Source organism: Hoplias malabaricus, chromosome 11 (assembly GCF_029633855.1).
Source record: "Hoplias malabaricus isolate fHopMal1 chromosome 11, fHopMal1.hap1, whole genome shotgun sequence".
NCBI lineage: Eukaryota > Metazoa > Chordata > Actinopteri > Characiformes > Erythrinidae > Hoplias > Hoplias malabaricus.
In genome coordinates, this window is record NC_089810.1 from 36,676,568 (window position 1) to 36,748,656 (window position 72,089).

The window sequence follows — 72,089 nt, forward strand, 5'->3', positions numbered from 1 at the left end:
GATTCTCCCTCTCATCCAGAACATCCTGAGTTTACCTCTATATCAGTCACAGCGCCGTTCATCAGCTCAGTCCCATCAGGAAATGACCTCACATCACCATCTATCTCTGCCTATTCACTGGCGGGGAAGTGGGTGGGGGGCCTGGAAATGGCATGGGCCTAGGACAGCGTTATTTTATTATGGTTAATTATGTAAAATGGTTGATAAAAGATTAAATCATTGTATCCTTACATGACTGGGGAAGTCATAATAATGATTAGGGAATCTAATATGAATCAGCAGTGTGCAAAGAGTCTACAGTTCAACAGTAATCAATGTCAGACCGCAATATAAACCTGCTGGTAAATGCTGTGAAGTCATTTTAACCCAGAATGAATCTGCATTATGAAGTTTTTGTCTGAAAGCAATAACCGTGTAATTGTAATCATATTTATCTAGTATAGAGCTGAAGTGTATAGTGTTTCCAGTCGGCACTCTAAACCAGTATAAATCTGCAGTGGGTGTAGCTTTTACAGTCTGTTAATGCTAACTTTGGAGAGGTTTTAATTCAGTACGATGTAACTTTGGTGTTCTGATGTAACTTTAGACTTACTGGTGTGAGCTGGTTTTAATGTAACAGTCCGTGATCAACCAACAACAGAGTCATTGTATCTAAAGACAGACAAAGAACGCACAAATACTATGAGAACACTGAATACACAAGATGGCTGACATGAGCGGGATCCCAGGGAAGCTTGGCTAGGATAAAGATAATAAACAGGGTTAAACAAACAAGCAACACAATCTCTACAAACCTATTCACATGCAAATACAATGCCAGGCTAGAAAACAGGACTGAGACAAAGAGCTCATATACACAAGGCAGAGACAAGGACCACCTGAGAGATATCGGTCACCATAGCCACTGACCACTCTCAGGTGCAAAACATGACCGGGGTGGACCTTGTGCGGGGCAAGGACCAAAGACACAAACAAAAGCACATGCACAGAGGGAAACAGAGCTAATTTCAGTGGTAATAACTGGTGAATACATTTGTGTGTGGATTTTTTAGAGTCTGAAAGTGATAATTGTGGAAGGGCTCTAATCCAGGATGAATTTATGGTGTGACACTTTTTAAAGCTCTAATGTATTGCAGAGGGACTGATAGATTATTTGTGTTGATTTATGTCAAAAAGGAATAAAAAATCTTGCAACATTTTGTATCATTTTGATTGATTGGAACTTCAGATAATCACATCTAAAGATAGTTCAGTGAACAGTCTCCAGGCAGTGACAGAATATGGGTGAGGTATTTAAAACATGCTTTTTAGTGGAAAATGAAGGAAAAAGTACAAGAGAAAAGGAAAGGGAAAAAAAAACTCCCAAGCTCCTTAAATCAAACCAGCTCTCTCTCTCTCTCTCTCTCTCTCTCTCTCTCTCTCTCTCTCTCTCTCTCTCTCATGCTCACTCTCTTATGCTTTTGGAAATTGCTGATTAAATATTTTGATGCATCGACATGTTTAAGCTGATTACAGATTTAGTTTCTCTCAGAAAAGTGAGAGAAGAGAGAGAGAGAGAGAGAGAGAGAGAGAGAGAGAGAGAGAGAGAGAGAGAGATAGTTTTATTCACAGTTGGCTAAAGACACAATCAGTGAAAAAAGTGAGAAAGTTAGCTCCATGGCTAAACGAAGGAAAGCTCTTTTTTCTAAGCCATTATTTTTTTCTTTTTTAAAATATGTATTTTAAACCTTACCCCCACTCTCTCTCTCTCTCTCTCTCTCTCTCTCTCTCTCTCTCTCTCTCTCTCTCTCTCTCTCTCTCTCTTTCTCTCTCTCTTGCCCTCTCTTTTCTCTCTCTCTCTCTCTCTTGCTCTCTCTATCTCTCTCTCTCTTGCTTTCTCTTTTCTCTCTTTCTCTCTCTCTCTCTTGCTCTCTCGTTTCTCTCTCTCTCTCTCTTGCTCTCTCTCTCTCTCTCTCTCTCTCTCTCTCTCTCTCTCTCCCTCTTGCTCTCTCTCTCTCTCTCTCGCTCTCTCCATTGGGACTATTTTTGCCTGTTTCTCAGGGGGAAAATGTTTTCTGCATTTACTTGAAACAATTCCACATTAATTAAATACCCAGCAATTAAAATGTGCAGAACTGTGTCGTCTATAGAAAGTATGTCACAGATATTGTCACATTTGATCAGGGGCACCCACACTTGGCACAGGACTGTAAGAAGTAGAGGGCTCATGGAAAACTGAGATAAAGAAGAAGTTTAAAGTGGGTGCTAAGCGTAGGTCTGAATTTTATTACTATTATTTTAGTCTTGTTCCAAACTTTCAGTGCCACTTTTCATATCTGTTCTTTTCAGTCTCTAAACAGAAGAGACTGATCATTTAAAGCACAAAGGGACATTGAGGTCTTTCTCATTAAAACCTGCAAACCGGTGAAAGGTCGTGAATAAAGTTGAGGTTGTACGTGTCATGGCAACTCTAAACACTCCTCTTTCGCTTTCTATTCTGCTTTAAAATAGATTCACACGTTGCTTTTCTTTTAATTGTTCTTTTTTCTATCTCTCTTCAGAGCCTCGGTCCTCTATGCATGAACGTAATGTATTCATTCATTCAGGGACACGCCCACACACTGTCCCCTGCTCACCTCCTTTAAACTTCTCTCTATGGCACAGAGGGAGTGTGTGTGTAAGTTCTCTCTGTGGTTTAGGATACGGAATTTGTACGAACAGTCCAAAAGATTGTAACTTTCATATTCAGGTTGCTGAAATATATTCTGCATATTGATAGATATGGAAACAGAATGGTAATTCAACCTCAATTTACTATTACATTTATAACATTTGACAGATTTAGTTTTTTTGGGAATTGTAAGTATTTGGGAATCACCTCCTATATGTTTTTTTTTTTCTTGTTGCAGAAAAAAAAATATTTAGAGTTTCTAATTATACACACAATTTCAGGAAAATAATTGATTATGTGTGTTTTTTATTTGGTGACTCACATTTTCTAAATACCCAATAAGCAGACTGGGCGGGAAAGTTGAGAAATATGTTGGTGAAGGGGTTAACCAAGGTGCGAGAATGAGAAAGAGAGGAGTAATGATCTGAATACTGTACTTTTAGTACTCTATATGACGTTTTATGTTAGTTTGTCAGACTGGAAATCTTAACTAAACACTGGCAAGGCAGCTGTAGAAACGAGGGACATTTCTGCTCTGATCTTGCACTAATCTTTACTCATAGACTGTTAGCAGTGAGCCAGCTAATTAGTGAGCTGGACGTTTATACACTGACTCTACTGGTGAGCTAGCATAGCTCGCAGCAAGTCTCGTGAACTTGTTCCGGAGCCAAAGTTCACAGTGACAGTGTTCCAGAGAGGTCTGGGCTACCGAAGATGCTCAGAATTATTCTGGCTACGTTGGAAGTGACTCTTTCTGGATCCTATGGCCCAAACCTGAGAGGGTTTTGTTTTGTTTTGTTTTTTGTGCTGCTTAGTGACAAGTGAGGCAGCCATTTTAGTTCCCCAAGCCTCATGTTTGGGCTGCATCAAAACAAAATATATAAAATGGAACCCATTAGGTCTTACTTTTTTTATGATTTTAAAGGTTTTATATTCTTATTCTGTTACGTTTTAAGAGGTGGGTCCACTGAATGCTCAAGGCATTTGTTGGTTTTGATTTAATAGCATTCATACATTGAAATATTAGATAGAAAACTCTTCACACCAAGAGGCAATTTACATTTACTCAGTAAACAGTATAATTTAAAACGGTGGAGGCTCTGTGTACAGATTTAATGCTAATTCTAATGCTAATGTTAACGCTAATGTAGCAGTGCTTTGTAAGAAGTCCTGCCCATAGACTCTTATTATATAATGTGGTGTTTGTACCCAGGCTGAGCACTGAACTCTAATTTTCCAAGTGGAAGGCAGCTGTGTTCCACCCAACACTACACCAACCACTATTAATCATTTTAAAACATGTTCTGATTGTTATTCATGAGTTCACATCTTTTTATCCATATGTCTTTAGATTACATAATCATCTGTAAAGCATGTGTTTAATTCTACAAACAAAGAGCAGATGTTCATTTTGAAGTGCTTGTTGGATTGTGACATTTCTTTTGTTAATTTGTCTCGCATCATTTTAATCAAACGCTTCTTTAAACAGGAATAAAAAAAAATATTTTATAAAAAACGTATATTTAAAATTTGGTATTTTAATAACTTGTTGCTTACTACTGCAGAAGTTGTCGATTTAATATATGAGCTATAATTAAAATAAGGGCTATTTCAGTGTAATTATTTGTAATTAAAGTGTCAGTTTTTCCAATATTAGAGTCACATCATTATTTTAAATTCCATTGCTGATTAATTGACAATTCTCATTGGAATGCTATCTGAAAATAGCATTAGTCTAGTGGCTCTATCTACTGCCATTGTTTACAGACATGTTATTAATAGATGGTTTTAGAGTAAGTTTTGAAAGTTATATGATGTTGTGTTGAGATTTTATTTATTTATTTTTGCATCCTGTTTGAAAATTCATTATGTCATTGCCCTGTGGAAAATTGTATAGTCATAGATTACATGATCGTTTTTGTCTTGCATTACCTTTACTTTTTAATCTGTGTCTGTGTGTGTGTGTGTGTGTGTGTGTTGAGCTTTTGAGATTTTTTTTTTTTGTGAACTGCCATTTTGACCTGTCGTTCTTCGTCTTTCTGTCCTCCTCAATGACATCTGCCGTCATCCCCTCATCTCTCTGATGCTGCTCAAAGCAAAACAACCTTTAGATCTCAGGACAATTTCCATTAGAGCAAATCAAATCAACCACAGTATGTCAAACTTGTTTCTCCAAGCTCAAGCCAACTCTCTCTCTCTCTCTCTCTCTCTCTCTCTATGTCTCTTGCTCCTTTCATATGAACCGCTATATACTTACAGTATGTGGAAATATGTACGATCCATGTACTGACAAGGCCTTACATATATATGTTTGTGTAGAGAGAGAGAGAGAGAGAGAGAGAGAGAGAGAGAGAGAGAGAGAGAGAGAGACTGAAAGCTGAGCCGATGATGTCAGTGCAGGAGAAAGCACTGCCCTAAACCTCTTTAAAGTGAAAAGTGAATCATCAGATGAGAGAGAGAGAGAGAGAGAGAGAGAGAGAGAGAGAGATGACAAGCTCAGTAACAAAAGATAAAGACACTCTGAGTGCTGGCTCTTTTTATCCGTTAGAATTCACACTTGCTCCCAGTAATGTTCACTCACTTCTGTCCTAGAATCTCTCTCTCTCTCTCTCTGTCTCTCTCTCTGTCTCTCTCTCTCTCTCTGTCTCTCTCTCTCTCTCTCTCTCTCTCTCTCTCTCTCTCCTCTCTCTCTCTCTTTCTTTCAGAACAGTATCAACTGTTTCAGTCTACAGTCTCTGAAAACACACACACAGTTTCTGATGGGTTGAGTGTGAGCGGCGGGTGTGTGTTAGACTGTGATACTCTGTATAAACTGCATGTGTGTTTATTAATGGGATTTAATGAGGTACAGCTGAAAGTTAATCAATGACTACAGTACACAAGGCTTAGTATGACTTGCACACATAGCAACAGCAAACATTCTCTTCCTCTGTCTCTCATTTGTCCCTTCTGTTTTTTCTTTCTTTGTTTTTTCTTATTTTCTCTCACTTACATTCATTTTCTCTCTCTCCCTTCTGTTTAAATCTCGTATTCATCATTCTAGAACTTTCTTTGCCTCTCTTTTGGCTTTCTCCCTTTTCTCCTTCTCTCTTCTCTTCTCCGTTCTCCCCTTTCTCTTTAGATTTTCTCAATTCTTTCCCATTTCCGTCTCTTTTCCTAGCTCCTTCTCACTCGTCTTTCCTTCTCTCCCCGTCTCCTTTATTTCCATCTTTCACCCTTCCCTGTACAGAGTCTCTCTCTCTCTCTCTCTCTCTCTCTCTCTCTCTCTCTCTCTGAATGGAGAGATTTGTCTGATCCTGTGTGCTGGTCTACCTGCTCTAAATCCCACATCAAAGACTCTGATCCTGATCAAATTCTCACGCTTTCGGCTAAAACTGCAAAGTGTATACGTAAGAAATGTGCCATACACTGTAACTGAGCTGCTTGTGTGTGTGTGTGTGTGTGTGTGTGTGTGAGAGAGAGAGAGAGAGAGAGAGGGATAGATAGATATTCCAGGCAGGTTGATGAGGCTAATGCTTTTCTATTCTAGCACCATCATATCCACCTTGGCCTAGTTTACCTTCACCAGCACATCAGCCCTTTTCCAATAATACAGCCTTCCTTCATAATCCAGAGCAGAAAGGAAGAGAGAGAGAAATAAAAAAGCAGCTAAAGAGAAAAGTGCATATCACATGAGAAATGGCCAATATATGAAGGAATGTATATGACACACCAAAGAGATATAAATCTGCTCTTTACCTCAGTAAGGCCACACTCAGTTCAAATTTGTTGAGATAATAACACTCACTGTTTATCTCTGAGGTATTAATTACTGATCAATTGTAGAAAAAAGATTAGTGTCATTAAGTAAGAGCTCATATTTAATTGAGCTATTTAATATTGCTATTATTTAATTTAATAGCACATATACAAAGAATGCATGTGCTTTCCTTTGAGTTTGTGAGTGACCATATGCTCTTGGGCTTATAGTGAATGCCCATAAGTACAAAATGCTTCTCTCAGGAATGCAGTTTGCACAGCTGGAGATGGGAGTGAAATCCTGTTTACCCCTTCGGTAATGCATTTTGCAGAACCAGAAATGTTCGGAACTTTCACAAGCAACATTTGAGCGAAATAAATCACATGAAATGTTGGCCTCATTGAAGGTTGTCCCAAAGCAATGATTGGACCATAAACCCCTTCAACAGTAAGTGAACATTGCAAAACTCCATGGTAGCACCTCGTGTTTAGAAGGAGTAGAATGTTAATTTGATCTTTTATATTTGCTTAGATTATATATGTCTGATATACATGTACAGTTTAGGTTAGTCATGGAATATATGTACTGAAAATGTATCTTAATTAAGACATCTAATACAGGGTGGGCCATTTATATGGATACACTATAATAAAATGGGAATGGTTGGTGATAACAACTTCCTGTCTGTGGCACATTAGTATATGGGAGGGGGGGACTTTTCAAGATGAGTGGCGGCCATTTTGAAGTCGGACATTTTGGATCCAACTTTTGTTTTTTCAATGGAAGAGGGTCATGTGACACATCAACGTATTGGGAATGTCACAAGAAAAACAATGGTGTGCTTGTAACTTTATTATTTCAAGAATTATTTAAAAATGGCCGACTTCAAAATGGCCACCATGGTCACCACCCATCTTGAAAAGTTTTCCCCCTCCCATATACTAATGTACCACAAACAGGAAGTAATATCACCAACCATTCCCATTTTATTTAGGTGTATCCATATAAATACTTCTACTCTGGTGTCTCATGTCTGTTTGTTGCCATGGTGATGCCAATTTCTGCTGGCAAGTGATGTGTATTCCCAAGTTTATTGTTGTGTTAACCAAACTGATATCACACCTAAGCGGTGTACTGCACATGTTGGACCATTATGCCAGTGTCAGGTTTTTATGTCATTAATGCCTGGCCAACAGGAAAATCTGGCCCACTGTGGTTGTTTACATCTAGTTTGAGAGAAACTCCAGCCTGCTCTTGTGATATAGACATTGGCGAGAAACTCCCACAAGGTTTTGGTGACCTGAGCTGTCTGCCACACATGCAGTGTGAAAGTGTGTGCTTTTATTCAGGGTGGGTTGTGTACTGTGGGGTGTTTGAGGACTAACAACAATCAAGCTCAAACATCTTTGAAAAATGTCATATGGTGTGGGTTTCTTACGTTTTTTAAAAATCCCGTAGTGTGGGCCAGGCATAAAGTGTTAAATGCATTTAAAACTACTGCTACTAAAGCTACCAGCATGATACAGGCTTAGGGATAGTGTTAGATGTTAAGCTCTGGACTGTATGTAACAGCATTTAGTGGCACCAAAACCTGAAATTGACACATTAGTGCACTGGTGTGTGTACTGCACACTTTGCCGTAATACTGGCTTGTTTCAGTACTCTACCTTTATCACTGTTATCCTCTATATATTTATTTATTTATTTCTGTAAGATGCTTTAGTAGTACATAGTGCTCTCCTCCAAGTGTGTTGATTTCAAACAATGTTGTGGTATCAATAATTTGAAAGGACATAGTGGACATGTTTAAGAGCTTTAGTCTATTAATGTTTTTAAACAAATTAAGTCAAGATAACACCCCCGGCACCCGGAATTCATACAGACACAGCTTGACACAATGCCAAGTCAGGAGCAACACAAAGACAAGGGGTATATAAACACACAAGGAAGGAGAACAAGGAACACCTGGGAAAAATTGGAGACCACAGCATTTGACCACTCCCAGGTGCAGGATATAAAAAAAAAAGTGTGGGGCAAGTGAGAAACCAGAACAAAACATATGGTCAGAAACACATGGGGGTAAACAAGAAAACAAAACAGAGACAGGACGTTGCATTGTGTCTCAGTGGAAGCCTACTCTCTCAGATTGGTAGCATCATGTGATAGAAGGAAAACTAGCTGGTAGGTGGAATTTGCCAGGAGTAGATTAAGGAAGAAAATAGAGTTAAAGAAAACTGTCAAATCATTATTTAGACAAAAGATGTTCTTCGTGCCAAAGGAACCACTTGGAGCTTGAGTGTTGAAGCTAAATATACAGAAAGGATTAGCACACAGTCTATTTTGTGCTAACAAAAGCTTTGCAAAGATTCTTTCTTGCTTCATTTAAAAATAACAGTGAAATTCGAAGGTTATTTGGAAATATGTCAAAAAAAGACATGTCCCCACTAGTGGTAATACAATAGTGCAGTCGAGAGAGAGAGAGAGAGAGAGAGAGAGAGAGAGAGAGAGAGAGAGAGAGAGTGATTGCATGGAAGGAAAAAACACTGTAGAAGCAATGTGAACACAGTAAGACAAATGACTCCACTTATGTACGCATGTGAATGGAGTATGAATTAATCTTCCTACATACACTGAGCCATAATGCTTTCTACACCAGTGCAAACAGTTGTATTATGTTTTATACCGTGTGAATGAAAATGTAAAGTGAGTGAAATGACTTGAGCTTGAAATTTTTCTCAGAATCCACCTGCAGTGTGGTGTTCATTTCTTAAACACCTAGAAATGTGTAAACACCCTTTCTTTGAAATCTCTTCTGAAATGAATCATATCAGTCAGCAGTTGACAGTAACAGATTTGACTCCTTCTAGTTTTGACTCTTGAGTTTGTAACATTGCTGTGAGGACTTGATCATACTCAACTACTTAAGAGGAAAATGTAAGTACTGATGTGGGATGGGTGTCGCAGTCACACAGCTCCAGGAACCTGGAGGTTGTGGGTTCGTTTCCCGCTCCGGGTGACTGTCTGTGAGGAGTGTGGTGTGTTTTCCCTGTGTCCGTGTGGGTTTCCTCCGGGTGCTCCGGTTTCCTCCCACAGTCCAAAAACACACGTTGGTAGGTGGATTGGCGACTCAAAAGTGTCCGTAGGTGTGAGTGTGTGAGTGAATGCATGTGTGTGTTGCCCTGTGAAGGACTGGCGCCCCCTCCAGGGTGTATTCCTGCCTTGTGCCCAATGATTCCAGGTAGGCTCTGGACCCACCGCGATCCTGATCCTGGATAATGAATGAATGAATGAATGAATGATGTGGGATGACTAGTCAAAAATTCCAGCTCATCCCAAAAGTATTGGGTGGTGTTCCAACACCTAGAGAACCACTACACCACAGCCCTGTGCTTGGGGCTTTATGATCCTCTAGGTCTTGCAGTTATCTGGTTCAATATATGGTTTGAATTTGACGTTGCGGGTCCCTTTTCAATTAAGCCTGCGTTCCTGACTCGTGATTGAATTCAAACCCTGAACATGAAGCTGTACACACTTCCATTTGGCTACGTTCAGTTTTAGACCTGATTGATCTCTAAAACTGATTCTAAATTGATTCACAAGACTGCACTGCATTACCCACCCCTCTGATTTAATACATAACTTTAACCAAGCTGTTTCGATTCATCCTTGTTCGTTCAATGTCAAGAAATCCCAGCGCACTTTAGAAGTCTGCCCGTCACTCGTCCGCTCTGTTCTTTTCATTTCTCCCCCTTCCCCCTGCTAATCTGTAGCTGTCGCTCATTTGAATGGTGTGACACAGAATCCCCTGGTGACAAGGGAGGTCAGACTTTTCCTCACGTTGCCATGGTACCTGCTTCCTGGTCCTTCATTTCCTTCGTCCTTTTCCTTTTTTTTCCCAACCAATCACCAGTCTCCTGAATCAAAAGGCTGATGGATGCTCTGGTGGAGGAATGTCCACCTTCCCGCATCCTCAGGGTCCATTAGCTTAGAGACTTAAGTGATTTACCTCAAGCCTCATATTTTCCCACTTCAAAAAAGAACAAATGATTTGAATGAATACACACAAGCGGTGGATGAACAAACATTGGAGGAAAATTCAAGTGTCCAATCAGAGCTGGTTGTCTGCATAATGTGGAAGCCAAGAGTGTATTATTTTCTCAGTACACTTCCATTACTAGACATATTCAAAAGGGCTGTCCTGTTTACGAATAGTGCCTTTTAGATGATCTATGTCTAAATATCATTGATGTGTTGAGAGCACAAGACAAAGGAAGGATTCTATATTGATAATAAAACAAAGGCAAAACTTGCTGTTCATTCACAACTTTTGATTCGTACGGATTCGTAGCGCATAATTATTTTACCACAGCGTTTTATAGTTGGTAAACCTCTCAACTTAATAATAACAGTGATTTGTTTAAACCCAAGGCACAACCAGGTCTGATACACTTCTATAAAATGCCATGCTGTCTAGAGAGCACTATTCATATGGAGCTCCCTTTACATTGACTGACAAAGAAAAAATGGCTGATAAATTGTGCAGCAGTAGATGGATTACAGTCTGTAACTGTACTGTATGTACTGGACTGTGCATATACGGTTGCCAATAAAGTGGCCAATATACAGTTCGAGGTAGGTGTTCTTTATAACGAGGCTAGGGCATGTATGAATTAATTTCAGGGATTATTATTAGAGGAGTTTTATAGCCTTTCTGTGCAATCCATTACAGTCTCTAAACAGAGCAGACAGATTATATAAACCCACAGTCCATAATGGTTCTCTTGTTTAGTAGACCTAAAGGTGGGCGGAGGTCATAAAGTGGCCAGTGTGTGTGGAAGTGCAAGGTGGGAGTCGTAAAAGTGGACGAAGGGTGGATACACCTTAACACAGGCCCTGTCCTAATATTCTCTCTAACGTCTAGGGCCCATTTTGAAGTGCACGGTTTTGTAAAGTGTTATGGTCTGAAGAGTGGGTAGCACACATGGGCCATATTTAAAGTTGTAGCACATAATCCAGGCCACTAGTCGAGTTTTACAGTTGACCTGTAAACATTGACAAATTGAGTTGAGTTGACGAATATCATCAAAATCAGACCTAAAGCGGGTTTAAAACCAGAGCTAGAGCTAAACCTCTGTTCCTCCTGTGTGTCCTAGATCAGGCATGAAGGCCCTACTCTAGAAGTGTAGCAACTAGCGTGTCTAAAACTTCCCGTGATTACCGTGGGATCCCCCTAGAGCCCATGCAGAGAACAAAAGCAGCCGAGAGGAAAAGGGAACTCGGCCTAAATCCATCTCCACTTCGGATTGCAATTAAAGCCCTAATTAGAAACAGCACCACGGTTTTTGTCCGTTCCGTACGGCGCTGTGCCTCAGTGGAAATCAAAACATCAGATCTACTTCTGCTGGAAGAGAGGAAAGAGTGGAGAAGGAATAACATGGAGGTCATTTGTGTCAGTGGAGGCTATGGTAATACAACAAACATGTTTATTAAGTAGGTTTAAAACATCTCACCGTCGTACTACAACAACATGGTTCCCTTTTTGAATTATTAGTTATATGGAGTAAAATGCTGTAATATTATGACGCACAGGAGAAAAACGCAAACAAACCCAGAGAATCATTAAAACAAGGTCATAACAACACCAAAATTTCTCAGAAAAATGAGTTTGTAAGATTCTGCTTTATTATAAGTTCAGCATCTCATTTTTGAAAAGTCTTGGACATTTTCCCGCTTTTTTCTGTGCCTTATATATATTATGAATATGCAATATAAGGTAGGCTATTATTCACCCTCGTCAATTAGCGTCATCTGTGAAATCACAGATCATCCCAAATAAAGTGCCATTTTTGGATATTAAATTAAAAATACTACAACTTCAGATAGTTACTCACCGAAGTGCACAGTAAATGTTGGACTGAAGCAGACATAAGATAATCACATGTCTTGGGTGAATACTGGGCCAAACCCTAAATTTCCTGCATAATGTATTGCAAGCATCAACATTTGGTTTGGCCCCCTCCAGGGTGTATTCCCGTCTTGCGCCCAATCAATTCCAGGTAGGCTCTGGACCCACCGCGACCCTGAACTGAGATAAGGGTTACAGATAATGAATGAATGAATGAACATTTGGTTTGGGTTTATGCACCAGATACAGACATATTTTATCACAACTTTTAAATCTCTTTATACCTTTTCCATTAGAATTCTCTGGAATGATGGAGCCGCATTCATTTCCTCTGAGATGAGTTGGCATGGTGTTTGTGATCCAGAACTAACAATTGAACGTCAGTAGGTGACCTTCATAATGTTTATGTTGCTGAAAGCATCAGGGCCTCACAGCAATGTTCCAGCATCTAATTTAATGCCTTCCGGAATAGAAGCTGCTACTGCACTCCACTCCCCCAAAAAAGTGTACTGTACTGGTGGTCATTAACAGGTACAATGTAAACGTTTAAAGATACACCAGTGTATTTTTAAATTGTATTTGTGTTCCCTAAAATACATTCTCTTTTCCAGTAGGAGAGGTGAATATTTAAAAGATTTCCTTATAATATAATCATGTAAACTACAAACAAATTATAATCCCTGGAGAATATACCATTAATATGGTACAATCATGTCTCCAAAATAAAAGTACCATATACGTAGCCTTGAGGGTACCGCCACAGCGATAGTCTTCATTTCACATAAAATGTATAATGAGCAGTTGTCTATAAGCTGTAGATTTACACAGATGGTGAGAACATGGCTCTTCTATAACAATATCTAAACATATGTAGTGTTCTAGGTTTAAAAAGGAAATAAATCTTATGTAAATTTTAAACGAAGGGAAGATAATCTCCAAAGCTTTGACTTTTGTGTATGGTTGAAAAGTTAACTCTTTATTACAGTATTCTAATTTCTAAAGTCCAACATGATCTCAGAGGAGCTGTTTACCAGCTTGAAGCTATGATTTCCATCTCCAGTGGCTCATTATATTAGTGTGTGAATCACACAGTGTTCTTTCTGGCAAAAGTACCTGGACATGAAAATCAAAATATCAAATGAAAGTAAACACAGGCATCATTCCCTTTGTTGTGAAATTTTACACACAGCTGCTTCCACACACACACAAAAGAAAAAAAAATAAAATAAAACCTTTGATCTGATCTGGATTCTGGAATGAATGCCTCCTGAAATGTGGTTTCATTAATATTAATCACTGTAATACAAATATATAAAGAACATCTTATTCAGCAAAATATATATATACATTTTACACTGCAACTTAATGCGGAAAAAAATAGAGTCTGTGACAGAAAAACAAAAAGTGCAACAGTGGAGTCGGGTACGGATTTACCATTTAAAATATACACTGTACGTCTGAATGCTTTTGGTCATATGCTCATTTAAAATGTTTCTGAAATGAAAGGCAGTAATATGGAAATTGTCCTCAAGCCCACACTTTGTGGAAAGCTTTACACTAGATAATAAAACACATCTATGAGGGTTTGATTGCGTGATTTAACCTATGACTACATTAGGGAACTCTGGTACTGATATTGGATGACTGGCTCTAGCTCAACACCAGTCCAAATCTGCCCGAATGTTTAAGGAGGAGAACCATCTCCAGAGAGAATAAAGTAACACTGCTTCATACCTCAACGATGGGAGATGTACACCTTTCTTAGATTTTGGCACTTGGTTTGGTTAGAGCTGTGCTAAGGCAATTTACAAGCGGCGCATGTCCAAATGGTGCACATTAAAGTAGTTTAATTTAATGATGAAGGGCTGTATACAAAGTATTTGGACATCTACAGTGCACAGTTTTGTTCAGTCTGGTTTGAAGTTTTTCAAATGACCTGAGAAAGAAAGCTTTTGTAGGAAGACGGGAGAGAACATCATTTCCAATCTGCCTACAAAAAGATCCCACTGTAAAATCCTCACACGAATGAAATTCTTCTTCAGAACGCCCAAATTAAGAGGTCCACTGTGAGAAATGTCCGAAATAAAGTGATTTTCATGGAAAGAAATGACAAAAATTGCAGTGATTTCAAAGGAGCACTGGGTTTGTGAGAAAGAATATTCTGTCAAACGCTAGAAGCATTAATCGTGGATGAAAAAAAGGAGATTAGGAATCCTTACATTTCATAATAAGTGTGAAGCGCGGTTGACGTAGGCCATTTGGAACATGCCTCGTGTTGTGAATGAGAAAAGCACATATTTATGTTGTGTATGAAGTCTTTCCAGCTCCAAAAATAGTGTTAACATGAGAGTCAATGAGAGGTGTCATGTGCGATTTTCCACCATCTTGAATTTGCCCAAATAAATGGAAGAACTGGATGGAACCAAACCTAACCCTGGACTGCGATGCTCAGAGGCAGGACAGTTTGGCAGAGCTTGGTTAATATAGAGCTGTGGGTTAATACTGTGGTAGAATAAAAGAAAAAATATGCATTGAACATAAATTCTGATGTAACTGATCAGCATTTGCTTGCATTTATTTCACATAAGAAAGGACCCTTATAAAATACAGCAGCTTGGTCTAATCTCTGAAGTGTTGCATAAATCTTTCAGCTTACGCTATGTCCTTATTTGGAAATGTCAAACATTTTTATAAATGCTAAGGCAACGTCATCAGTATAATAAAGAGGTCAGGTGCTTTACAAAGTGGATTCTTTTTATTTTTATTCCTTCTATGCCTCCTTCTTCATGTCCCTTTATCTGGAATAAAGCCAAAAGGCATTTTCCACCGAACCATTTCTAAAAGGTCAGACAGGAAGCGTTCCTAAATGATTAGCGTACAAATGAACAGCTATGGCATTTAAGACCCAAACTCCATCTGCTCCAGCAATAAACCCATACCAAGCTCACACCAAACGGGCAGATATTAACTGGAGGGTGAGGTAGGTAACGCACACGCACACACCTACACACACACACAACTACCTGTCGAGAATGACCCTTCATTTTTTTTTTTTTGTATTCATATAAATAACATACATTCATTAATTTATTATCTGTAACCCTTATCTAGTTCAGGGTCGCGGTGGGTCCAGAGCCTACCTGGAATCATTGGGCGCAAGGTGGGAATACACCCTGGAGGGGGCGCCAGTCCTTCACAGGGCAACACAGACACACACACACATTCACTCACTACGGGCACTTTTGAGTCACCAATCTACCTACCAACATGTGTTTTTGGACTGTGGGAGGAAACCGGAGCACCCGGAGGAAACCCACGCAGACACAGGGAGAACACACCAACTCCTCACAGACAGTCACCCGGAGTAAACCCACGCAGACACAGGGAGAACACACCACACTCCTCACAGACAGTCACCCGGAGGAAACCCACGCAGACACAGGGAGAACACACCACACTCCTCACAGACAGTCACCCAGAGGAAACCCACGCAGAGACAGGGAGAACACACCAACTCCTCACAGACAGTCACCCGGAGGAAACCCACGCAGACACAGGGAGAACACACCACACTCCTCACAGACAGTCACCCGGAGAAAACCCACACATACACAGGGAGAACACACCACACTCCTCACAGACAGTCTCTCGGAGCGGGAATCGATCCCACAACCTCCAGGTCCTCCGGGTGACTCCCTGGAGCTGTGTGACTGCGACACTAACCTGCTGCACCACCGTGCCGCCCTAAATAACATACAGTTAAAGTTAATCATTTTTCAGAAAGATAAAAAACATTCTGTAAGAGATTAGATACCAATCCACTTGGTTAAGGAAAAAGGGAAGTCAAAGTATAAAAGGAGAGGCACAGAAAGTGAGGCCCATTAAAACCTCCCGTATTTGATCTGGCTCCAAATTTTCCCCATCACATAAACAGAACTTAAAAGTATTCATCTTCGAGAGAGGAGACATCTAATCTCACTCACTTCAGATCTGAACAAATCCACAGCTGCTTGTGGCCCATCCTTCCACCATGAGAAGAAAACACAACACTAGGGGTCGGAAATGATGTGGAGCTGTGAGGAAGCACCTACTGAGAAAAGGAAAAAGACACGAAAATAAGCAACTGTTACTTCTAAGTATTGGCTAGCCACCCAGTGTCCCGACTTCGGTATCTCTAAATGCGTTTGGGATTAACCTGGATCATGAGATGTAGTAGAAAGGACAACCAACTTTTAAGACTGACCTTTGAGAGTGTGCAGAGACTGCTTTGGCAAGTCTCCTGAAGTGAATGTCAACTTTGATAAAGTGTAGACACAGGAAATGTTTAGCTGTTGAGACTTCTGTGTAATTATGTGTAAAATATATGTTCTCTGCTTCTTCCTTGAGGCTGAACATGAATAACGTGTACTTAATGTCTGATTTGACTTGAAATAAAATAAATTAAAGATAATACACACACACACACACCACCCACTCTCCACCAACACATTTGAAGTTAAAAAAAAACACCACAAAAACTGCTGGGTTTTTGATACAGTTTTAATCTGGAGTGCCCTTTACATTACGATGCACTAAATATCCCTTTAATATTGTTTCAATATTGAATCTCACATAGATTTATTAGAGCATATAGACTGCATTTGAAGGCACAAACACACATTTCAGAGGGCGATTGAGATCATTCAGCTCAGGCTTTCAATGTCAAAGTGTCCTTTCTGTAAAAAATGAAAATGTTTTAATAGACAAAAATACACCTCAAATAAATAAATGTCTTCCTCAAAAACCTCCGATTGTTCTCCATCTTCAAATACACAAAACCAGTGATTGAAATATATAAAACCCACAGTGTTCAAAGAAAAAGTGGTTTAGAAAATCCCCCTGACACAAACATTAAAACATTTAAAACATGTTCAGACTTCATTTATAAATGAAGGGTTCTTATAAATCCCACTGGAATTGTTGTGCATTATATTAGTAATCTGAAGGATTATGTTTTATAATTTATGTTAAAATTCTGAGTGGTAAGTATTTTTAATAATTTTTTTCATTCAATGTATTTTTTTTCATTCAATGTATTTATTAACGTGATTTTGTAGCGAAAGCTTTGATGTTTGATGCTTATGTTGAGGTAAATGTTTATCCCAAGCTGTAATTGAAGCATGAAGACTGTAGTTTGGTGTGTCATCTTTATAAGTAACCTAGTACTTTTTGTATATTTACATTTTAAATAAGTGAACGGAACAACCCATATTATTGTTTTTTTTTTTTGTTTCATATCATACGTGTAAAATAACCCATAATTCAACAAGGTCAGTTACATATTAAGACATAATCCCAATTCAGAATTTAAACTTTTTTGCATAACTTAATTGTTAAGATGAACATACCGACTGAGAATGGTTTGGTGTAAAAGAATTCATTTTAGGGAAAATCCGTGTCTGAAATGTTCACAGTGGTGGTGAATGAAGCCAGACATCTGAAGATTTTAATCTCTCTAAAAGCTCCTCACTGAGAGTTACTGCATGAAGTGATTATTACTACACTGTCTGATGTCTGAGACAATGTTTGATAAAAGATTTAATACAACTTTGGCTTAATATTCATTTTTTAAATCTTATTTATAAGGCTGCTGAAAGGTAAAACGGTTCCCAAAAAGATGTATGTTTTCAGACTTATCATTAATTTCCATCTTTATTCCATTGTAAACTCCGTAGACTCGTGGGGGATACTGCTGAATATGGAGAAGGAATAAAATGTTGTATAGGTGTTGTAGACTTGGAGATATTTAATTCCATTCACTACAATTTTAAGGATCCTTATGTATCCATAAAGTTCTCTATAGTCAATAAATAAAAAAAAAAAAAAAAAAAAAAAATAAGGATAAAGTTTCGTTGGGTCTGTCCCAAAACCTAGTGAGCTGTCTAACTAGAGAGCATTTAACGTCACATTGTACGTGCTCCCGTCACATAGGCAGTCCCAATTCTTCGATACCTCATTAGGCTGTCTACTAACATATCTTAATTTGGCCAAAATAATTTAAATCGCGATAAAAACAGGAATATTAGATTCCACCACGCCGAAACGCTGAGGCGTGCGGTGGGCGGGAATGAGCCGTGACGTAATCGCTAACTAGTCAGACGACCGTTAGAACGCTGTCTACTTAAACAGCAGTCTACGTATTCGTTGCCTACCTACCCAGTAAACAAGGAATGTCCCTGGACGTTCAAAATAGGTCTAAAAGTAGTCTGTCCGTCAAGGACATATTTTAAACGTCAATGGACGTCCAAAATCCATCTTAATAAGTTAGTTAAATGGTGACCAATCGATAACGTCAATGGACGTCCAAAATGCGTTTTATACAAGTAATTTATATCGGGACCAATTAATAACGTCAATGGACGTCCAAAATACGTCTAATAGTCGTCTTTTCAATGTCTGTGTTTGGACGTCTTTTCAACTTTCATTTTCAACCTTAAGAGAACGTTGATTAGATGGCAGTCATTACGTTATTTCAACGTTGAATCAACGGCTAAATGTTTACTGGGTAGGCAGCTGCTCATTAGGTTTTGGGACAGACCGGTTCTGTACAAAAATGCTTAAGACACATTTCAAGGCCAGTAAGATAGTATTGTATTATATTAATGGCATTTGCCGTGATAATCTGAATAACATTTACATTTAAAAAAGTATGGTAAAATAAGTCTTAACCCCAGATGTCTAAAGGTTACCCAGTCTCAGCCACAGACTCTCCTCCTACCAGTAGAGTCCGATACCTTCAGTTCACTAATCTGGCCTCAGTGTTAGAATTCTGCCAGCATTCTGATTGGCTCTGTGTACATCTGTGTAGGCACACTTCTGTATATTGTTTTGTACTTGCTCTGGAACTGGTTCAGTGTGAATCAAAAAGACTACCTCCTTCTACATGCCATGCCAAAATAGCACACTTGTAACTGGTCAGTCAGATTTCATTTGCTGTAGTTGTAGGTGCTTCTTAGCCACGTTATGTGGTAAAAAGTACCAGACACTCCCCAGAGAGTCAGGAAATGCGAGACTGAGGGTTACATAATGTGGGAAATAATAATAATAATAATAGTAATAATAAAATTACATGAAAATTGCTTCTCTTTTGACATATTCCCATTTAAAGATATATTTATATATGATCATAACATCAGTTAAAGGCCAAGGTTACTTTTAGCTTTCCTTATTATTAATGTAACACTGAGTTTTAAGGCTTCCTGCCTGGAGCAATTAAAGCTCAATATTAGAAAAAAAAAAAAAAAGCGCATACAAAGTGAACAAGACCAGATTCCATCAAAAGTGAATGTGATAATAAAAACACAGCAGTTAAGCAATCGATAGTTATGGTACAGTCTAACATAGTGAGCTCAGTGGGTGAATAAATAAATGTTTGATGATAAACTGAGACTGAGACTGAAGTATTCTCCCTGTATGATGCAGCAGAGCCTCGCTCCGGGCCTTTATCGGCTGGGATGGAGGGAGCAAAGAAGGCACACACTTAAAGCAATATATGCAGAGTTACAGCAGGAGTGTCTAAGAGAATGTGTGAAGTCCCATGTTTTTTTTCTATTTTTTTTTTTTATTTTGTCATGGCCAAATCGACTCGTAAAGTGCAACCATCCAGCGCTGGAGAAGAAAAGCCTTGCCAACATTAAAGGTTCTCACACTGTTGCTTTTTCACAGAGCTGTAGTCATTAAATTGATTCTTCCAATCCAGCATGTAGGAGAGCCAACGATGAAACTGAGTCTTCCACTGCAGCTCCACCTCATCAATACTCACTACAGGAGATCAGGGGAGAAACAGAATAATTCTTACAATGAAATAAAAACATGTCCAAATATATCTGACACCACTTATAATGAGGCTCTTCTGGAAGTTTAAGGCACAACCATTAGTGACACACGCCTAAAAGCAGTGCCAGTTTGACGCTACTCTCTAGAGCAGACACATATCAGCTTAAGCTTACCATGCCCACTGCCAGCTAAGGAGAACAAAAGTGGACTGGTGTGAAGCGATGGAGCACTGTCCAATACCCTTGGGATGAGATGGGAGCAGTGTTTGTGATCCAGAACGTTCCATCTAACAATAATACCTGACTTCACCAATATTTATATGGTTGAATGCCTTCCATGATCTAGTAAAGCCATATGGGAATAAGCTATCAACACCTTTACAGCCATGTTTTATATAAATAACCAACTATTTTGGAGATTTAGTCTAGAAAGCGGGCGGCACGGTGGTGCAGCAGGTTAGTGTCGCAGTCACACAGCTCCAGGGGCCTGGAGGTTGTGGGTTTGATTCCCGCTCCGGGTGACTGTCTGTGAGAAGTGTGGTATGTTCTCCCTGTGTCTGCGTGGGTTTCCTCCGGGTGACTGTCTGTGAGAAGTGTGGTGTGTTCTCCCTGTGTCTGCGTGGGTTTCCTCCAGGTGACTGTCTGTGAGAAGTGTGGTATGTTCTCCCTGTGTTTGCGTGGGTTTCCTCCGGGTGACTGTCTGTGAGGAGTGAGGTGTGTGTTCTCCCTGTGTCCGTGTGGGTTTCCTCAGGGTGACTGTCTGTGAGGAGTGTGGTGTGTCCTCCCTGTGTCCGTGTGGGTTTCCTCAGGGTGACTGTCTGTGAGGAGTGTGGTGTGTTCTCCCTGTGTCTGTGTGGGTTTCCTCCGGGTGCTCCGGTTTCCTCCCACAGTCCAAAAACACACGTTGGTAGGTGAATTGGCGACTCAAAAGTGACTGTAGGTGTGAATGTGTGAGTGTGTGTGTTGCCCTGTGAAGGACTGGCGCCCCCTCCAGGGTGTATTCCCGCCTTGCGCCCAATGATTCCAGGTAGCCTCTGGACCCACCGCGACCCTGAACTGGATAAGGGTTACAGATGATGGATGGATAGTTTAGAAAGCACTATCAATAATCATCGGGTTCCCTAATTAAATTCTCTACAGCCCCATCATTATTGAACACACTATGGAGTGAGAGTATACAGATGTCGTTTTTTTCTGCACATCTGCCTGTCTAACCTTCACAGCATCCATCTCAATAATATCAACCAAATCTAGTCATCCACATCCAAACTCCTTGGCCATACACTTTCATAACACTTAGAAAAGCTCCCCATTGGCTGATCAACACCATCTTTAAAACAGCAGTGAATCAATGACATTGATATTGGATTCTCATTAAAGAATTGCCATTATACTAAGAATACGACATTAAAGTAGGTGAGCACAATATAAGTCATCGACAACATTTACGAAACCTCAGAAAAGCCCTCAAGTCCTTGCCCCCAAGCCCACCACCGCATGTGGAGCCACGTAATGCCTCTATGATATAGCTCCAGGGTCCTGGGGTCCTAGGGGTTGTGGGTTCAAGCTCCTCCTCGGGTCGCTGTCTGTGAGGAGTTTGGTGTGTTTTCCTGCATCTGTGTGGGTAATCCCAATGGCTGTGGATCGTATACCCTTCTAGCCTGTGCTTGCCACTAAGTGTGGCTACCTTAGGTTCATACGTGGCAGCTCTGGAACGTCACATCCCACAGATCAACATTTTGAACGTCTACGGTTCCCACAATGACAGCACCTTAAAGTAGCTGAAATCACTAGTAATTAAGGTGGTAATTGCTGTTTACTTTTACACCCTGTGCCATTTAATATCATTGACATTATCAAGCTGTTGCTCCATATTTGTCTCTCTTTTTTTGTTCTGGAGGTGAATTAGTGATGTTGGAAAGGCAATTACAGCGTCACATTTTTAGCCACTCTTCAGCAAGAAGTAAAACAACATTGCTGTGCATGAGGACTCATCAATCGCCTAGCAACTGAATGCCAGGAAAAGAGAGAGAGAGAGAGAGAGAGAGAGAATGAAAATATGGCAGAAGGAATTGAACGCATAAGTGCTCAGCATATATAAATAATAAACACAGCATAAACATAAAGCCATATGCAATCTGATCATGCGAGTGCAACCACTCAAGCAGGGCTCACTTGCAAGTCGTATTTTATGCTAAAAATGAATGTATTTGCATCTACAAGATGTGTGCTCCAGTATTCAGTGTGAAAAACACGAGTTACAGTAATATATCTTGACCTTAACGGTGAAGACCTCCAATTTTTCATAATTCCTGCATAATTCATTAGGTAAGATATAAACAGTCGTTCAGATTTTGGATTTTCTGCAGAAACCTGGAGAGTGTTGGTGAACGGATCCGTGAGGAATATTTAGAGGCAAACATAATAAGTCTGAAATACCATTTCTCATCTTCGCCCTTTTTAAAAACCAGGTGGAATTCCCCTTTAAAATGGTGAATGGGAAAATATGAAATAACATATGGCAGAAATATTAGAAGTCAGGTGGAGGTTTGGTCAGTTTACATGTAAATGGAAAGGTGTGTGTGTGTGTGTGTGTGTGCTCTAATAAATAAACAAGACAAAGCTCTTTCGAGCAAAGCTGTTTGCAGTTGTTCACCAAGGCGCAAAACAGAATTGATTCATTCCATCTCGGTGTCAAATTCAATTCCGCTCGCTAAGATTGCTCTGCCTGGAAGTGCAGCTGCACTCCTGCTTTCCGTCGCCGTTTCCAGAGCTCCAATCCTGTTCACTATTAAACACCACCTCCAAAGGACCTCCAAAGCCTGATAAAAAACAAGTTTCCAGTGCTTCAGTTGGCTATGACACCCAAAAAGCTGTTTTTAAAACAGACGAGTGCGATTGTGAAGAGTGTGGAGAGCCCTTTAAATTTGCAGGCAACACCTTCCAGCACAAAGCTCTCAGAATACTGTTCGGCTCTTCCTTTTAGTGCAGCACTTAGAGCACAGTTTCAGCCCCGGGCCGACAAACAGCACAAGAGCATCACACTTAGTTCAAATGCTTTAAATGAGGGAGCTAACTATAGCAAAAAGGCTTTTTCCAGTTCACACACAGAGCATATCTTTGTAGGAAAAAGACTGTACGGAGCTGAGAGAGTGACGCGATTCTGCGACTGAGCAACCTCACGCGTTCATTATGACACTAAATCAGCGGAATGGACTCGCTTCACAAGGCACTACTCTCCGTCTCATCTCGGGCTACTTCTCTCTGACTAAATAGTTGAATAACCAAACAGCCTGACCTAGAAAATCCCCTGGGGCAGCATCGTGGAATTCAAAATGTGCGTGAAGCCTGAGCCGAACTATTTAACAAACACAGAACTCGTCTTTTTTCCAGCTTCAAAACTGGGGAGGGCTGAGCATCACGTCTGAATAATCAGTGCTGAGGAGGGCTGAGTGTTTATTCATGTTCTAATAACTGCTGAGCTGTGAAGCAGGAGTTGACCTTGCTCCTACACAGAGGCCTGGTGCTCCACGAGCATGCGGAGGGGCTACAGAGGCACAGGAACCAGGCTGACGGAAAAGCTGTGGTTGGGACAGAAACCCAAAGGAAATGAAGGGTATCAATAGGGAGTGAATCCCTACTTTCCTACAGTATCTGCTTCTATCCTACTGAGAAGGTTTTTGACACTAGACATTGGAAAACTGTTCTGGGATTTAATTGCAGCCGCAAGAAAGTCAGTGAGGTCAGGTGCCGATGTTGGATGATGAATTCTGGCGCACCGACACATCCCGAAGGTATTGGATGGAGCGCAATCACCCCTGAGAACACTGCTCCACATTCCAATACTGGCAAGTTTCATACATTTCTCAGCCTACACTTAGCATTGAGCATTTTCACTGTTAGTAGTTTTACTAATTCTCTATATTTATATGTGGACATGGTTTGTGGTGTGGCTTGAAGCTGCTCTAGTACTACAGTCATGTCAGACAAGCCTTTATTGCCAGCAGAAGTGCAAAGATGTTGTCACCACCCATTAAAATATATCTCCCATTTACTAAATAAATAAAACAATAAAACGGACGTTTTTTTTTTTTTTTTTTGGTTTAGAAGGACATCAATTCTTACTATTGGCACATCATTGTGCATTTGAAATTATAATTTAAATCTTTTAAATAAATTTTCCATATCACAAAATTTGTTTGATCCTCATCACAGTGGACACCAATAACATTCATTCATTCATTCATTCGTTGTCCAGTTCAGAGTCACGGTGGGTCCAGAACCACTGGGCACAAGGCAGGAACACACCCTGTAGGGGGCGCCGTTCCTTCACAGGGCGACACACACTCACATATTCACTCACACCTACGGACACTTTGGAGATGACAATCCACCTACCAACGTGTGTTTTTGGACCGTGGGAGGGAACCTGACCACCCGGAGGAAACCCACACAGGGAGAACACACCACACTCTTCACAGACAGTCACCCGGAGGAAACCCATGCAGACACAGGGAGAACACACCACACTCCTCACAGACAGTCACCCGGAGGAAACCCATGCAGACACAGGGAGAACACATCACACTCTTCACAGACAGTCACCTGGAGGAAACCCACGCGGACACAGGGAGAACACACCACACTCCTCACAGACAGTAACCCAGAGGAAACCCACGCAGACACAGGGAGAAAACACCACACTCCTCACAGACAGTCACCCGGAGGAAACCCATGCAGACACAGGGAGAACACACCACTCTCCTCACAGATAGTCACCCGGAGGAAACCCATGCAGACACAGGGAGAACACACCAAACTCCTCACAGACAGTCACCCGGAGGAAACCCATGCAGACACAGGGTGAACACACCACACTCCTCACTGACTTGAACCCAAAATCTCCAGGTCCCTGTGTGACTGCAACACTACCTGCTGCGCCACCGTGAGCCACACCAATGACAATGATACTAATAATTGGTATTGTCAATATTGTGATATTTTGGTTAAGTTCTATGATTAAAAAGTAGCCTTGAAGTTGACAAAGATGATTATTGTTTTAGGTGCATCAAAGGTGTTCCAGGATAGTTGTATTTATGTTGTAAACTTGATGATGTTGATAATGATGTTAACTGTCATTTAAAAATAAAAATTAAAAATGTCTTCCTTTGGGTGTCAACCATGTTGAGCAGGTAACCATTAGCCTGTAACTATCTGATACCTAATAAATTCTGGAATCATGAATTGTGAGGGTTAGCTTGAACCGATACTTTGCCAACAGTCCTCCAAAATGTATTCGAACAATCCAATGTAGTTCCTTAAAGAACTCTATTTGATAAGGGATTTGAAAGTGTGAATTTGGTGGAACCCCAATTGAATGCTTTACATTATGTGGAAGTGCTTTATAGTTTACATTAAAAAAACCTTCTAATTTGAGTTTCTAGAGAACTGAAAGTTTTACTTGTGCACACAGAATTCTTTGTGGCACCCATATTTTTAAGAGTGTAGGCTTATCTGTTGATGGCTAGATCCTTTTCCAGCAGTGTTGACAAACACAAACTGGATGAACACTACAGTGATGTTGACGGCTGAGGAACCTGTGCAGGTGGCGGGAATGATTAGTGATGTAATCATTGTGTAGAGTCCCTCAGTATATTTTAAGGTTGCATTTTAGTTGAAATTCTGCAGCTCAGACAGCTGTCTGTGTAGGCAGTGAGGCGCCAGGCAGCTCTCTCGGGATGGAGGCAAACCCATGGAGTAGGTGTGAGTGTGTTTGTGAGTGTATGTGTGTTAGTTAGTGCTGTCACTCCACCACTCCCTCACCGGTGACATGCTGTAGTTTGGGTAAGAAGCTGTCCCAGAACTTGCACTGCTGAGCCCGGAGCATCCTGAGTGTTTTCGCTGGTTTTGTGTTGAGCGTAACATACTCCTGCTGCTCCAAAGTGAAAGGCGGCCATGCAGATCCCTCACTTGGATCCCTTGGACAAAAAACAACAAAACCAAACAAGCAAAAATCAACCCAAAGGTCAGTTTATGTACAGAGTCAAGTTACATCGATACATTACTGCACCTCAGCAACATAGCCTTCAGAAAGAATCAATGAAACAATTCAATAGCTGAGACGTTTACATGCTCTGGTAAAGGACAGCTTGTGGCCTTCTAAATCTGAGGGTTTCCAGTCATAAACATGCAAGCGCTAGCAACATGGTGCCAGCAATTTCACACACACTCACAATTTCATTAGGCATACAAAGCAAGTCAGTCTATTGCATTTCCATAGATGAACCTTAGCATGTGATATTCTGATCTTGTTTACTGTTGGTAAACTGTCACAATACACTGAGCTCGCATGGAGCTGCTGGTGTATGTGAATTGCTAATTGAAAGATACCAAGATTGCTCCCAGCATCAATAAAATCTCTTACTTGCGTTTGTCAGAAAAGCATTAAAACTTCACTATCCATTAACGAATAAATTAGAAATTAACATCGTAACAATGCAAAGCCACAGCTGTTATTCATGCAACATAATTTCCAACAAAAGCTGTATAACATATGTTTCATCACATGATATCACTGACGTCTCGAACAAAAATAATATTTTCAGGATTCTTTTGGTTGACGTTTTGGATGAAACTGACCATTTTATTCACAAACGGACCTCATGAACATTAAATATAGAAATAAACATCAATAATAATGCGCAATATTAATAAACAAAAGCTGAAATATTCAGGGTATTTGGGGTGGCTCTTTGGTATTTTTTCATATGTTTTACTAATTGTTAATAAAATATTTAAGTACTCTAAGAGTCTACCTAAAATAGGATTTTGAATTTGTTTTTTTGTTGTTAATACCGAAATAAATAAATGAGTGAGTGAATGAACATAAATATAGAGTATTGGACTCACCTAATTTTGGCAAAGTTGGCCCAGAGTCTCATCATCTTTTGGCTCAAAGCCACTTCCTCCTCAGTGTACCCTCGAGAGCTGTTCTGTGGGATTCCAAACACAAACTCGATTTCATCTCCGTGCATTACTCCCATCCATTTGGGCCAAGAGTTGGAGCTGGAGCGATGGTTGAAGAGGTAGACTCTGGCCTTGCCTCCATGCTCCACATACTTGCGGGTAAAATCGAGCAAAGGGCATGAGATGTAATAGTCCCCAACTAACAAGCCCAGGGAATCTCTGTTCTTTTGCCCACTCATTTCGTCTGTCCAGTCAGTGTACTGGAAGGCAGCAGCTTCCCGTGCCATCTCGCTAAAGCCTGAAAGACTCAAGTCTACTCCCTGGAGGAACTGTTCTCTGTTGATCAAGCTCTGGTTGTGGATACCAAACCCTTTTGCACCATATATCAGAAAGTAAGAACCTTCATCTTTGTTCAGGCCTAGCAGAAGCTCAGTCTTCAGGAATCGCCCAGACTGGATTAGGATCTCAGGCATATCCACGAGGAACTCTCCATCCACAGTTGGAAGAAAAGGTATGCTTAACATCATGGGATCACGGATTACGCTGTACTGATGTTGGACAATCTTCTCTGGAGCTGCATTCCGCAAGCAGGCCAATACGTGTTTGGACGAAGTGCCGAGTGGGCAATCCAGAAGATGGGCAAGGGTCAAGGATCTGTTCCATGCCTCCACTGCCTCCACTGCTGCCCAAACTGCATTGGGAGATCCACTCTGAAGAATGGCACGATTGAACAAGCTGTGGCTTCCTACAGAAAGCAGATGATGCCCAACAGATCCTGCACCAGCACTTTCTCCAAATAAAGTCACGGAGGACGGATCTCCTCCAAAAGCAGCAATGTTCTCCGCAACCCAGTTTAGTGCAAGCCTCTGGTCAAACAAAGCAGCATTCCCCTTTACTTCTTCACTCCCGGGAAGGGAGAGGAAACCCAGAGCTCCAAGCCTGTAGTTCATTGACACCACCACAACCTGTTGGGATTGGCTGAGATATCGTCCATCATACACATCCAAGGAAGCTGTGCCCGTGGAGAATCCCCCTCCATATATCCATACCATGACTGGGACTAGAGGTTTCTTAGGGTCTTGAAGCCTGCAGTAAGGAGTCCACACATTCAAGTAAAGGCAGTCCTCACTCATCGGAGTATTGGGATTCCACATTTCAGCTCCTGCAAACCCTGGGAAAGTAGTGTCCACATACTGGATACAGGAGTTTGAGAAATGAGTGGCATCCCATACTCCACTCCATGCATCTGCAGGCTCTGGGCGACTAAAGCGAAGCGAACGCAATGGTGGTTTGGCATAGGGGATGCCCAGAAAGCCCACCACAAACTCATAGCTGCCTGGTACAGACAGTTTCACTCCCTGGACTTTACCCTTGTTGGTAGTGACCGTCAGCTCATCTGATCCGAGCACTGGCTGGAGGAACGGAAAAGCCAAGAGCCACAGGGAGTAGCTGATGCAAGATCTCACCATGGTGTCTCCAAACCTGACAAATAAACAAACAGACAAACAAACACATGCACAGAGCCATGTGAGGTTCAGCAACCAACAGAGCCCATTACCGGCGCAGGGCAATGCCACCCAATTACACTATTTTCTCACTTGTTTTGTCTCCCCTCTGGCATGCAGTTTTTAATATATATTACGCAACAGCTACATTTCAAAACAACTGGGGCAGGCTGAGAGACATGCCGTCCGACAGGCAGCTATTAATGACACCTTCGCTGCAGCCGAGTCCAGATGGAGAGGAAGGCACAGACAATCAAAATGCTCTCAGTGACTCATTCAGCATGAGAAGGCCTAGCCTCCCCTTCCCTCTCTCTCTAGCTTTCTCTCACACTCTCTCCGATTACTCAGCTAGCATTGAAAAAAAAAATCAATTTCTAAAATTAGAAGCCTTGATTGCTTGTTGAGATAGTGGGTAAATCCTGCTTGATTAATACAGCCTGCCTCAACCAGACGGATTGTCCCAGAAGTCCCAGATACTTCCCATGCCACCGAAAACGGATCCACGTTTACCAAATGGGAACAAACCCACAGTAAATACTTTTTAAGGCAATGTGATTGCATTTTGGACAAGCTAAAATTGAGAGGGTTCATGCTGAATTAATCACAAGACTCCATTTTCTATCTGTGAATCTTATTAAAACCTCATTAGGTCTCTGCAGTAAGAGAAATCTTATATCCAGCTGATGTGCTGATAACATGCGATAAAGCTCGTTCATAAGTTACGCCTAAAGCAAATGAACAGAACCTCTAACTCAGTGGTTTTCAGTCTCGATCTTGGGGAATTTTTCCCTCCATGCCCTCATTAGGTAATTATCATACGCTGAGTCGGATGTGTTAGAGCACTGGGAGAAGCTTAAATCTGCATAGGATTGGTCCTCTAACCTGAGAAGGGATTTCTGGAGATTTAAAGTATAAATTTTAAAGAATACTTTGGTAAAAAAATGTATGCAAATTTATATTCTCACTAGATGTAGTTAAAGGATCACTACGTTATATATTTACCTTAAAGTACAGCTTCAAAATAAAGACAACTGAGGTTCTGTAATTGCTAATCTGTGCCCAGCACTGTAGAGACTGAATTATGTAACTTTTGGAGAAGGGTAAAAATATTGCTAAATTTAACTTTAGATTTGATTAGTTTAGAAACTATGATTCTAGGATTGTAAACAAGTAAAATGTATAGTCAGACTTTTCTTCCCCCATAAATACATTCCTGAAACTTCTCTCAACCCACTTTCAAACCAACATTAAGGTGGTCCAGACTTCTGGACCACTATTTCGTGTTGTAAACATTAGCAAAACATAGTTTGTAGATGAATTAAGTGGTCAGCCATTTTAAACAACAGAGATGATGTGCTTAATTGTGACACTCCTTCATGTGTACATAGGTGCAGGTCCAGATCTTTTTTCTAGTATGGCTGACTGCAGCATTCAGTTACACAGCGAAGATCTGTTCATTTTTATAGTTTATATTTTTTAAATATAATAACTTATATAAAAAGGAGCGGCACGGTGGCGCAGCAGGTAGTGTTGCAGTGACACAGGAGGTTGTGGGTTTGATTCCCACTCCAGGTGAATGTCTGTGAGGAGTTTGGTGTGTTCTCTCTGTGTCTGTGTGGGTTTCCTCCAGGTGAATGTCTGTGAGGAGTGTGGTGTGTTCTCCCTGTGTCTGCGTGGGTTTCCTCCGGGTCACTGTCTGTGAAGAGTGTGGTGTGTTCTCCCTGTGTCTGCATGGGTTTCCTCCGGGTCACTGTCTGTGAGGAGTGTGGTGTGTTCTCTCTGTGTCTGTGAGGAGAGTGGTGAGTTCTCCCTGTGTCTGCATGGGTTTCCTCCGGGTCACTGTCTGTGAAGAGTGTGGTGTGTTCTCCCTGTGTCTGCATGGGTTTCCTCCGGGTCACTGTCTGTGAGGAGTGTGGTGTGTTCTCCCTGTGTCTGTGTGGGTTTCCTCCAGGTGAATGTCTGTGAGGAGTGTGGTGTGTTCTCCCTGTGTCTGCGTGGGTTTCCTCCGGGTGAATGTCTGCGAGGAGAGTGGTGAGTTCTCCCTGTGTCTGCGTGGGTTTCCTCCGGGTCACTGTCTGTGAGGAGTGTGGTGTGTTCTCCCTGTGTCTGCGTGGGTTTCCTCCGGGTGAATGTCTGTGAGGAGAGTGGTGTGTTCTCCCTGTGTCTGCGTGGGTTTCCTCCGGGTGACTGTCTGTGAGAAGTGTTGTGTGTTCTCCCTGTGTCTGCATGGGTTTCCTCCGGGTGACTGTCTGTGAGGAGTGTGGTGTGTTCTCCCTGTGTCTGTGTGGGTTTTCTTCCAGGTGCTCCGGTTTCCTCCCACAGTCTAAAAACACACGTTGGTAGTTGGATTGGGGACTCAAAAGTGTCCATAGGTGTGAGTATGTGAGTGAATGTGTGTGTGTGTGTGTCGCCCTGTGATGGACTGGCGCCCCCTCCAGGGTGTATTCCCGCCTTGCACCCAATGATTCCAGGTAGGCTCTGGACCCACCGCGATCCTGAACTGGATAAGGGTTACAGATAATGAATGAATATAAAAAAGCACATGGGTATGGTTTGATCAAAATGAAAGACATTTAAAGGATGGATTTAGTTAAAGTAGTTTGTGACCAGTGACTTCTAATGTTTATATTAGACTTATAGCTCGAGTTTGAAACAAATAATTTCAAACTAAAAAGTTCAAATCCTGCCTCAAATTCTCATGAAATTACAATAAATAAATAAATAAATAATCGATGAATGCACTGCTAATTACTGAAACCCACAAGAAAGACAAGGAAAAAAAAAAAAGTTCACCTTGACACAGACTGGTAACCAGCACAGTTTTTCCTTGGCTTGGTTTTCATTTCATAAGAGAGACTTATCATCAACAGCTTTCGAGGCCTGTGCTGGGCCTAAACATTGGGTGCTCTTTAGTTTTATGGAAAAAGCTAAACCTTCACAAGGTCATGAAAAGACTGAGGTTCATTTCAGTCATCTTAAGTGTGACAAACCTGGAACTGTGATGGGACCACCAGTTCAGCAATTTAATGCGTGACTGATGGAAACCCCAAAGTAGAAACCATCAGGGAGTGAGGGAGTGCCATATTATAGCCCACAGGGGAGCTCTACAAGACTTGTTTTCTTTTCTGTAGATATACATTAGGTTAGATACGATTCCCTTTGAGTGTTATGGATGTCATTACTCATTCAACACAAAGAATAACGTTAGAAAAAAGGCCATTTTGTCGCTGTCAGGCCAGGGTACTGTAATGTAAAGACATGATTTCTGAGACAAATGCCACTAGAGTGTCCATGATTGTTTTATCGTATGATGAGCATCGGGTTCATGGATACGGCAAGTAAAATGTCAGCGTGTCCCCAAGGGCTTTTAATGCATTTGTAAAACCCAGATCTGCATAAAGTTGAAACGGCTAATCTCTAGTGTGTGTCGGATCAAAAAAAAAAAAAAATAAAAAAAAAAAAAAGAACAGTAGGAAAGACAAGGCCACTCCTCACTTCCGCCTCCTTTAATTTCATCCCTCCAGACTGCTACAGGAAAACTTGTTTTTCAATATTACTCTCTCTCTCTCTCTCTCTCTCTCTCTCTCTTTCATATTCAAATATAAGAGATGCACAATATAGATGAAGTATCAGACTCTAGCTGCTAGCACTGCAGTTCTATTGCATACACCTTGCAATATATTAAAGATGCACAGGTGAACCAATGAAGGCATTAGTAAATATTTGAAAATATTCAAAATACCCAGACCATCAAAATCCATACTGTGATGAGTTGAGGCTGTCAGTATACAAATGTTTACAAGATAAAAAGCCTAACAATAATTAGTGAATTTTACATGGGGCAGCATGGTGGCACAGCAGGTAGTGTCGCAGTCACACAGCTCCAGGGATCTGGAGGTTGTGGGTTCGATTTCTGCTCCAGGTGACTGTCTGTGAGGAGTGTGGTGTGTTCTCCCTGTGTCCGCGTGGGTTTCCTCCGGGTGACGGTCTGTGAGGAGTGTGGTGTGTTCTCCCTGTGTCCACGTGGGTTTCCTCCGGGTGACTGTCTGTGAGGAGTGTGGTGTGTTCTCCCTGTGTCCACGTGGGTTTCCTCCGGGTGACTGTCTGTGAGGAGTGTGGTGTGTTCTCCCTGTGTCTGCGTGGGTTTCCTCCGGGTGCTCCGGTTTCCTCCCACAGTCCAAAAACACACGTTGGTAGGTGGATTGGCGACTCAAAAGTGTCCGTAGGTGTGTGTGAGTGAATGTGTGACTGTGTGTGATTATTACATTATGATAATATGTATTATTGGCTTCAAACCCTACTGTTTATAAAATGGTAACTTCTCAGTATAAGAACCAAAACTCTAGATTTTTGTGAATTGTAATTTTGACTCATTTTGTGGTCCACTTTTTTATATTTTAAGGCAAGTTTTTGGTGATGGCTACAATATATTGGACAGCTTTAACGTGCATGCAGCAGCACATTCGTAGACCTACAGCATACTTCAGTGGGAATCCCTGTGTGTACGAAATCACACACTGAGAATGAGTCACATTGCAAGTGCTGAGACTCAGGAGAATCCTTTTTTTTTCAGCATCTCTCTCCTCTCGCTCTCCCCAAAGACCAGCTTCTTCTGAGAATCACACTGCTTCCATTTTAGCTAAACACCATCAACACAACCCCATTTAACAACTACATACAGACCTTGTATGAAGTACGAAGGCAACTAGCTTTAAATATTTGAAAATACAATTGAGATTTGGAATATAAATATAAATTAATAATTGAAGTGTCTGTTTTGCAACAGAAACAGAAAAATCCTAAAAAACCAAGGCTGGTGATAGTAGGGGTGACCAGACGTCCTCTTTTACCCGGACATGTCCTCTTTTTTAGACTTAAAAAAATGTCCAGGCGGAATTTCACAAACGTCCGGGATTTTGTTTTTCTAGAGCTTACATAGAACTTCGAGAAGTTTCGTTCACAAACTAGTCCCGCCCTCCCCTACTCCGATTGGTTCGCTTGAGTGAGAAGGGGGCGTGGTGAAGCAGACTAAAATCTTCTGATTGGACGGTCTGACTGTAGAGCTACCGTTATTGGTCGATAACCTTCTCTGTAAACATTTAATTGGTCAGTCTGCACGTCAGTAGTCCTTGTTTACGTCAGGCAAAGCTCATGTACCGACCCTCATCTCGAGCAGCTATGACGAAACGTAAATGTAAGTTCTCGGATGAATAAAAAAAGAAATTCCCATGTTTTCCCATGTGTAGCAAATAAAGGTGTAAAGGACCTAAAAGCACACATAGGTTCAGCTAAGAATACAACGGAAGCGAGGGGCGAGAGCTCATCACACAACATCAGTAACTGATTTCACTAATATTTGTGAACAAACGTTTTCCAGTTGATGAGCTTTTTGATAATAATATAGTTAAAGGTAATACAAAGCTATGTCCAGCTGTGTTTTTTGCTTCTAAACAGCAACATAAATAACATGACACAGAAAATGATATCCCCAAACATGTAATAGCTAATGTATATCTTATGGAGTTTATGGAAAGACATGAAAGCCACATACTGCTGAATTTGGAGCTGAATCTCGGTCAGTAGATGTTCTGTAAGATGCTGTATTGGAAAATCTTGTGTACTCAATTTTTGCTGCACATTTGCATGCCTGACTTCTCAGTCAATATCATCTGAATGTGGGTGAGCCAGGTTCGAATGGTCCACCCACACCATTCGCAGAACGAAGGGGCTGTATTGTCTTTAATAAATGAACTGCGTATGGTCATGACGTCACAAATGCCTCTATAGGAGACATGTCTGGACTTGCCAATAAAGAGTTGTGGTTGGATTTACATAAGCTGGACTAGGCATTGGCTGTGATGTCATTTCCTTTACTTACCCATCAACAACAATGAAGACGCCACAAACTTTTGGGAGTGAGTCACCCAACTTAGCAAAGGATTTGCTGAGGGAAGGTGGATGCACTCCTTTACTTTTTGGCCTACTTTTATTCCTCACTTACCTTGAGCCTTTTTTCCTTCAGAAACGGGGGACAATGCAGCCACTGGCTTTGCAAACCCTTTCAGTACAGAATATTTTACAATACAATTTCATTCGTAAAGAAAAGGCAGGGATGTGCTGTGTTCATGAAAATGCTAAAAAGGCCAGAGGAACTACACAGTCCACACATTCCACCTTCACAACTGGACACTTTTCAACGGATTATTTAGCCTGTCATGTATATAAAGTAATGCAGTATATAGACACGATCAACAAGACTGGGTTGTCCAACATCAGCAAATGTATACTTTCATAGCAACTGTTGCTAGGTTGGATGAGTTTTATAAAAACTGGCAATGAACCCATTCAAGCAGAGAAACTGAGGATTTCTATTGTTAGTACACATTGGGAGATTCCATTTTATTTCATGTTGAATCATTGCTGTGAGGATTTCATTGCAATCAACAATATGTTTAATGAGGTCAGGTACTGATGTTGAATGATAAGTTCTGAATTGCAAACAACCCCAACTCTTTCCAGAGTTATTGTATGGCACCCCATCACTTTAGAAAATGCGATTCTACAGCTTCACATGCCTTCGAACCCATGCTTGTCAATGGCCAGAGTAACCTTAGATCTTTGTGTGGCTGTATGTCGTAAACATACCCTTTAAACTAGAAACAGAGACTGTGATTCTCCTTTCTTCTTGTTATTCTGCTGTGTTTAAGGTGGTGTCAAGTGGAACGTAGCGCTTCTACGACGGTATAGCACTGGATGTAGTGCTTTTAAGGTAGTGCTGCGTGGGGGTTGTAGTGGTTTTCAAGGTGGTTATAAACCTGTAAATGGGAGGCTTTTGATGTGAACTGTTATTGTAAATATCTCTCATTTATCGTTATTGAAGCATTACACAAACTAACACACACTATAAGCCTATTTTATCTTTGTTTTTGCTGCTTCTCTTTTAGCTAAAAGTGAAATAGCCATTTTGACCATTTCTTGATTTTGTTCCGTGATATGAGCACAAAACATCCCGGCTGAATGAGGTTCTGTAAACCTTGTAAAGCATGTGAAAAAATGTATGCATGAGCAGAGTGTGGCGAGGTTAATTTAATACAAAACACAGCTATTATGGATTCAGCGCCATAGCACTGGGGCACCTGTTTACTGCAATAAAAATAATGCCATCTGTATTCAGACAGAGGGAGAGAGAGAGAGGGAGAGGGAGAGTGAGAGAGAGAGAGAGAGAGAGAGAGAGAGAGAGAGAGAGAGAGAGAGAGAGAGAAAACCATGATTCAGGAGTCTTCAAAGAGCCTCGCAGTGAGAGAAATAGACTGAGAGCGAGAGAGAGAGAGAGAGAGGACCTTGTTTGTGTGTGTCAAGGCTCATCAGCATGGCGACTCCAGCTCGATCAGAACAAATGAGCTCCTTCTTACTAAACTATCTGTCCTTTTTTAAGGACAACAAACATTCCTAACCAAGGTTAATACATGCCCAGAGAGAGAGACAGAGAGAGAGAGAGAGAGAGAGAGAGAGAGAGAGAGAGAGAGAGAGAGAGAGAGAGAGAGAGAGAGAGAGAGAGAAAAGAGAGAGAGAGAGAGAGAGAGTGAGAGCGACAGAGAGAGAGAGAGAGAGAGAGAGAGAGAAAGAAAGCGAAAGAGAAAAAGAGAGAGAGAGAGAGAACGAGAGAGAGAGAGAGAGGAGTGAGAGAAAGAAAGCGAAAGAGAAAAAAAAGAGAGAGAGAGAGAGACAGAAATTAAGAGAGAGAAAAAGCGAGAGAGCGAGAGATGAACCTAGATTATACCACTGTGACCTTGCAAAGCATCCAGTCCGGCACCAGGACACACACACACACACACACACACAGACACACACACACACACAGTCCATACAAAGACACACGGAGCACACACACACAGCCTCTGCCAGTGGTTACAGCTGAGCTATTACTGTGTACACCATGCCAGCGTGGAACTGCTGCTACCAGTCTGCCAGCAAATGCAGGTAATGTCCAACTCTGCCAGAGACTCAATACAACCTCAAAATAACCTCGTACACAACATACCCCTCCATGCACTCATTTAAAAGAATGGATGGACACAATTCAAAATCAGATTTACACCATTTTCCACATACTAACTACATTCAATATGCAAAGACATGCTTAGAAGTGACGCCGTTAATAATCCTCCATCACTGTACCGCACAGAGATGTGTCATAATGACTCTCCTTTCCGCTTCTGTTGTTTTGCTGTGTTGCATATCAAGCAGAATGTAGTGCTTTAAAGGTGGTATTGAGCAGGATATACTGTTTAAATAGTACCAAACCATATCATCAGTGATTTAAACCATTTGTCTGTAACTTGTACAAAACCCGGACAATAAATAAGACACTCACTGTTTAAGCTTTGGGTAGAGTTTATGTCTATTCTATTTTAGCTGAAACTGGTAACGTTTGACCATTTGGTGGCTGAAATTTCAATGCATCCCTAATGTCTGGCGTCTAAAACTTTGGGTCATTCGATTAAGACCTGAGCTACAAATCTTCATCACTGTTTTTTTACCTTAAAAATCATTTAGGTCACTGATACTTGAGGATGTTGTTTACAACACACTGGGTCACGTTTCCTGTTCAGGGATTATATCCAGATTTTGGTTGCATTTGGTTTTCAGTGAAGAGTCTCCAGTCAGTATTGTGTATATTGGAATGCACTATAGATTGTTAAAGTACACATTTGCAGACATGTCCTAAACCGCTTTGGTTTTTAATGGCTGGCTGTAAATGCATCTCTCCTGTGGCTAATTTGGACTCTTCCGCCGTAGGGCTCTCGTCTCATATTCGTATATTCACCTCACGTTCCCCTATTTTTGATTGAATACTGCTATTTTATTACCGGTAACATTCCCAGCCTGTATAAGTTCTAATCAGAATTTTGTTATCGTCTTGAAAAGATGATGGTTTGGGGCGAGTGCAGGGGGCATTACCTTTTTTTAACCCCCCAACAAAATGGTTGCATTAAAAACAGTCATTAATTCATTAGAAGCAGCCCTGGATCCTAGTAATTTGATAAAACACAATGTATGATCACATTAAATCAGCTGTTCTCTGAAACCCTTTGGCCTTAACCTGAATATCTCTTATTATTTACAGAAAGAACCTGACATACCTCACAAAGAGCAGACTCGAATTCATCCTTTAATATCCTTGGCCATTAAGAAATGTAATAGAATTCATTACAGCGGTAAAATGCTCAGGAAAGTAGCTAACAGTAGCTTATATGAGGGGTTATAAAAGCTTGGCAGAAGATTTCTGCTGACACACAAGAGCTGGAAGTCATCAAAACCAACCAGACACCATTATATTCCATTACAATGAGAAGATTTCCAGTAACCATTCGCCTTTGTGGGAATTAAAGCATCTGGTGCTGAGAGTACACTATAAACACGTGCTCAACCACAGTTTCAGGGTCTTTATAGCTAGTTTGGTCATTATAGGTTGGGTAAAAAAGACTAGATGTTAGTATCTGAGAGTAGAACATTAGTGAGGTGATGCACCGGTGTTGGATAAACAGGGTCTAGATCACAAACATCACCTCAGTTCGTCCGGAACCGAGTGGATATAGCAGTATCCAGAGAACATGGTTCCACAGCTCTGAACTGCTTTGCACATGATGTCCTCAGACTTCAGTTTCATATCTTGCTTTTCTATCCTCTCCACCTTCTAGTATCTGATTTCACTGTTTATATAAGGGTGTCTTGTTATTATTAATGAGAGTACATTTAACAGGAGGCAAGGCATCATGCATGTACGGAGAGATAATATGCATCAAATTAAATTCACAGTCATAACCAATGTTATGGAATATATTAGTGCTTTAATAGAACTTCAGTGAAGTGCATATTGAGCACACAGACCAACCAGCTTGACCCTTAATGAGCTTTGTATGCAATCTGATCAGAAAAATCTCAAGCACATTTCCAGCACTCCCGCCGAGTGCTGTAGTTACATAAACCCCGTTCTAATTGCAATTACTAATCAAAATTAAAACAGTCAAAATTAACTGCAGACTGTAATAGAGGATATTAACAAAGCTGTACATTATTGTGTGATTTAGAATTTATTCTGATAAGTGGATTGTGTCAAATACATTCTCAAGATTGGTGTAGTTCCTTCTTCTTCATTGGAATCAAGTGAAAAATGCTTTAAAATCATGAGAAACCATGAGGTAACCATCTGATTTTCCAGAAGCTAATAGTCATAATCCACATATAAACAGTCTATAGGACTTCATCTATACAACCACACCATGACCATAACATTTCACAACACATCAACAATCTAAAAATAAATAACACTTTGATTCTAGGTATAATAACTCAGGAAAAGTTAATTTACATATGTGATCCACAATCTATCATACAAGTAAGGATTCCAGTGGAAAAAAAAAATCAATCAATCAAAATCACAGTATTCTCTACAGACTGCTTCATAAGGTAGGAAAACATTCATTCATTCATTATCTGTAACCCTTATCCAGTTCAGGGTCGCGGTGGGTCCAGAGCCTACCTGGAACCAGGAAACCCACGCGGACACGGGGAGAACACACCACACTCCTCACAGACAGTCACCCGGAGCAAACCCACGCAGACACAGGGAGAACACACCACACTCCTCACAGACAGTCACCCGGAGGAAACCCACACAGACACAGGGAGAACACACCACACTCCTCACAGACAGTCACCCGGAGGAAACCCATGCAGACACAGGGAGAACACACCACACTCCTCACAGACAGTGACCCGGAGGAAACCCACACAGACACAGGGAGAACACACCACACTCCTCACAGACAGTCACACGAGGAAACCCACGCAGACACAGGGAGAACACACCACACTCCTCACAGACAGTCACCCAGAGGAAACCCACACAGACACAGGGAGAACATACCACACTCCTCACAGACAGTCACTCGGAGGAAACCCACACAGACACAGGGAGAACACACCACACTCCTCACAGACAGTGACCCGGAGGAAACCCACGCAGACACAGGGAGAACACACCACACTCCTCACAGACAGTCACCCGGAGGAAACCCACACAGAGACAGGGAGAACACACCACACTCCTCACAGACAGTCACCCGGAGGAAACCCACACAGACACAGGGAGAACACACCACACTCCTCACAGACAGTCACCCGGAGCAGGAATCGAACCCACAACCTCCAGGTCCCTGGAGCTGTGTGACTGCGACACTAACCTGCTGCACCTCTGTGCCGCCCTAGTTTAACATTCAGGTATAAAAAATTATATTTATTGCACTGATCCAAAATATTTAACACGTATCCAATAGGCTTTGGGAAATAACATGTAAACAAGAGTCAGTGCTGAAACATAGCAGCACAATTCTAGACACTATCATCATTATTACACATAAAATCAAAGATAAAGTTCTACATATTGTTTAGAAAGAAGATCCTAAATCATCCTGTATTTGTTTGATTAGATTTGTACTATAACTAACCACAGGCCACAACACTTTCCCCTCGGATGAATACATCATTTACTTATTGCCCAGAAAATACTGTTTCACTTTCTCTGGCATGAGCATTTTACTAATTCTGTGGAACCTGTGAAGCCAACACAAATGTCCAGAAATTGGAAATATAAAAATTATGTTTTGTGTTATAAATACTCAGAAGACTTACATATTTTCAATGCACAATGGTTTGTTAATTGAATGGATTACACTGCTGCCCTCCAGACAGGAGACAAGAGTCCCAGCTTGGGGAGGAACACCACACTACAATCTGAGCCTTTAAACAAGACTCCTAAAACTACACTGGCATTTCTCTTTCTCTTTAACATGACATTGTAATTCACTCTGGATAAGAACATCTGTCAAATACTGTAAATGTACAATGTAAATGATGTAAACACATGTGGCTATTAAACATATAGTTTAGGAGAATAACAGTAGCTTATATGAGAAACAGAAAAAAGCTTGGTAGAAAGTTCTATTGACAGACACGAGCTGTCTTGAGCATGTTCTGTTGAAAGACACACCCGACCAGACGCCATTATATTCCATTAGAAGGAGACAATTGGCGGTAACCAGATGCCAGTGTGGAAATTAAGGCATCTACTGCTGCTGAGAATAGATTAACTTCAAGTCAAAGATACATCAGGAGGCAAAGCATTATGGGCACCATTTTGTGATTAGTTAGTATCTCTTATATTCAATGTTTCAGCACTGTTTATCGGAAGAAAATGCATGGTGCCATAATAGAGACATATATAAAGTTCAACACAATTTTAGTTGTTTTTTTTTTCCCCAAAACTTTCAATTCTTTATTTAAATATTGTAACACAAAGTCAGTTTTTTATTCAGCTGTCAAACTGAGCAAAAACATACTTGGCTAGGAGGAAGTTTACATCTTTACATGTCAACACGTATTTGCCTCTTCACTATACATTGTATTATGCACAGTGTTTTTTCTAAAATGAAGGGTATTAATCGAGCGTTTGTTCATTTACTTCAGCAGAAGACGCTATCCTTTTGGGAAGGCCTAACAATGGATGTTGGAACATTGTTGTGAGAGACTGATGACAACCATAAGAGCAATAGAGAGCTCAGGTATTGATTTTGGATGAAAAATTACACTCCATCTCATCTCAGGGGTATTGAATGGAGCTGCGTAAAATAGAAGGAGATCAGGTTTCACCACACCAAGACCAGGTTTCGCCCCACCCAGACTAAACCAATAGCCCAAGCAGGTAAGTTACAGGGGAGTAGTATAGTCAATTGGAACTAGGCTTTAGTTTAGATTTCTTTATTCAGCAAACTGGAATAATAGCGTAATACTTTTTTAAGTTATTATATCCAGAAGCTTAAAATACCAGATGTAAGTATTTTGATTTCGATGTCAGTCAGCTGTAGTGCTGGGTTTAACTCATTATTCATTATCTGTACCCTGAAAACTTCAGAGCCAGTCTCCTGACTGTTTAATGTGTGCAGTGTGCTGTATTAGTGAAACTGTACTGGATCCTTATGGGAAATCATGACGGTAAATTCTGGGACATTAAAACGAGGTCAGAACGATTCAGGCATGTTCCATAAGCCGCAAACAGAGATAACAACTCCATGGTGTGAGAAAGAGAGACTCTACAGGCCGTGTGATTTACAACACACGTGAAAAACTGTCGTTTCTATTAATACACACAATACAGCAGCGGTGTGTTATACAAGGTGTTAAATTACTCCATAAAAAGCCAAACATACCTTTTTCTCTTAGCATCAATTGGTTATATATACTACCAATAGTTGAAACCATTCGAGTGCCACAGTGAATCATTTAAAACGTTCTTAAAAGACCTCCATCATGGAGATTACACAGGATTATACTACTACCAATAAAATACAACCGGCAATTGTAGCATAATTTGAATGGCACACATAAATAAACATCTGCACAACAGATAGACCCATTCAAACAAATAGTTCTTTAAGTCGTGATATTTCAATGTATAACTACTGCCTTTATAAAAGTACCTCTTTATTAAGAGCATATGTAACCCTCCTACAGAGAGAGAGAGAGAGAGAGAGAGAGAGAGAGAGAGAAAGAGAGAAGTATACCATGGTATATCAAATAACATTTTAAAAATGAAAAAGATATCATTATCATATTTAAAAGACCATTTTTATAACGTCTTATGCATAACATGTTTTATGATAGCGGGCCTTTATTACTTACAGGGGTTGGACAATGAAAGTGAAACACCTGGTTTTAGACCACAGTAATGTATTACTGTGTAGGGCCTCCTTTTGCGGCCGATACAGCGTCAGTTCGTCTTGAGAATGACATACACAAGTCCTGCACAGTGGTCAGAGGGATTTGAAGCCATTCTTCTTGCAGGATAGTGGCCAGGTCTCTACGTGATGCTGGTGGAGGAAAACGTTTCCTGACTCGCTCCTCCAAAACACCCCAAAGTGGCTCAATAATATTTAGATCTGGCGACTGTGCAGGCCATGGGAGATGTTCAACTTCACTTTCATGTTCATCAAACCAGTCCTTCACCAGTCTCGCTGTGTGTATTGGTGCATTGTCGTCCTGATACACGGCTCCGCCTTCAGGACACAATGTTTGAACCATTGGATGCACATGGTCTTACTGGTGCAATGTGCAGTTAATGAAGTTTGGCCACCAGGCTGCTCCAATTTAGCCATGAAACCTCCCACACTACAATGACAAGTGTTTCAGTTTCATTGTCCAACCCCTGTATATATATATTATTCTTGAAACACCTATATGGTTTCCACACCATGGAAATATGATTGCTGTCTATAGAATCACATATATTTATTACAAAATTTCATATATAAACTCTTAATTTGATAATTCAACCAAATCATTCAGCCTTGCATAAACATGTCACACGATTGTGATTATGGTTTTAGTGTTTATTAAAACCAGGAGAGTGGTCAGAGAAGTAATTAAAGCAACAATAACCCTGTCTACAGCATCAAGTCTCAATGTCTAACCTAATCTCTGGGTTTGGACACACTTCTTTCTCCCAGCTCAAGGCTTTGCAGACATAGGCCTTTAATAGGAAGTGTGGATAACCATAGCTTAACAACAGCTTAGCTTTCTGACAGACTTCCACACATCACATCACCACGACTATAGGGGTCTGTGTGGTCCGAAACATGTCAACACGTATTTGCCTCTACACTATACATTGTATTATGCACAGTGTTTCTTCTGAAATGAAGGGTATTAATCGAGCGTTTGTTCATTTACTTCCCCTTTTGGGAAGGCCTTACAATGGGTGTTGGAACATAGTTGTGAGGGACTGATGACAGCCATAAGAGCAATAGAGAGCTCAGGTATTGACGTTGGATGAAAAATGACACTGCAACTCATCTCAGGGGTATTGGATGGAGCTCCAACAATCCAGACATCTTTCACAGGAGCTCCACTGCTCTACAGCCCAATGCTATGCAGTATATTCACTTTTAGCCCACTCTTGCCATTGAGCATGGAGACTATAGGCTCATGTGCAGCTCTTTCATTTTCCCATTTACCGAAGTTTTTTTTGTTTTAAAGGTAATACAAACATGTGTTTGAACAATTAAATTACTGGTTACATTTAAATATGGTTATTAGAGGTGTGTCTAAAACTTTAGGAATTGCAGTGTACAAGAGATAGCAATTAGAAACAATTGTTTTTTTGTAATCTAGGTCCCAATGGTATTGACAGGAACTCCATCCGAGTTCCACTGCCTCACAGCCTTTAACTACTTCTTTGAAAGCAAGTTGGAGCATTTATGAGAGTATTTAAGGGCAGCCACATTAGCATTAATGAGGTTAGGCAGATACTTATTGATATCAGATGATTATATCTGGATCACAAGCACCCTACTCATCATAAAGGTGATGGACGGTGCTTCAACACTCCACCGCTCCACGGTTCCACTGCTCTAACAAAGCCCATGGTTCCTGTTAGAGACAGTTTTGGAACATCCCGAGCTCCATTTTGCAGGGGAGCTGTGCTAATGGAAAAGCGACCAGGTCTGAAAAGCAAGTCAAGTCATGCCGATTCGAGGAGATACCATGCAACCCCAATTCATCCCAAAGATAATGGACTGTGCTCTTTATATCCACAGAGCATGACTCCATTGCCCTACACCCTGATACTAAGGTCCTTCATAGCCCTCAAGCCTTCATTTGGCATTGAGCATGGTGACCTTAGAGTCTGCTCCAGATAATTTGTTATTAAAGCTTATTCAGCAATGAGTGCACCTTGAAGTAGCTGAATTCACTCAACAAAAGGGCTGACTAATGAAGGTGTATAAATTCACTGCTCTGTGAATGAGAAGAGACTGCAGAATAAAAGTCTCTGGATGTGTAAACTTCCCAGCGTAGGATGTTTGAAGGTGTTAAATAATTGATGATGAGCAGTTGAACTGGAGTCAGCTGAATATGCTCAGAGACAGAGGGATGAACTTTGAATAAACTATCACTCACTGCAAAGTCAAGTATAAACAGACGCAGCTCCTAAAGCTCCCCATCTGGGGTCAGCTTCCGTAAGAGTATGATTTCTGATCAATATTGTAGTTGTGAAAGGAGAAATGTTATACAGTGATTATTTATCACATAATGAAACAGCCATTATACTTTCTGAATGTACAGAAATTCTGTAATAATCTTTTTTTTTATACTCATGTCTTCCCACTTAAGGGACACCTGTTCCAAGGAGCATAAACTGGGTCATTCAGAAACTACAAAGAAATCTATGTCATGAGAGTTGCACTTCATAGTAAACAACACAAAAGAAAACAGTAATCATTTTTCTCTTTGCTACAATTTGGCTGTGACAATTCACTGTATCTTAAGTCCTGATTATTGTCTATAATTCCAAATCCAGATATCCTGAGTTTTAGTAAGCAAGAGTGGGTCTTATACTTTAAAAGTCAATACTTTATGGACCAAAGTACGCAGGTAAAACTGAGTACAGAGTCACGTCAACTCAATCAATGCCAAATTTCCATTCAAGCGTAATACACTAAGGGCAATGGCATTTTAACAACTTTAACAGGCAGCATAGTGACTTGATGGTCTCATTGCTGGGATCTTGGGTACAATTCCCATCTGATTGGAGTTTCCTTGCTCTCCCAGTGTCAGTGTGGGTTTCCTGTGGTGTCTATGGATTCCTCCCACAGTCCAAATACATAGAGGTTAGGTGAATTGGTTACACTTATAATAATAAATATTTAAATAAAACAGTCCTGGTGTGAGTGAATGAGCATGAATATGAATGAATGTTTTTATGTGTCAATCCCCAATTATGGATCGGTACCCTATCCTGGATGTACCCATGGTAACGCAGTCCTCCAGGTAGACTGTCATTCCTGGTTGAGAGTACACTGTGCACTTTTGGGTGCTATCTCTCACCAGTGTGTGTTGAATGTTGAATGGAATGATGTTTTATTCAGTCCATCCATCCGTTATCTGTAACCGCTTATCCATTTCACGGTCACGGTGGGTCCAGAGCCTACCTGGAATCATTGAGCGCATGATGGGAATACACCCTGGAGGGGGCGCCAGTCCGTCACAGGGCAACAAACACACTCACACCTATGGACACTTTTGAGTCGCCAATCCACCTACCAACGTGTGTTTTTGGACTGTGGGAGGAAACCAGAGCACCCGGAGGAAACCCACGCAGACACAGGGAGAACACACCACACTCCTCACAGACAGTCACCCGGAGGAAACCCACGCAGACACAGGGAGAACACACCACACTCCTCACAGACAGTCACCCGGAGGAAACCCACGCAGACACAGGGAGAACACACCACACTCCTCACAGACAGTCACCCGGAGGAAACCCACGCAGACACAGGGAGAACACACCACACTCCTCACAGACAGTCACCCGGAGGAAACCCACGCAGACACAGGGAGAACACACCACACTCCTCACAGACAGTCACCCGGAGGAAACCCACGCAGACACAGGGAGAACACACCACACTCCTCACAGACAGTCACCCGGAGGAAACCCACGCAGACACAGGGAGAACACACCACACTCCTCACAGACAGTCACCCGGAGGAAACCCACGCAGACACAGGGAGAACACACCACACTCCTCACAGACAGTCACCCGGAGGAAACCCACGCAGACACGGGGAGAACACACCACACTCCTCACAGACAGTCACCCGGAGGAAACCCACGCAGACACAGGGAGAACACACCACACTCCTCACAGACAGTCACCCGGAGGAAACCCACGCAGACACAGGGAGAACACACCACACTCTTCACAGACAGTAACTTGGAGGAAACCCACACAGACACAGGCAGAACACACCACACTCCTCACAGACAGTAACTTGGAGGAAACCCACACAGACACAGGCAGAACACACCACACTCCTCACAGACAGTAACTTGGAGGAAACCCACACAGACACAGGCAGAACACACCACACTCCTCACAGACAGTAACTTGGAGGAAACCCACACAGACACAGGGAGAACACACCAACTCCTCACAGACAGTCACCTGGAGGAAACCCACACAGACACAGGGAGAACACACCAACTCCTCACAGACAGTCACCCAGAGCGGGAATCAAACCCACAACCTCCAGTCACCTGAAGCTGTGTGACTGTGACACTACCTGCTGCGCCCATTTTATTCAGTGTTGATTGTGAAGGGTTTTAGGGTTGTCTAGAAAGGTGCTATATTAGTGTATTTATAAATAAACAAAGAGCATAATTTATATATTCATTTACTTTAATCAACACACTGTAATGATTTTTAAAGTTATAAAAGTCATGGACATTTCCCAGTTTACCCCAAATTTAGAAACACCAGCTAAGACATGTTTTATGTCTGAAGTTTACAACTTTAAATTTGGACTGGATCTACCAAGTTATGCCTTCAGACTTTCTGCATAAATAAACGGTTCAACAGGTTTTGATGTTAGAAAAGGATACAGATGCTACATTTGTCAGTACAGATCAACACAACTAAGATTTATTTAACAAACAATTACTTCACGTTCCTAATTTTTTTACATCCTGAAACAATGAATTACGCAGAAAAAAAACATTATTTTAAGCATATTGACTACATTTGAATAGACTTGTATTGTGGTGTGTGTCACTCAAAAAAACAAAAAATAAATCAATAAATAAAAAAAACTAAGCTACTTTCCAGTAAACATTTAGCCGTTGATTCAACGTTGAAATAACGTAATGACTGCCGTCTAATCAACGTTCTCTTAAGGTTGAAAATGAAAGTCGAAAAGACGTCCAAACACAGACATTGAAAAGACAACTATTAGACGTATTTTGGACGTCCACTGACGTTATCGCTTGGTCACCACTTAACTAACTCATTAAGATGGATGTTGGACGTCCATTGACGTTTAAAATATGTCCTTGACGGACAGACTACTTTTAGACCTATTTTGAACGTCCAGGGACCGTCCTCGTTACTGGGTTAGCTTCATAGATCCAACGGCCTGGTCTTTATGAAGTGGGAGTATGAAGTATTATTACACCTTCTGATGAATCTACTGTATAAAGTGTGACATGCCATATGCAGCTAAGCATATTTTTAATATATGAAATACATAATATTTGCGTGAACTGAACAAACAGGTCTTATTTTGCACCATTAATTTTTTATTATTATTTTTTTTAATGAAGGCATACACTTAGATGCATTTGTAACCACTCAGACTCATTTATACAGCTTTTATGAGGTCACATCCCATAATGTGTTATAAAGCATAATGAATACAGGATTTTTTAAGCAGCGTTATCAATGTACCTTAGTGTACTGCTATAAAGGGCCATGGTAAATAATAAATGCAATTTATATGAAGTCTGTAAGTACTTGGGCATGGGTTAAATCAAAGGGCCACTTGTCCTTAAAAGGCATTGAATTTGCCAGATGATAATCCCTAATCTCAGTGTGGGAACTGACTGAACTCTTAAACCTAATCTGAGCATAGTTCAGAAATCACAAACAGTGTGAATGGGTGAGGGCAGAGGAATAAGCAGTGCATTAAATAAGGCTCTATAAATAAGCTCAGCTTGTTATGAGTCAACTTCACATCGCTCTGCATGACAGAATAACAGCATAAAAGACCCTAAATCAAACGCACTGCAATGATTTCCATAGAAATCCATTTATTTACGAGTTAAAGGCTCGTAAATTTAACATCACATGGTCTGGGGCTCCAGACGCTTCAGTCTTCGCTATAAAAAAAAAGACAACGTGCAATGTACGCACATATATGACAACACTTTGCTATGATTACGGACAAAAAAACCCAACACACGTCCAACTTACCCTCTTTAAAACGTCGCAGTCTTCTCTACAGGTCTCCTACTGTCCTTTTTCAGGATGTTGGAGACCTTTTTATTCCGGCTACGCTTATTTTCATGAACCCGTATGTTTCATTAACGGTTTATTTTTTAACCGCCCGTTTTCCGACTAGTCCCGCCCTGACGTGCTCTGATTCGCTCCGCGGATGGCTTATGATTGGCTAGCCGTGATATCGACACGCTGTCGCCCAATCAATAAATCCAGCTTCGCGTGTGTGAAGAGAGGCTTTGACCAATCCCAGAGCAGATGGGCAGGGACTTCCTGAAAATGGATGGGAAATTAAATCACGTTTTCTTTTTTTTTTTTTTGCACTTGTTACCAAATTTGGGCCTGAGTCATAGTTCACTTTCATATGACCGTTTGTTTTATATTTAATACCTTTTTTTTTTACCTTTAATACAATCTGTTCCATTTAGAGTGGCCTTATCTTGAACTTCTCTGTATTGCGTACATAACTTCTGTGTAAATGGGAGAGGCTGCACTGTTGCTGGCTGATTCAATATATATATACAATTACATCTTGTGTTTTCACAGAGACAATGGATTAAAATGGGCCACAGTTCATGAAAATAACTTAATGAAGAAACTAGGGATTTGACACTATGTCCTAATGCTTATAGACTGTATATAATGTGTTTGTAATGTCACCTACTTTAAAGTAAACTCGTGAAATGGAACCTTTTGGGGCGTCTGCTGAGATTCACCATGGTCTGTCGTGTTACATAATCCGTGTAAAGCATTTCCCAGAAAAGAAGGGGTGGTTACTACAAGAAAGAAAGACACATTCCCGGTCAATGCCCCTAATTTCATGAGAAATGTTAAATGATATATTTGAAGCTGATAAAGATAGCGATAGAGCAGATTTGTCCCTGATCAATACTATACCCTTCACATTTCTGCAGTGCACTGTATTTTACAGAACAACGTAAAGAAAAGCTCTGAGTTTTTCCGTTTCCCTTGATCCTTTCTTCTTGTCCCCACATGCTGTGTTGATTTTCTGCTCACTGCATCTGTTTATTCCCTGAATGGCACTTTAAAGTTAGCACAGGCCTGATGCGAAGGGGTGATTGGTACAGCCAATACATGTGCCAATTTCATGGTGCTGCATTTCTTTAATTTACTTGATAAGAATGATTACACTGCACTGCTGTTGACTGGGGAGAGCATTCGCAGCGGAGCGTAAATGAAAATGAACTTTTCTCCACTCGCTCGTGGGCCTCTCTTCATGCTCCAAAGCTGAAAGAGTTGAAAGACCTCAGCATGAAAAAAAAAGACAAACTAATTTTGCATAAAATAGTTTTTACAATGTAAAGCTCACCAAAAAAGGCCCATATTCTACAAGTTTTCTCATATTATTTTTCTTATTTAGGCCTTTTTCAAAACTTTATAATGGTTCTCTCCATCCAAAAATAAATAAATAAATAAATATTTTTAAAATTGTAAAATTAAAATCTCTTGTAATTATTATTATTAGTTATTATATTGTATTTGTTAAGGTTTGTCTTATTATTATTTTCCCCTTTTTCTCCTGTAAAAGTCATTGTGCGGAAGAGACCGTAGGTCGTACAGACTCCCCACTTGGAGGGTAGATGTAGTTTGTGTTCGTCTCGAAGGACAACAAAATTACACTGATTGGCCTAATGGTGGCGCTATAGCGAAGTGAAACGCGTTTAGGTTCATATCTCCTACACCGTGAGGCGTAGAGACAAAATCTTAATAAAAAACGGGTTCGTCAAAATTTCATTTTTCCCACGTTATTATCGCGCTAATTTACATAATTTGCAAAACATACTTTTGCGAACTAGTCCATGGTTTTTTGTCCAATTCTCTTGAGCTTAGTGCCAAAATGTTTGCAGGAGTCTGATGGTTAATAGTTATAAAAAAAAAATTGAAATTTCGATTCAATATGGCCGCCATATGCAAATGAACCTCTTCGGCTTATCGTGTGTTTTTAATTACAGATTTATAACAATTTCATACTTTACTCAAATGTGTTCAAATTTCATATGCTACTTTTAGATATGATTCTGAGGTAGCATGTCAAAGGAGGAGCCAATATTCATATAGGGGGCGCTGTAAATGCTTAAAAAGTTTATATTTATTTATTTCTTTTTAATATAACCTGTTTTAGATTTTTATAGCTTCAGTACCAATGTGTGGAGCATTTCTATAGCCTTGTTCTGTGAGCCCACATCAGTTTAGCCCCACCATTCTTTCTTATGGGATGTAGAGAGGATGTAGGTGGTGGTGGGGGGGGGGGTATGTTGTACTGCTACTAAGCCATTCTCAACAGACCTCACCTATCAGTCTTAAAATCACAGTAACCCAGAAGGACAATGTTGAAAAAGGTAAAAATAAATGATAGTTAAGTTTGTATAATTTCCAATTAAGAGTTTAGTAACAGTTCTTTATATAAACAGTTTGAAGGTTTTTTACGGCATTCATAGAACCTTATGTCTGACTTTAATAGTTTATATCTGATCATACTCTCATGAGTGACACTTCAAATACACGTTCGGTTTAATAATACAAACCATAACGTTTGTAAATGAGAAGAAGGTATAAGTTCTTGTGCACTATATTACAATGTTCTTACGAACTAATGGGTTAAGAGAAGTACACACAGTGTTTCTCTGAGCAGTTACGCCAGGCATTATAAAACACTGTGTATGTCATATTATCTACTAAAACATATTCATAAATCTATTATGCGGACAGGATTAGTTAGTATTTTACATTTCCAGCTCAACAGTGTGCTGGTGCTTTTAAGACTGATAGGCTGTATGTAAATAAGCTGTGTCCTGATTGACTGTACCACTAATTTGTGTGGATAAAATAATAGAGTCTTTAGAATTAGAGGGTGCTCTTTTGGGAAATAAACAAAGTATAATACCATTGCTTGCTATTTGTGTGTTGCTATTGTATGTGTGTGATCTGTGTGCAAACTTGTCAAACTGTGTGTGTGTGTGTGTGTGAGAGAGAGAGAGAGAGAGAGAGAGAGAGAGAGAGAGAGAGAGATGACAGGTGAGCTGTCAAAGTAGAGCAGTGATGTTTATTTTTATTTACTATTTTTTACTTTTTCACCAGTTGGGGAAAAAAAAGACAGTCTCGGAAAGTGGTGGAGGAATGACAGGGTCCCAAGCTTGATCAGACATTCAGGCCATTACTTGTTTCTCAGCCTGTGTGTGTGTGTGTGTGTTTGTGTGTTTGTGTGTGTGTGTAATTGTGTGTGTGTGTGTGTGTGCACGTGCATCCGACTCATTTGATTTGATCGCCTACTGTAGGACGCCTTTATCGTCTGACAGTGACAGCACAAGTCTGTTGCTATGGGAGACACTTTATTGATCCATTGAATTTTAGAGAGGCTTTTTTTATATCCCTAAATCTCCATAAATATTGACTTGAAATATTCATAGCAGGCTCCAAATTATCTCACCTGAAACACTTAAAGTGATAGTCTGGCAAAAATATATATACTTTGCACCACTTCCCATGCTTTTATCCCAACTTTGAAGACATGTTTGATGTCTGAAGTGTTCTGCTTTAATTTTGCCCTGGACCTAGGAGACAGGTGACCAAAGCTTATAATCTGTCACCAGTAACTGGACGATTAATCTTACATAGATGTGTTTATGTGATTTCTGGCGTACTGTTTTTTATTACAATGAACGGAATTATGTACAAAAGTCAATACTGATGTTGATCATTATCTATCATGTTTTTTTTCCAAGTTTATAGACAATTCAGGATTGAAAAAAAAACCTAATACTGTACACAGTGAGCCCATATCAGTGAGCATGTCGCAACCACACAGGTCAATTCAGGGTCCTGGGTTCAATCATTGGATCACTGTCAGTGATGGGTTTCATCCCACAATTCAAAAGAACTCCCCCCCCCCACACACACACTATCTATCCTGTATTTTTAAGGTGAAGCTATGTTTTAAGGTTAGTGTTAGGGTTAGGCTAGTAGTACTCATATGGATATGGATAAGGTCAAGTCTCCAAAAAACTTATATAATTTTATTATATCGCAACCACACAGGTTAATTCAGGGTCCTGGGTTCAATCATTGGATCACTGTCAGTGATGGGTTTCCTCCCACAATTCAAAAGAACCCCCCCCCATCCTATCTATCCTGTATTTTAAAATGTGTGTATGCCCTGGATCCACAATAAAGCATTAAAGCGTAATGTGTAAGACCCCTCCCATTTTTAACAATCATTCATTCATTCATTTATCCTCTGTCTATAATGACCAGTTCACGGTAGTGGTGTGTCTGGAGCCTACCCATAATCACTGGGCACAAAGCAGGAACACACCCACCAATCCATGTGGGAGGAAACAGAACACCTGGAGGGAACCCACACAGACACAGGGAGAACACATCAAACTACTCACAGCCACCCATGGCGGGACTCAACCCCAACACCTAAGACCACTGTGCCATCCCTCATTTTGAATGCTGATGTATAACATAATCAGTTTCACTCATATCTCACTGTTGTTTTGAGGGGAAGACTGGAGAAGATGGATCTATGGCTGTCAATCAAGTGTGCTCATTTAAATAGTCATCCACACTTACACAGTTCTCAGAAAAGCTTCATAGGTGGTTTGTAAGCATTCAAACTTTGCTGGATTTTAAAGTTATCTTTCATTCATAACATTTGTCTTCCTCTGAAGCATCACTTTCACTCTTTGAGCAGTGTGGGTGAGTGCATAATAAACAATAAGTAAATGAACAAATGAATGGATGAAGAAATCATTAAGTACGTGTGTGTGCAGGTTTTAAAAACGTCTTTTTCAGATCATCCCACTTCCACTGTCCACAGCTTCCATACCGTCTTCAAAACTAGGTCGCCATCAGAGTACCTTGCTATTATACAGGTCCACAGTCCCACTTAACTAAAAAAAAAGTGTCCACTCAGCACTCTCCAGATATAGGCTCATGCTCTGGTCACTGGGGACTTAGCTGGAGATCTGGGATTCCTGCTCCAACTATAATAACCCTTAAAGGAGAACTCCACCGATTTCCAAACATATTTCTCAGTTTTCCAGAGGGTTGAGAAGTATGCAAACTCATTAACATGCCAACCATGGACTAGTGAAGAAGCTGTTTCTGGTCCTTCATCAGTGGACACAGGACGCTATCGGCTGGATGTTGTTGGTTGGTGGACTATTTTAAGTCCAGCAGTGACACTGGTGTGTTTACCAACTCCAGCAGTGCTGCTGTGTCGGATCCACGCCCACCGTCACAACACACAATAACACAACACCACCACATCAGTGTCACTGCAGTGCTGTGAACGATCCACCACCCAAATCATACCTGCTCTGTGGGGGTCCAGAGTATTGTAGAACAAAATGTGAAAGCAGGAAAACAGTTTCCAAACCTCAAAGTGCTGTTTTACGGTCAGTGGATTTGGGAGAATGGACAGTGGGTCATAATTGTATGGTTGATCTGTGTATAACACGTAATGTAACAGGATTATTAGGATAAAACATCTGCTTGAGATTGGGGTTCTCAAACGTCAATGGATTGAACTGGAATATAAGGATGGATTTGAACAAACAGTGAGTCCAGGAGTGTGGGCTAAGGGATGTAGCCTTATTTAATGAGATAAATCTTAATGTTACAGATGAGGACATCATTACATTTTCTACCAGATTGTGAGAAGAGTGAGAGCAGTGAAACGTGCTCGATCTACATTCAGCTGTGATAAATTTGTCCCAACCTGCAGAGGGGCGAGACACATGGCATGTGTGTGAATGTCCTCTCACTTACACAGACATTAGCATTTTTTCTTTTATAAGAAAGAAAAGAGCCAAGGCATTTCTTTTTCCTCAAAGATTCTTCAAGTTGTATGCCATCTATTTCTTAGAATCATTTGCGGTCATTTGTAAAGAACAGTGGACAACCTAGGCTTTTTATTTAAAGGGGACAGGTGTTCAGGCCTTTCATTAGCGCTCAAATCCCTTTCTTCCTGCTGTGTAATATTTTGAGCATTTCTTTCCTTTTTTCTTTCTTTCTTTCTGCTGTCAAATCCAGACCGTCTCATTCTTCTGTCTGGTAGCCCTTTCATTCCACTGGAATATCGACAAGATTTCGTTTTTATGATTTTAGATATGTGCCAGAAATCACGTTCTTTCTGCTGATATCTTTCAAACTGCCATCTTATATCTCTCTTGATATCTTTTTTTCCTACTGTCTACCTCTTGCTTTCTACTGTCTGATATCCCTTTCTATGTGCTGCCTGTCTTTCTTTCTACTCTCTGGACAGAGCTAAATAGCTAAAACATTTACTTAATTGTTAAATATGGAATTACACAAATTAAAAGAGCAATGACGGTCACTGCAAAATACTGTAATTAATAATGATGGAATTGTGAGTTGGGCTGTGTGCCCTATGAGGCCTGAGATGCTGAAGAAGCCCACTGTAGTTCAGCAGAATTCTGGTAAACATTACACATACTCTTACAAAAACTGAGCCTTATTATCAAAGCCCCTGCTTTCAAGCAGCCAACGAAATGGCCAGAGACAGTGATTGTTTTTATTAGCAGACAGGGCAGCTGTAGGAGACGACCCACTCAAGGCCAGGCCTGAGACCTGAAGCCATCCATCCAGCCATCCATTATCCACTGCTTATCCGGGTCCGGGTCGCGGGGGAAGCAGTCGGAGCAAAGAAACCCAGACCTCCCTCTCCCCAGCCACTGCCTCCAGCTCCTCCGGGGGTATACCGAGGCGTTCCCAGGCCAGTCGAGACATGCAGTCTCTCCAGTGTGTTCTTGGTCTGCCCCAGGGCCTCCTTCCCGTTGGACATGCCCGGAACACCTCACCAGGAAGGCATCCAAACCAGATGCGTGAACCACCTCAACTGGCTCCTCTCGACGTGGAGGAGCAGCTGCTCCACTCCGATTTTCTCCCGGATGTCCGAGCTCCTAACCCTGTCTCTAAGGGTTCAAGAAAACTCATTTCAAGAAAACTAATTTCAGCCGCTTGTACCCGCGATCTCGTTCTTTCGGTCACTACCCAAAGCTCGTGACCATAGGTGAGGGTTGGGACGTAGATTGAACGGTAAATCGAAGAGCTTTGCTTTTCTGCTCAGCTCTCTCATCACCACAACGGACTAGTACAGAGCCCGCATTACTGCTGACGCTGCACCGATCCGCCTGTCAATCTCACGCGCCATCTTTCCCTCACTCATGAACAAGACCCCAAGGTATTTAAATTAAAGTACCATGGACTTGGACTTGGAGGTGCTGATCCTCTTCCATTCCGCTTCACACTGCAAACTGGTTCAGCAAGAGCTGGAGGTCCCGGCTCGATGAAGCCAACAAAACCACATCATCTGCAAAATGCAGACATGGAATCCTGAGACCACCAAACCGGACACCCTCCGCCACTTGGCTACGCCGAGAAATTCTGTCCATAAAAATTATGAACAGAACCGGTGACAACGGGCAGCCCTGACGGAGTCCAACTCCGACTGGAAACCAGTCGGACTTACTGCCAGCCATACGAACCAGACTCCTGCTCTGTTTATACAGGGACTGGATGGCTCGTAGCAAAGAGCCCAGTACCCCATAATCCCTGAGCACCCCCCACAGAACACCTCGAGGGACAGGGTCGAATGCCTTCTCCAGATCCACAAAACACATGTAGACTGGTTGAGCAAACTCCCATGCCCCCTCCAGGATCCTAGCGAGGGTAAAGAGCTGGTCCTGTGTTCCACGACCGGGGCGGAATCCGCATTGTTCCTCCTGGATCCGAGGAAAGATCTGAGTCGCCTGATGGTTTGCCAGAAACTTCTCGGAGCCGACCAAATGTCGTTTTCCATGTTCTCACCGAACTCCTCCCACACCCGAGTTTTTGCCTCAGCGACAGCCGAAGCCGCAAGCCACTTGGCTCCCTGGTACCTGTCGGCAGCCTCCGGAGTCCCCTGAGCCAACCAGGCTCGATAGGACTCTTTCTTCAGCTTGACAGCCCAACAGGCACCAACAACCTTGCAGCCACAGCTCCGTTCAGCCGCTTCAACAATGGAGGTCTGGAACATGGCCCACTCGGACTCAATGTCACCAGCCGGGATGCAATCGAAGTTCTGCTGGATGTGGGAGTTGAAGATCTTCCTGACAGGTTCCTCTGTCAAACATTCCCAGCAAACCCTCAGCACGCGATTGGGCCTGCCAAGTCTGTCCGGCATCCTCCCCCGCCATCTGATCCAACTCACCACAAGGTGGTGATCAGTTGACAGCTCAGCGCCTCTCTTCACCCGAGTGTCCAGAACATATGGCCGCAGGTCCGATGATACGACTATAAAGTCGATCATCGAAACGCGGCCTAGGGTATCCTGATGCCAGGTGTACTTGTGGACACCCTTATGCTCGAACATGGTGTTCATAATGGACAAACTGTGACGAGCACAGAAATCCAATAACTGAACACCACTCGGGTTCAGATCAGTGGGGCCGTTCCTCCCAATCACGCCTCTCCAGGTCTCACTGTCATTACCCACGTGAGCGTTGAAGTCCCCCAGCAGAACAATGGAGTCCCCAGAATGAGCGTTCTCCAGCACTCCCTCTAAGGTCCCCAAGAAGGCATGGTACTCTGAACTGCTGTTTGGTGCATAAGCACAAACAACAGTCAAAGCCCGTTCCCCAACCCTAAGGCGCAGGGAAATTACCCTCTCGTCTACTGGGGTAAACCCCAACGTACAGGCGTTAAGTCGGGGGGCTATGAGTAAGCCCACTCCTGCCTTACTCCTCTTACCCTGGGCAAATCCAGAGTGAAAGAGCCCCTCTCAAGGAAATTGGTTCCAGAGCCCATACTGTGTGTTGAGGTGAGCCCGACTATATCTAGCCGGTACCTCTCAACCTCACGCACCAGCTCAGGCTCTTTTCCTCCCAGAGAGGTTACCTTCCATGTTCCAAAAGCCAGTTTCAGTAACCGAGGATCAGAACGCCAGGGCCCCCGACCCTGGCTGCCACCCGATCCACAATGCACCAGACCCGGACTATTACCTCTCCCACAGGTGGTGGGCCCATGGGAGAGTGGACCCATGTAACTCCTTCGGGCTAAGCCTGGCAGGACCCCATGGGTGAAAGTCCGGCCACCAGGCGCTCGCCAAAGAGCTCCTCCCGCAGGCCTGGCTCCAGGGTGAGGCCCCGGTAATCCTACTCCGGGCAAGGGAGGCAGTGTCCGTGTTCTTACCTTCATCCTTGTCTTTATGGACCTTTATGGGTGTTTTAGACCTGAAGCCTCAGATTGTTATTTTGTTAAACTTGGCTGGAAAATAATACAAAAAAAAGGCTGATAATGACACAACAAATAATGAATATTCAGCAATCTAAAGCAATCATGTCATTTAGAAATAATGATCAAGGTGTGTGATGTATTTGGGAGGACAAGGAGAAGCCAGGTGTTGACAACTTCTTGCAGAAAAAAAGGGTATAAAAATTGTGGAATTACTGAGATGGTCAGTCATGCCTGGACGCAAGGCGACTCAGAATTAACGCTTGTATGAAAAGCCTTAATTCTTCCAATTAATAATGGAGCTATTGGTGGTTTAGTGGTGAGCATATTCGCCTCCCAGCGCTGGAATCTTGGGTTCAAGTCCCATCTGGATGGAGTTCCCATGTTCTCCCTGTGTCTGCGTGGGTTTCCTCCAGGGGCTCTGGTTTTCTCCCACAGTCCAAAAACATGGAGGGTAGATGAATTGGCTTCTCTAATAACTGTCCTGGTAAATGTGTGTGTGTCATAGTTCACTTTCATGCAACCGTTTTTTTATCTTGAATACAATCTGTTCCATTTAGAGTTGCCTTATCTTGAACTTCTCTGTATTGCGTACATAACTTCTGTGTAAATGGGTGGGGCTGCACTGTTGCTGGCTGATTTAATTTATATATAAAATTACATCTTGTGTTTTCACAGAGACAATGGGTTAAAATGGGCCACATGTTCTACTTTATTTATACAGATGTCCTGGGGCATGAAGGGGAAAAAATGAAACAGTACTTACACAGTTCATGAAACTACAAACCAGATTCCAAAAAAGTTGGGACACTAAACAAATTGTGAATAAAAACTGAATGCAATGATGAGGAGGTGCCAACATCTAATATTTTATTCAGAATAGAACACAAATCACAGATCAAAAGTTTAAACTGAGAGAATGTGTCATTTTAAGGGAAAAATATGTTGTTTCAAAATTTCATGGCGTCAACAAATCCCAAAAAAGTTGGGACAAGGCCATTTTTTACCACTGTGTGTCATCCCCCCTTCTTACAACACTCAACAGACGTCTGGGGACAGAGGAGACCAGTTTCTCAAGTTTAGAAATAGGAATACTCTCCCATTCATGTCTAATACAGGCCTCTAACTGTTCAATCGTCTTGGGCCTTCTTTGTCGCACCTTCCTCTTTATGATGCGCCAAATGTTCTCTATAGGTGAAAGATCTGGACTGCAGGCTGCCGGCCTTTCAGTCCCCGGATCCTTCTCCTACATAGCCATGCTGTTGTGATTGCTGCAGAATGTGGTATGGCATTATCTTTTTGAAAAATGCAGGGTCTTTCCTGAAAGAGATGACGTCTAGATGGGAGCATATGTTGTTCTAGAACCTGAACATAGTTCTCTGCATTAATAGTGCCTTTCCAGACATGCAAGCTGCCCATGCCACAAGCACTCATGCAACCCCATACCATCAGTGATGCAAGCTTCTGAACGGAGTGTTGATAACAACTTGGGTTATCCTTGTCCTCTCTGGTCTGGATGACATGGCGTCCCAGTGTTCCATAAAGAACTTCAAATTGTGACTCATCTGACCACAGTCTTCCATTTTGCCACACACCATTTTAAAAGACCCCTGGCCCAGTGCAAACATCTGAACTTGTGGAGCTTGCTTAGAAATGGCTTCCTCTTTGCACTGTAGAGTTTCAGCTGGCAACGGCGGATGGCACGGTGGATTGTGTTAACTGACAATGCTTTCTGGAAGTATTCCTGAGCCCATTCTGTTTTTTTCTTGACAGTGGCATTCCTGTTTGAGGTGCAGTGACGTTTAAGGGCCCGGAGATCACGAGCATCCAGTAGAGTTTTACGGCCTTGACCCTTACGCACAGCAATTGTTCCAGATTCTCTGAATCTTTTGATGATGTTAAGCACGGTTGATGATGATAGTTTAAAAGTCTTTGCTATTTTACGCTGGGTAACACCATTCTGGTATCGCTGCACTATCTTTCTGCGCAACAATGGTGGAATTGGTGATCCTCTTACCATCTTGGCTTCAGAGAGACACTGACACTCTGAGAAGCTCTTTTTATACCCAATCAGGTTGTCAATTGACCTAATTAGTATTAATAGGTCTTCCAGCTGTTCGTTATATGCTCAATTTCCTTTTTCCAGCCACTTATTGCTATATGTCCCAACTTTTTGGGGATTTGTTGACACTGTGAAATTTGGAATCAACATATTTTTCCTTTAAAATGTTACATTTACTCAGATTAAACTTTTGATCTGTCATCTATGTTCTATTATGAATAAAATATTGGCATTTGCCGTCTCCACATCATTGCATTCAGTTTCTATTCACAACTTGTTTAGTGTCCCAACTTATTTGGAATCCAGTTTGTAACTCAATGAAGAACCTAGAGATTGGACACTATGTCCAAATGCTTATAGACTGTATATAATGTGTTTATAATGTCACCTACTTTAGAAGTGGACAACCTAGGCTTTTTATTTAAAGGGGACAGGTGTCCAGGCCTTTCATTAGCGCTCAAATCCCTTTCTTTCTGCTGTGTAATATTTTGAGCATTTCTTTCCTTTTTTCTTTCTTTCTTTCTGCTGTCAAATCCAGGCCGTCTCATTCTTCTGTCTGGTAGCCCTTTCATTCCACTGGAATATCGACAAGATTTCCTTTTCATCATTTTAGATATGTGCCAGAAATCATGTTCTTTCTGCTGATATCTTTCAAACTGCCATCTTATATCTCTCGTGATATCTTTTTTTCCTACTGTCTACCTCTTGCTTTCTACTGTCTGATATCCCTTTCTATGTGCTGCCTGTCTTTCTTTCTACTCTCTGGACAGAGCTAAATGGCTAAAACATTTAGTTAATTGTTAAATATGGAAATACACAAATTAAAAAAAGTAATGATGCTCACAGAAAAATACTATAATTAATTCTGATGGAATTGTGAGTTGGGCTGTGTGCCCTATGAGGCCTGAGATAGCTTATAAATGATGCTAAATAAGCCCACTGTAATTCTGGTAAACATTACAAATACTCTTACAAAAACAGAGCCTTATTATCAAAGCCCCTGCTTTCAAGCAGCCAACGAAATGGATGGAGATGGTGATTGTTTTAAAATTTTATTATCAATTTGCCTTCTGGGTGGCACGGTGGTGCAGCAGGTAGGTGTCGCAGTCACACAGCTCCAGGGGCCTGGAGGTTCTGGGTTCGATTCCTGCTCCGGGTGACTGTCTGTGAGGACTTGGTGTGTTTTCCCCGTGTCCACGTGGGTTTCCTCCGGGTGCTCTGGTTTCCTCCCACAGTCGAAAAACACACGTTGGTAGGTGGATTGGTGACTCAAAAGTGTCCGTAGGTGGTAATGTGTGTCTGTGTTTTCCTGTGAAGGACTGGCGCCCCCTCCAGTGTGTATTCCCGCCTTGTGCCCAATGATTCCAGGTAGGCTCTGGACCCACCGCGACCCTGAATTGGATAAGCGGTTACAGAGAATGAATGAACAAATGAATTTGCCTTATTAGCAGACAGGGCAGCTGTAGGAGACGACCCGCTCAAGGCCAGACCTGAAGCCTCAGATTGTTATTTTGTTAAACTTGACTGGAAAATAATACAAAAACAAAAGCTGATAATGACACAACAAATAATGGATATTCAGCAATCTAAAGCAATCATGTCATTTAGAAATAATGATCAAGGTGTGTGATGTATTTGGGAGGACAAGGAGAAGCCAGGTGTTGACAACTTCTTGCAGAAAAAAAGGGTATAAACATTGTGGAATTACTGAGATGGTCAGTCATGCCTGGACGCAATGCGACTCCGAATTAACGCTTGTATGAAAAGCCTTACTTCTTCCAATTAATAATGGAACTATTGGTGGCACGGTGGTTTAGTGGTGAGCACGTTCACCTCACAGCGCTGGGATCTTGGGTTCAAGTCCCATCTGTATGGAGTTTCCGTGTCTGCGTGGGTTTCCTCCCACAGGCCAAAAACATGGAGGGTAGGTGAATTGGCTTCTCTAATAACTGTCCTGGTAAATGTGTGTGTGTCATAGTTCACTTTCATGCAACCGTTTTTTTATCTTGAATACAATCTGTTCCATTTAGAGTTGCCTTATCTTGAACTTCTCTGTATTGCGTACATAACTTCTGTGTAAATGGGTGGGGCTGCACTGTTGCTGGCTGATTTAATTTATATATAAAATTACATCTTGTGTTTTCACAGAGACAATGGATTAAAATGGGCCACATGTTCTACTTTATTTACACAGATGTCCTGGGGCATGAAGGGGAAAAAATGAAACAGTGCTTACACAGTTCATGAAACTAACTCAATGAAGAACCTAGAGATTGGACACGTGTCCAAATGCTTATAGACTGTATATAATGTGTTTATAATGTCACCTACTTTAGAAGTGGACAACCTAGGCTTTTTATTTAATGAGGGACAGGTGTCCAGGCCTTTCATTAGCGCTCAAATCCCTTTCTTTCTGCTGTGTAATATTTTGAGCATTTCTTTCCTTTTTTCTTTCTTTCTTTCTGCTGTCAAATGCAGACCGTCTCATTCTTCTGTCTGGTAGCCCTTTCATTCCACTGGAATATCGACAAGATTTTGTTTTTATGATTTTAGATATGTGCCAGAAATCACGTTCTTTCTGCTGATATCTTTCAAACTGCCATCTTATATCTCTCTTGATATTTTTTTTCCTACTGTCTACCTTTTGCTTTCTACATTCTGATATCCCTTTCTATGTGCTGCCTGTCTTTCTTTCTACTCTCTGGACAGAGCTAAATGGCTAAAACATTTACTTAATTGTTAAATATGGAAATACACAAATTAAAAGAGCAATGACGGTCACTGCAAAATACTATAATTAATAATGCTGGAATTGTGAGTTGGCCTGTGTGCCCTATGAGGCCTGAGATGCTGGAGAAGCCCACTGTAGTTCAGCAGAATTCTGGTAAACATTACACATACTCTTACAAAAACTGAGCCTTATTATCAAAGCCCCTGCTTTCAAGCAGCCAAGGAAATGGATGGAGATGGTGATTGTTTTAAACTTTTATTATCAATTTGCCTTATTAGCAGACAGGGCAGCTGTAGGAGACGACCCGCTCAAGGCCAGGCCTGAGACCTGAAGCCTGAGATTGTTATTTTGTTAAACTTGGCTGGAAAATAATACAAGAAAATGCTGATAATGACACAACAATTAATGAATATCAAGGGGTGTGATGTATTTGGGAGGACAAGGAGAAGCCAGATGTTGACAACTTCTTGCAGAAAAAAGGGTATAAAAATTGTGGAATTTCAGAGATGGTCAGTCATGCCTGGACACAGGCTGACTCAGAATTAACGCTTGTATGAAAAGCCTTAATTCTTCCAATAAATAATGGAACCATTGGTGGCACGGTGGCTTAGTGGTGAGCATGTTCGCCTCTCAGCGCTGGGATCTTGGGTTCAAGTCCCATCTGGATGGAGTTTCCATGTTCTCCCTGTGTCTGTGTGGGTTTCCTCCCACAGTCCAAAAACATGGAGGGTAGGTGAATTGGCTTCTCTAATAACTGACCTGGTGTGTGAGTGAAAGAGTGTGAATGTGTGTGAGCCCAGATATGGATTGGTGCTCTGTCCTAGGTGAAACCCAAGTGCCCGATGCAGGTGGATGGTCGTTCCTGGTTGAGAGTACGCTGTGCACATTTGGCTGTGGCTTCTCGCCAGTGTATGTGTGTATTGAGTGTTCTCAGCAGTGTGGATTGTAAAGTTTCCTTGTGTATCTAGAAAGATGCTATATAAGTGTAATGATAGATAGACATATCTCTTTAAGCCTGTGTCTGTGACATTTTTAAAGAAGTTTTATTGTTTTTGAATTATTCAGATAACTACGTCTGTCATTTAAGGCAAAAGCCCTTTTTCGACCCGACAATACCCTACGTGAATATATCCTTCTGGTCTCTGGAAGCATCCGTCACGTGGTCGTTAGTGTGATTACTCTCTGAAAGGGAGTGGAAGTGTGTTCGGAATCTCTCTGTAATTCGCTGATCCTTCGTCAAATCCTCTCGTCCATCTGCTTGACCACAGTAAACACTTGACTCAGATCTGAGAGTATGAGGACGTGTGGACGCGCAGCCAGACAGTCCGACTCATCCACTTATCGATATCCAGCCCACTGCATTAATCCTTGGACACACAATCTGTGGGATATAGAGCTCAATATATGGAAGAGTGGCCATGGAAGATCTGCTGAACATGTGTCTTTGAGACAGAACTGTCTTTGTGTTCTCCCTGTGTCTGCATGGGTTTCCTCCGGGTGACTGCCTGTGAGGAGTGTGGTGTGTTCTCCCTGTGTCTGCGTGGGTTTCCTCCGGGTGACTGTCTGTGAGGAGTGTGGTGTGTTCTCCCTGTGTCCATGTAGGTTTCCTCCGGGTGACTGTCTGTGAGGAGTGTGGTGTGTTCTCCCTGTGTCTGCGTGTGTTTCCTCCGGGTGCTCCGGTTTCCTCCCACAGTCCAAAAACACACGTTGGTAGGTGGTTTGGCGACTCAAAAGTGTCCGTAGGTGTGAGTGAATGTGTGTGTGTCTGTGTTGCCCTGTGAAGGACTGGCGCCCCCTCCAGGGTGTATTCCAGCCTTGCGCCCAAAGATTCCAGGTAGGCTCTGGACCCACCGTGACCCTGAATTGGATAAGTGGTTACAAATAATGAATGAATGAATGAATGAATGAATTGAGGTTATAACAGGGAGTTTTTCCAGATACAGATGCTGGATGATTAGTTCTGGATCACATCACTCCAGCTCATCCCAAAAGCCCTGGGTGGAATGTACCATCACTTCAGAGAAAATGAGAACTGATGTTGGCTAGTTTTATAAGTCGCAGGCACACCCTGGGCATTGGACATGGTGACCTTAGGCTCATGTGCTGCTGCTCCAGAGGTTTCAGTTTTGTGTCAAGCTTTTCTACAGAGATTACACAACTGGTGTCCACTGTTGTTGCACCTTATATTAGTTGAAGTCACTGAGAAACATTTTGACATCTACTGTATATTAGCTGCCTCGTCCTTTTACAGCCCAGCGAACGAAAGGCTTCCCCAAAATAGATTTTCTCTTAGGAATGCCTCTTCAAGGAATGTAGACTCAGTGAGTCAGTCAGGGACGCTGAAGATTCTTGGACGATATGCTGAGTTGTCCAGCAAAAAAAAATAAAAAATAATAATAATAATAAATAAATAAATAAATAAATAAATAAAAAGCTGGGAATATGACAAAAATGCTCCTTAGGAGAAAAGACTTCACCAGAATCAGCCACCCACACACAAGCACACTTGAGCATATTTATTAGAAAACAGAGCAAGCACTAGGAGATGTGGTGTGTGTGTGTGTGTGTGTGTGTGTGTGTGTGTGTGTGTGTGTGTGGCACTATATATTTTAAAACTCAGAGTTTTCGGAAGCCCTAACTTTTCTCAGGGTGTTGTTCAGTGCTGTCGCAGTCCAAGTTACAGGGAAAAAAATAAAATAAATTCAAATTTGTCAAACACTGTTTCAAAGCTGATGTTCAGTTATTAGGATATTCCCACTAATGAGTATCACTGAGAGGGATACCGTCGGGTAAAACTCTACAAATGGAGGCGGATTTGAGAGGAACCAATATTCAAAAGGCAAACTCTATAAGTGCATAAGGAACAAGGGAATAAATCAAGCTTAAGACATTCATTAATTCATTCATTATCTGTAACTCTTATCCAGTTCAGGGTCGCGGTGGGTCCAGAGCCTACCTGGAATCATTGGGCGCAAGGCGGGAATACACCCTGGAGGGGACGCCAGTCCTTCACAGGGCAACACTCACACACATTCACTCACACACTCACACCTACGGACACTTTTTGAGTCACCAATCCACCTACCAACGTGTGTTTATGGACTGTGGGAGGAAACCAGAGCACCCGGAGGAAACCAACGCAGACACAGGGAGAACACACCACACTCCTCACAGACAGTGACCCGGAGGAAACACACGCAGACACAGGGAGAACACACCACACTCCTCACAGACAGTCACCCGGAGGAAACCCACGCAGACACAGGGAGAACACACCACACTCCTCACAGACAGTGACCTGGAGGAAACCCACGCAGACACAGGGAGAACACACCACACTCCTCACAGACAGTCACCCGGAGGAAACCCACACAGACACAAGGAGAACACACCACACTCCTCACAGACAGTCACCCGGAGGAAACCCACGCAGACACAAGGAGAACACACCACACTCCTCACAGACAGTCACCCGGGGGAAACCCACACAGACACAGGGAGAACACACCACAATCCTCACAGACAGTCACCCGGAGGAAACCCACGCAGACACAGGGAGAACACACCACACTCCTCACAGACAGTCACCCGGAGCGGGAATCAAACCCACAACCTCCAGGTCCCTGGAGCTGTGTGACTGCGACACCTACCTGCTGTGCCACCTTGCCGCCAAGCTTAAGACAAAATTAAAAAAAATTAAATAATTGGGATAGAATTGGTCTGAGGGTTAAACTGAGTTTTCCAGAAAAGGCTCATAGGATACTGCATGCAAATGGGCTTAAGCACACAGGGCATGTAGCCATCAAAATATTTTATAGCATTTATAACAAGCTGCAGAATAAACACAGGCATTGACGGGAACTCTGTAAACACGTCCTGAAGTTTAACAGTGAATCATTCTGGGAACCAACTACTGGAAGCCTGTCTCTGAGTTTTACTGGAGGAGCCTGATGAAGATCTGTTGATCTGTTCTGGTCTTAGATCAGCCGATCTGAGTAGAATACGTTCCACACAAATATAGAACACAGAAAGCTTACAGAGAGCTTTTAAACTGGGTCTAGAAAGCCCATATACATTTTTTAAAAGCGTAGGTCATTATGAGTGCTCCCACTCATATGAAAAGTGTAGCATTCTTCTTATTGGGAACAGACAGAGTGGTCATTCAATTCACTGCTAAACATTAGCACACATTTAAAGTAAACAGAATTTCATCAGTTGCACAAAAGTGTCTAAAAAGCTGAGGCTGTCTCAGTTGAAATAAAATTGACACATCTAACCCCCTCTACACCTGCGCGCACACAAACACACACACTTACATTAACACTGTGCACTGAGAGTGTGTGTGTACTGTACTATATCGATCGGATACTCTAATGCATTGGGCTTTTGATAAGCGAGCACTTTATCTGGACAGGATTTGGAGCTTTCTATTATCCGTGTAATCTGGACAGAAACACTGGGTCTAAACTTACAGCCATCAGTCTGCAGCACTGTACAAAGTCTCCAAATAAAATCAGCAGGGCTATTTGTCTGGGCAGTAAGCATTATTTTGTGTTTCAAAACCAGAACTATATTTAATACCAACAGATAAATGTAATACATATTTAGTAAATGTACAGGTGTTGGACAATGAAAGTGAAACACCTGGTTTTAGACCACAATAATTTATTAGTATGGTGTAGGGCCCCCTTTTGCGGCCAATACAGCATCAGTTCGTCTTGGGAATGACATATACAAGTCCTGCACAGTGGTCAGAGGGATTTGAAGCCATTCTTCTTGCAGGATAGTGGCCAGGTCTCTACGTGATGCTGGTGGAGGAAAACGTTTCCTGACTCGCTCCTCCAAAACACCCCAAAGTGGCTCAATAATATTTAGATCTGGTGACTGTGCAGGCCATGGGAGATGTTCAACTTCACTTTCATGTTCATCAAACCAGTCTTTCACCAGTCTCGCTGTGTGTATTGGTGCATTGTCGTCCTGATACACGGCACCGCCTTCAGGACACAATGTGGATGCACATGGTCCTCCAGAATGGTTCGGTAGTCCTTAGCAGTGACGCGCCAATCTAGCACAAGTATTGGGCCAAGGGAATGCCATGATACAGCAGCCCAAACCATCACTGATCCACCCCCATGCTTCACTCTGGGCATGCGACAGTCTGGTGGTACGCTTCTTTGGCGCTTCTCCACACCGTAACTCTCCCGGATGTGGGGAAAACAGTAACAGTGAACTCATCAGAGAACAATGCATGTTTCACATTGTCCACAGCCCAAGATTTGTGCTCCTTGCACCATTGAAACCGACGTTTGGCGTTGGCATGAGTGACCAGTGGTTTGGCTACAGCAGCCCGGCTGTGTGTATTGACGCTGTGGAGCTCCCGACAAACAGTTCTGGTGGAAACAGGAGAGTTGAGGTGCACATTTAATTCTGCCGTGATTTGGGCAGCCATGGTTTTATATTTTTTGGATACAATCAGGATCAGCACCCGAACATCCCTCTCAGACAGCTTCCTCTTGCGTCAACAGTTAATCATGTTGGATGTGTTTCGTCCTTCTTGGTGGTACGCTGACATTACCCTGGATACCGTGGCTCTTGATACATCACAAAGACAAAATGTGTATACATGTGATACATGCGTATCTCCCTATCCCATCCCCAACCACTCCCTAAACCTGTGAGCTTAGTCATGTGACAGTGCTCACAGGTGTTTCACTTATTAGCTCCCTCAGTGTGTCTCTCTGTTAAATAAATGCCTGCATCTTCATATTCCTCTGCCTTCCATGTCATTCACTCAGCAAATTGGACATAAATAAAGATGTCCAACTCTAAATATGTTTCACAGAAAGTTATGACATTTTTACAAAAAAACATATTCTCGGTTTGTTATCTTCAATGAATCATGTCAAAGACAAATACAGTCCCAATGCCTTTGTTTAGCTCACTGCCACTGAATTATGCAGAAATTTTGAATATTTTCTGGAATTTCCCTTTGTATTGTTCGCAGTCATATACCCGTGTACATAGTGTATACAGCACTGTTACTGTTTACTTTTATTTGAACAGTGCTTTGTGAGAAATATGTGAGAAATATACACATGCAGTGTGCAAAGTAAAGCAAACCTGTGACAGTTATAATATTGTGTGTGTGTGTGTGTGTGTGTTTGTTGCATGCGACTCAACACATGAAATCCTTCTGTGGAGTCTGTCAAGTTTTCTGTGGAAAAAAAAAAAAAATATTTAGACAAAAGAAAATTGTGTTTGGTCTCCAAAAATAACTGAGGACCCACATAAATACCCAAACACACATACACCCACCCACAGCTAAGGTAAACAGTCTCAGGATCTCACAGGAGTCAGCGAGCTCTTGTCCCTGGTTGAGAAGAATAAGGTTTTCCACACTCGTTTGTGCCTTGATCTGCTGATCTGGGATCAGCCAATAATGCCTGAGTCAGACTTTGAGGCTGTGCTCCTGGACCTGAGGGAGAGCAGGCAAGAAAGGACCCCGTTTGGCCACCTCCTAATAACATACTTAGCCATCTAACACGCTGTTTAGTGTCCTTCCATGTGAGCAACTTGCTCAGGTTTTTATTGCCCTTGTGCAATTGAAGTCTTGTGTGTGTGTTTTTTATTGCGCCCATATTTCATTTTGGCCTAGTTTCCCTAAATTGCCTATGGGGCCCTGGGTGAGAGGAGTGGAGCGTGGCTGTTTCTAAATGGAGAGAGAGAGAGAGAGAGAGAGAGAGAGAGAGAGAGAGAGAGAGAGAGAGAGAGAGAGAGAGAGAGATAGAGAGAGATAGAGAGAGAGAGAGAGGAAGAAAACAAAAGAAAATGAGCAGCCGTTCCATGCCTAATTGTAGCAGTGACTCACCACCACTGAAGAAGGCCAATGGACTTTAAGGGAAAAAAGCATTCAGACTGAGTGGGAATGGAAAGGTGGTCCCGCAGAGTGGAGGATGGTGGTCTAGCTGGATTGTGTGGGCGAGTGACAGACCACTGAGAACAGTCAGCAGACGTACTAAAACTCTGGAGGAGTGTCCCCTATTTACCCAACCTCCACAAGTCCATTACATTGCCATCTTAAAGCTGCAGTAACAATAAACTGCAGTAAAATCTGAAAGAAAAACACATAAATTAAAAATTATATTCAATTGAACACAATGGATTAATATAATACATTAAATATTAACTGTGACTTGGCAAATTTTTGAAAGTGTAGCTAAGAAAAAGCATGACGGTGGATTACTAGAATTTATTTTCAGGAAAAGAAGAAAAACTCAGCTGACATATTCATAACATTAAATAAAACCTTTTTTTTTAAATCTACCATTAGCCAATCACTGAACTCTACCCTCCCTCCTCATAAGCTACCAATCGCAGCAGTTTAAATGCAGTTAATCTGTGATATATGTGAGCTGAATTGGCCGACACATGCTTCATGAAATTATTAAAGCTGTGCTACTTAAATATGAGGCTTATAAGTCCATTTTTAACAAATTCCCACAAAGCTGAGAGGTCAAATGAGTGAGGCAAATTAACACATTTTTGAATCAGTTCATTCATAAACCACAGCAGATTTGAAATGTGTCCATAGGTGTGAGTGAATGTGTGAGTGTTTGTCGCCCTGCGACGGCTTGTTGCCCCCTACAGGGTGTGTCCGTGTCTTACGTCCAGTGATTCTGGGTAGGCTCCTGAGCAAACATCATCGAGGACTGGATAAAGAGGTTACAGACAATGAATGAATGAAAGTTTTGTTGTTGGTTTGTAATAAACTGCATTTAGGTCTTAAATGGAAGTCAAAGGACCACTGGTTTAAAGAAAGACTTTAGTGAGCAATTACTCCATACTTCTGTCTAGTATCTTCCAAGACATGTTTACTATCCTTTTTTTCATTCATTCATTCATTATCTGTAACCCTTATCCAGTTCAGGGTCGCGGTGGGTCCAGAGCCTACCTGGAATCATTGGTCGCAAGGCGGGAACACACCCTGGAGGGGGCGCCAGTCCTTCACAGGGCAACACAGACACACACATTCACTCACACACTTACACCTACGGACACTTTAAGTAGCCAATCCACCCACCAACGGGAGGAAACCGGAGCACCCGGAGGAAACCCACGCAGACACGGAGAACACACCAACTCCTCACAGACAGTCACCCGGAGCGGGAATCGAACCCACAACCTCCAGGTCCCTGGAGCTGTGTAACTGCGACACTACCTGCTGCACCCCTTATCCTTTTTTTCTATCTATATATTTATTAATTAATGCAGCTAATACATGAACAAATAGATAATTGTCTACCAATAAGCCTGTTCCAATGTCCAGATTTTATTTCTAATAAACATGTATTATATGTGTAACACACTGTGATATACGTATAAAAATCAGCTTCAAGGTATTACTACTTTTTAGCAATTACTTGTATATTACATTAGCTCATTAAATCCAGTATAAAACAATGTAAAGAAGCAATGTAAACACAACAGACTCTGTTTGGTAGAGCAACTACATTTGGGGAATTGCTATATATTTAGATTTATTTGCCAAATCCTTCTTTCTAGCACTAAGGTCTATAGATGAGTTCAGCTCATTAACTTTACTGATTGTGTCTGATAAATAACATTAATTATGGTGAGTGTATGAGGTAGTAACTCAGTGTAGTTCAGTAGAGGGAGAGAGAGAGAGAGAGAAAGAGAGAGAGAGAGAGAGAGAGAGAGAGAGAGAGAGAGAGAGAGAGAGAGAGAGAGAGAGAGGGAGAGAGAGAGAGAGAGAGAGAGAGAGAGAGAGAGAGAGAGAGAGAGAGAGAGAGAGAGAGAGAGAGAATGTTACTGGTGTTTTTTGAAGCTTACTGCAGGATATTGGGACGAGAGAATGTGTGTGCGTGTGTTTGCACGCACATTCATTTGTGATAGAGTGTGTTACTGGAGTGAATACTTTGCTTAAAGTGCACCCCCTGCCTGGTGCTGAGAGAGAGAGAGAGAGAGGGTCTCACTATGGACCCTCATTTCACCACATTTTCCTCCAATGGAAGGAATCATGATTGGAAGCATCCAGAAAATAAGAATCATTCCAAATGTTTGTGAATTCAGCTACTTACACCAGTATCAACTCCATCATCTTTCATGAAGATTGGCTGTTAGAGCAGCTAAAGTGGGACACACTCAGAATTAATACCCTTCAATTCTGAGGAAATATTAGATAAGCTGGTCCTAAAATCTTTGGGCCATGTCGTGTAGAAGAAGAGTTTACTTCCATAATAATCAGTGTCCCAGTTTTAGAGACAACATTCTTTCTCTTTTTATTTACTCCTTTTTGTATGTGTTTCATTTTAGATTGCGTAAATTCAAAGCACTATATAACTAGAGTTTTGTTCCCAATGTCCAGTGTACCCAGTGTCCTATGCTCAGTGACCCATGTTCATTGACAGCACACTAACAATGTCATAGGTCCCCAGTGTCCTGTGTTCTCAGCATGTTATATTCCCAGGATCATATGCTCCCAGAAAACCTAGGTATAACCTTGGAATACAGGACCCAGGGGATATATATACCTGGGAGTATAAG

The 72,089-nt window shown here is 41.6% G+C and overlaps 1 protein-coding gene across 1 annotated transcript; it reads right to left on the reverse strand.

Annotated features, from left to right (window-relative positions):
• Positions 1-16,832: 16,832 nt before the first annotated feature.
• On the reverse strand, positions 16,833-48,584 carry LOC136710017 (cholinesterase-like). Its single transcript, XM_066685627.1, has 4 exons — positions 48,448-48,584; positions 27,018-28,556; positions 25,932-26,086; positions 16,833-20,094 (listed from the first exon to the last, which is right to left on the reverse strand). The coding sequence occupies exons 2-4, from the start codon at positions 28,541-28,543 to the stop codon at positions 19,967-19,969; spliced, it is 1,809 nt and encodes a 602-aa protein (XP_066541724.1). The 5' UTR covers positions 28,544-28,556; positions 48,448-48,584; the 3' UTR covers positions 16,833-19,966.
• Between the last annotated feature and the right edge of the window lie 23,505 nt (positions 48,585-72,089).

Coding starts and splice junctions, on each gene's coding strand:
- LOC136710017 (XM_066685627.1), bottom strand. CDS start 28,543: ATGGTGAGATCTTGCATCAGCTACTCCCTGTGGCTCTTGGCTTTTCCG. Junction 26,087..27,017: donor GCCAACTTTGCCAAAATTAG/GTGAGTCCAATA, acceptor TTTTTGTCCAAG/GGATCCAAGTGAGGGATCTG. Junction 20,095..25,931: donor CAAACTACAGCATGTCACCG/GTGAGGGAGTGG, acceptor GATCTCCTGTAG/TGAGTATTGATGAGGTGGAG.